The 64,007-nt window shown below is 39.4% G+C and overlaps 1 long non-coding RNA gene across 2 annotated transcripts; it reads left to right on the top strand.

Annotated features, from left to right (window-relative positions):
• Positions 1-27,564: 27,564 nt before the first annotated feature.
• Positions 27,565-37,357, top strand: LOC129526656 (uncharacterized). 2 transcript variants are annotated; one of them, XR_010130861.1, is made up of 5 exons: positions 27,565-27,941; positions 28,237-28,298; positions 28,391-28,471; positions 34,520-34,696; positions 35,583-37,357. It is a non-coding gene; the product is annotated as an uncharacterized lncRNA (long non-coding RNA). The 2 variants fall into 2 exon arrangements; XR_008671370.2 differs by lacking the exon at positions 27,565-27,941 and having other exon boundaries at positions 27,964-28,298.
• The last annotated feature ends 26,650 nt before the right edge of the window (positions 37,358-64,007 follow it).

The following is a 64,007-nucleotide window of genomic DNA, read 5'->3' as shown; positions in this document are numbered from 1 at the left end:
GCTGAGTCCACAATTATTTTCTTGAGTGATGATCACAAAGAAGATAATATCATCCAATGTCTTCCCTCATTAAGTGGGACGACGGACTATCCTGACGGACAAGGTCATTGCTCTCATCCTGATCTCTACTGGATTAGGACACATCTCAAAAACAAAGCAAAATAATTCTCCTTCTGCCCTTCCCCACATAAACAAACCAAATGGAAACAAACTCTAGTGACTCTTTCTGTAGAACACTAGGGAGTATGACAAGCTATTAGAAAATTGCATAGACTTCCACTTTAGTCAGTATGTATGACGTATTCACAAATACTTATTGAGCCCTATGCTAGAAGCTTGGGCTAGAGAAATAAATAAGACAGGTCCTAGTCTAAAGGAGCTTACAGTCTACTAAGATAAAAGATAAGCCCTTTTTGTCTCAAAATGGAACAGCTGGGATTTAATATTCACAACAGAGGATTTTTTTTCAAAGTCTTTCACCTACTGTGGTTCCCTTATGATGATTTGCTACTCTTTGGGGATGACACTACTTTCACCCTATGTACAGCTGTCTGATTCAAGCTTCATACATTTAATGCGGGTAGGGAAAGCATTTCCAGGTTAGAATGAAACATAAAGTTCTTTTGCTCAACTGAACTTTTCACTAGCACTGCTTAGACACTCTGAATCCTGGAAACATGGTAGAATGTGATGCCAAGAATTCGGCAAGTATCTGGAGAAAATCAACTGAGCTTTAACTTAGCATTTTATTGCCTCTTCACAAAATGAACCAAGGATAGATAAAGACATATAAACTTAGTGATTTATAGCTTTCAAAATATTTTCTATGTTTCTCCACCATGTGTTTGTTTTGCTTTAAGTCTTTTGAATTGGTACTTGACTGATAAGGATATGCACTGTAAATACCTCCAAAAGATAAGAATTTCTTCTAGCTTGGGAAGAAAGAGGAGAATGATTATAAAACTTCTTGGAGATGACTCACTTTGTTTAATTTTCCCTCTAGATTGTTAGAAACTTGAGAGTGGGGAATTGCCTTACTCATCTTGGTCACTTCTGAATCTACCTCAAGCGCTCCAGAAATGTTTGTTGAATGAATGTATGAATGAGGCATGGATGAATGTCTAGGTCCTGACGGAGAGGAGGTAGTAGATAAAGAAAGATGGGGGAGAGACTGAGGATGAGAGAGAAGCATTTGTACAGTGTGGGAAGTGTGGGCGGATGCATGTTAGGGGAATGGGGGCAGGTTACATGATATTAGTGTAGTTGAATGGAAAGGCATGGTGGCAGAGGAGGCTGCAGAAAGACTCTGGGGCCACATTGGTTTATATATCTGCTTTCTATGGTACTGTGGCAGCCAGTCTATCATTTCCACATCTTTTCTGTTTTATTTAATTTTTGAAGGCCACACTAGCTCAAGCTCTAGTAATAGGTCTTCGTTTGGTTCCTATATTAATTTAGGGATATAAAGAAACCTGCATTTTTGGGCTACCATGTAAAGATGAGCAGGCTGTGCACTGCACAATTCCCAGGAACAGTTACAGATCCAGTACAGTGCATGACAGTGCTGTGCTCCCTCATTCTCCCTATATTTGTAATGAAATACATTTACAAATTGATAAATTGCTGGAAGTGCAAAACGTTGAGAAATACTTTTAACTATCTTTCCTCTTTACCCATTATATAGTCCTGAAGACCCCCTGATTCTTTCATTTTCCTCAGTCTGTGAGGGTTATATTACAGAAAACATTGTGTTGCTTTTTTTACGATGCTTCCACATTCTAACTCTCAAAAATCAAAGGATACCTATTTTCAACCATTCTATATTGGGTAGGATTCTGATGTTGCAGTTCTTGAGTTCAAATTCTGGCTCCATCACTTAATGTGTGATCTTGTGCAAACTATTTAACTTCTCTGTGCCTCATTTTCCTTAGTTGTAAAATAGGAATAATAAGAGCTCCTACCCTATAGGGTTAATGTAAGAAATAATTGAGATAATCTATGTAAAGCACTTAGCACAGTGACATAGGGAGTGCTCATAGGTGTTTGCAATTCTGCTACTAAATTATTATTGCTGATACTGGACTTCCAGGTTGAGCCTGCTGGGCAGAATTCCTCCTGTGCCCCTATAGCTGGGACTGCCCATCCAGAGCCTGTCCATTTCCAATGAGCAGGGCAGGTGTCCACATTCCTCCCAGGTTGTTCATTCCACGAGAGGTAGCCAGATAATCCCCACCTATGGGTTGACAGATCACAAACATACACACACACACACGGTGCACACAACTTCCCTTTTACTTCAGAAACTTCTAACAACAATGCTACAAAATCAGGATGCTGTTAGGGCTTCCCTCCCTGTCTCTTTCTCCAGTCTAGTCCATTCAAACATCATTGTTGGGTTTGAGAGGGAAATGGGGGATATGTGAGTCCCCAGAACGTTTCATGGGTAACAGTGGAGCTCTGGCAGATAACAATGGTTTTTGGTAAAGGATGAGCCCCAGAAGGAGAGAAGAGACAGTTTTATTGTTGCTTTTAGTGGTGGTGAGTGTGTACATGTGTCAGATTGTAAATGGGGCAGAGAATATGTCAGATCTGAAGAGGACCTGGAAATCAATGATCAAGTTGCAAAGGGAGAGGGGTCTAGGGTCAGGTGAACAGTGAGAGAGGAGGAATACACTGGCAAGTTGAAAAGCAGGATTCAACAATGAGTAAGGACCAGAGAATCATAGCACCTCTTCTCTCACCAAATCATTTACTCATTCATTTGACAAATTGTTCTTGAGCATTGACTATGTGCTGGGATGTGTTAGATGCAGGGTATTCAACAAAGAACAAGACAGAATCCCTACCTTCATGGAGCTATCATCTAAAGGAAACAAATAAACACATTATTGGTGAGAAGTTATATCCTAGAAGTAAGTGCAAGCCATTATGGATATGAGGGGGTGTCAAGTGGTTTGATAAATTTTCTTGGAGAAAATTTGGTGCTTTCAGGAACAGCCATGGGATCAGCACAGCTGGGGTATACTGTGGGAGTACAGTGAGGTGAGGATAGAGAGGTAAACAGGAGCAATATTACAAAAACCATCTTAGGATCAAAGGTTAAGGAATTTGTTCTTTATTATCAGGGCACTCTGCAATGCAAAACTTAAATATTAGTTATATCTCAAGGCTTGGAATCCAGGGAGGGAAATTGGGTGGTTGTTTCCTTGAATATATTATATATAATATGAAAACTCAACTGAGGATATTTACTGGAAGGCGCCTCCTCCCTTATGTTTTCCTCTATGAGAGATGAAAGATTGTCCCTGCCTGTGGCAGGGCACTCTCCAAAGGGAAGTGATACATCTTCAGCCCCACCTAGATCTCTTCCTCTTTAGAGCAAACCTTGTGCCAGCCTGTATGTTTGCTGTGGGTGGGTTTTCATAAAGCTGTAAAGAAGAAAAGGAAACCTATCATTTATTACCTTCCCATAGCCACATTCATATTCCTAAGCCTGGCCTTCAAGGTCATTTAACTTCTTCCACCCAAACTCATACTATTCCCCATGCATGGGTCCTCTTCTCTGGTCAAATGGATTGCAGAACATGATATGTACCTCCCTGCTTTGGTGCCTCTGATCTTGTTTTTCTTTCTAGTCTTGCCCTCTTCCAGCCTCAGTTTCCTCGTCTACAAATTGGGGATCATAATATCTTATTCAGGATGTTACACAGATCATGTGTCTGAAAGTACCCAGCATAGTGCCTGGCACAAAAAACATCATTCAACAAATGCAAGCATTTGCAAAACTCAAGTTCTAGATCCTTGTCTGCATGTCACAAACTTCAATACTCAAGTGTTTTCAGGGCTGGGTATCACACGAGTGGTGAGAATCAGAGCGAATAGGCAAGGGCATGCTCTGCTTAGAGGCAATGAACGTGCACAGAAACAAAAATGAAAATACACAAACAAAAATGCCTCGGACCTCTTTTGGTTTAAACCCACCACTTTGGAATCTTTTTGACTTTTGCCTCATTACTTAGATGGTAAATATTTCTTCTTATGTAATTCTATTTCATCCAGTGGCCACTTTGTGCCACTTATTTTTCACTTACTTTATATTCTTTGTGGCATTATTTATATTTCAGTGGAAGTTTTTTGACACTCAGGATTATTATGATAACCAAGTGAAATCACATGTCAAGAATCTAGTGCCTGGCATCAATGGTAGCTTTCCTGTTATTCATAATGATAATGATGCTATTATCAGTCTCTTAAATTCAGAGACCAGGTCTCTAAAAGTTCCAGGAATTTCCTTCCTGCTTGTTGACCTGGCAAAGAACAATAATAACAACAATGATGGCTTCTGCTTATTGAGTGATTAACCATAGGACAGGAACTATTAGGAGTGTTTTACGTGCCTGAACTCATTTCTGCTCATGATAACCTGTGAGTAGGCCCTATTGGTATAATGCCTGTTGTAGAGATGAGCAAATTGAGGCAACGAAAGATCAAGTAACTAGCCAAGTTATGTAGTTAAGAAATAGCAAAGGCACGTGTATACCTATGTAATAAACCTGCACATTCTGCACATGTATCCCAGAACTTAAAGTATAAAAAAAAGAGAAAAGAAATGGCAGAGCTAGGATTTGAACTAGGTGGCTGGCCCCAAAGCCTATATACACAGTGAGTATAGCTCTATACTCACTTTCTGACCAACTTCTGTTCATCCTTGAAGGGCCAGGTCACATGTTACCTCCTCTCCTACTTTCCATGCAGAGTTAGTTACTCCATCCTAGGTACTGTCATAGTACTTTAAATGTACCAATTATCCAGATCTACAGCAATTATCAAATTGACGTTGTTTATTTTTATGTGTGTGTTTATTTGTATGTGAGTTTCGTATGGAAGAATCTGTGAATTACTCAAGGCTGTATACTTAGCATAGGGCTTGGCACATATCTGATACACAACACTATACATTGAGTCTTAACTGAACTAGTAATTCAGCTAAATTTGATGATCATGATGATGATAGTGGCTGGAGATGAAACATGGTTGAGTGGAAACTTCAAATGGTAAGAACCATAGTGCTGAGCTACTGACTGTGCCATGAGTTTGGTGATATTTTTGCTGTTCTTTTTTTTTTTTCATTGGAGTAGTTAAATGACTCCTATTTAAGATGTCTCAGGGCTCCTAAGCCCTTTTTAGCTACATGTTTTCCCACCCACTCCCTTCTGAGAAGGACTAGCTCATGGCAGATGTGACTGCCTTGTGAATACCAACAGAAGAAACAAAGAACGTGCTGAAACCTATGCCTTGCAACAGTTACTAAAATTTCACCAGAGGTTACACAAACAAGCTGAAAGAATGACTGAAGGAGGCTTAGCCCCACCCTAACATAAGCCATGATCCATATTTTATTATAACAACACCTTACATTTGCATAGTGCTTTAAAATGTGTAATCCTCTCCCCTCTGTTATTTCATCTGATTCTTACAACCCGTTGGATCAGACAGGAGAGGCTCAAAGAGAGAAAGAGACTTGTCTAACATCATGTGGCCAGTGAAAAACGAAATTGGGAGGAGGACCTGTCTTCCGTACAACATTTATGCAACGTGCCAGACAAGATGGCCCAAGTGGCTAATTTGATATTGGGAGGTTCCTGTCCCCAGAGTGTGTATGTCTGGTCTCCTAAGTACTATGAGGCAGAAAAGATTTTGCAGATGATAGACATGAAAACACTGAAGAATGGGTCAAGGGATAACATGCTGAGGGTCAAAGAGAAGATGAAGAACATGAGCTTAGGGGTGGAGGGGAGTACAAGGTGATATCCACTCAAGGGGGACCAAAAGAGAAGCTCTGTCACAGAAGGAGGTCACATATTGAAATTCACAGGATAAAAATAAAAATTTAAAGCATTCTGCTTCAAAAGAAGAGATGAGATAGGCATGCCCGAGTTCAGAAGACAGAGGAGGTTTCAGTCAGCGTGAACTGCCTGGGCAAACTACGTTATGTTGAATGCTTTTAAAGGACTCTTCTTTCTCTATGTTGTCATGCCCTCCCAGGGGATATAAGAGACCCATCAGATCCCCTGGCCTGTGCTTTCCACTTCAATTCCCTGTTCCCGCCACACTGGGCTTACTGTCTGTAAGGCTATAGGAATGTGGAGAAACCCAGAAGCAGCAGGAAACAGGGTGAGAATGCCTTCTTTGATGTTGGCACTTAAGTTCGCTTTGTGATTCCTCGTGCCTTGTGCCTCTAGTTCCTGCAGACTCTGTGGGCTCTGGTCTCAGATCCTTTTCCTGTAGCCCACTCTCCTGGGCGTCGGGTGCCAGGGCTGTTCTGGTTCTTGGTTGTTCAGGCTGCCCTTTGCCTCAGGTCTGCGACCCTCTCTTCTCCTCCACTGCCGACCACAGGCTCAGGCTGGACTTGCTCTATTCTGGCTCCTGGCTACAACCATTTGCTGCCAGTGGCCTGGTGCTGACGGGGTCTCCACCTACTTTCTCAAAGAATGTGGGACTATACTAGAAACTGTCTGCAATAAGGTAGCATTTGTCCCATTTGGGAATACCTGCTAATCTGTTCATGTTTATAAAGATGCAGCTCATGGCCCATGAGCTCTTGCCAGCCATGACAGAAAGAAAAAGAGACAGGGAGAGTTCCAGCCATCTGCAAATGTAAAACAAGGCAGGAACACAGCGCATTCTCAAATACAGCTGAAAGCACTGCAGCGTAGGCAGCTGAATCCCATTAAGAAATCATGTGAAATCTCTGTATTCCTGCCATTGTGACGACGAAGAAGAAAAATCTCTAAGGATTTCAAAAAGAAAACATTTATGACCAGCAGACTTAAAGTTCTACAATATCTCACGAAAACAGAAAACAGTCACACACACTCCTCTGACACTTTCTAATGGCCCTTACCTAGGGAGACTTCAGAAGGGAATTTCCACTTACCTCAACCAAGGAGCATCTGCATCTGCAGGAGAAAGTCAGAGCCAGGTGGCCCCCTCCGCTGATGCAAGATCCAAAGACCTGATGTTCAGGGAGCGCAGACAAAGCTCTCTTTATATTCACAGCCTATCTTTGCAAAGGTTATTTCATGTCGATAGATAAGTTGGAATTACTTATCTGCCTTAATTCCTTTCTCCCCAATTTTTAATTCAGACTGCCTCTGGATCTTAAAGTTAAAATGTAAGCCATATTTTAAAATTAAATAACAAATTGAATCTTAAAATTCAAATTTAAGCCATTCTCAGCAATGAAAGAGGATTGATAATGTTCCTAGTAGCCATTTTGAGTGACTGGTGGGGCATCATCCCTCTAGGCATAAAAGTGGTCTTTCAATAGGCTCCATGCTGTGATAAAAAAGGCCAAACTGGTCTTACATGAGAGCAACACATTTACTTTGTATTTCTTTATTATCCTTTTAAAAATTTATTTTATTTTTAATTTTTATGGGTACACACTATGTGTATATATTTATAGGGCACATAAGATATTTTGATACAGGCATGCAATGTGTAATAATCACACCAGGGTAAATGGGGCATTCATCACCTCAAGCATTTATACTTTCTTTGTGTTACAAACCATCCAATTATATTCTTTTAGTTATTTTAAAGTATACAATAAATCACTGTTGATCAGAATCGCCCTGTTGTACTATCAAATATTAGCTCTTATTCATTCTATCTAACTATATTTTTGTACCCATTAACCATTCCCACTTCCCCCACCCCACCCACTACCCTTCCCAGCCTCTGGTAACCATCATTCTACTCTCTATACCCATGAGTTCAATTGTTTTAATTTTTAGCTCCCATAAATGAGTGAGGACATGTGAAGTTTGTCTTCCTGTGGCTGGCTTGTTTTACTTAACATAATGTCCTCAGGTTCTGTCCATGTTGTTGCAAATAACAGGATCTCATTCTCTTTTATGGCTCAATAGTACTCCGTTGTGCATACATACCACATTTTCTTTATCCATTTGTCTCATGATGGACACTTGTATTTTAATAATTCAAAATGAATATAAATCTCAAAAAAGAAGACTTCTTATCAGGGTAGCTTTAAAGGCTCTGTGGATATTTAGAGTCTATTTTTGCATGTGCCCTGATCTATGCTTGGAAAACCACGGTCCAATAAATTCCAGGGCACAACCAGAAGAGACTAGAAAGGCTGAGCAATGAGAGGGAGAGCCTATTGCACCCTTCACTCTGAAAAGCTGGTGGCTAAGGGCAGAGAGGATTGATGTTTACAAAACCATAAGGGCTGGGCAGGGCTGGCAGGGCAAGCACAGGAAGACCTTCCCAAGGGTTAATCAAAGGTGGCTTTAGCACAAATAAAAGGAAGCATGAAGTCACCCTGTGGCTAGCAATTCTATGAAAACTGTTACCCAAGAGATGCTTCATAGAAAATAAAAAAAATAGGTTGAAGAGGGTGATTAATTTAGTAATAACTAATTATTATGGGATTCTGGAAACGCCTCCTAGAAAGCAATCTTGTCTCGTTTCTTTCCCTAAATATCCCTAGTTGTCATTGTATTAATAGCATCAGGTTACTTGGTTAGAGAGACAACCAGCCTGTGATCTGACTGATACACGGTGATTCTTTGACTCCTTTATGCAAATGATGGTCTTGGTAAGTAGTCATCTGCCTCCTACCTTGCTTCATTTAAGGTAAGCATCCGGTCTCCTGAATTTAATAACTTGGACATAGAGATTTGAGACACGGGGACTGTCTTCATCACCATAACTTGAATACAAACGACCAACGTGATGTTGGCTCCACAGTAGCATCCTAAGAATTCAGTATGCCAGCAGAGCACCAAAAATACTGCTTCAGCCTAATGTAGGATTCCTTTCTGTGCCTTCCCTGAGATCTGGCTCCTCACAATGTTTACTTTCTTGTAAAGTACTAAAGGAAAGTAGCAAATGGATGAGGGAGGAGTGTATTCCTGGAATATCTGTTTCACCTTAAGACATTTCCTCTGTCCCTTTTCACCCTTCTTTCCTCCCCTCTCTCTCTCCCGCTCCTTTGTCTCTCATTGGCATAAGAGGTGATAACAGGGCCAGCGGGGCATTGAAATGTCAGTGGTCTCCTCAGAATTCCAACACCAGGTCACCTTATTGGCCTATAACCCCTGCTTTCCTTCCAGTAAGTGGCTAGTTATGGGACCCAGCAAGGGCATTTGAAAGCACTGACTGAGGACAAAGTGGGGTTTAAGTGATGCATAACCCCCCTTTATCCTCCATAGTCTATCTTGGCTAGAAGCCTGTCACAGGACTATCAAGGGCAGCTGAGTCTTCCCCAGAATGAACAAAGAAAACAACCTCATTTCTATATCTCAGCTGTGTCTGAAGGACCAATGTCTAGATAGATCCCCTTCTCTCAGATGATTTTTGTGTGTGGGGGTAGGGTGAGGAAAGTGTTGTCTATGAAAGCATCATATGATAAAACCTAAGAATGTGAAGAAAATTAATCTTCTCTCTGTCTCCAAAAATTTACTGTTAAATTTCAAGTGAGTCTATAAGCCTCTGACTCTTCACATATGTATTGAAATAGAACAAAAGGACTAGTCTGAGGAGACAACATTAAGCTTAGTTGATGGAAAGTAAAAGCTCTTTGAAATGATTCCCTTAAAGGACTTGGCCTTCTGAATTCAATTTGCTCCCTTTTCAACCACCTTAGGCATTCGTTTTTAATAAGTCTTTACAAAGTAAATGATTCAACAAAGGAACTCAAAACTGTGTTTCTGACTGGCAAAAGAAGTATAGATTTCAGATGTCTCTCATTTTTCTACGTCACTAATTCAAACTCAGAAATCTCTTGTTTGTTGGACACTTGTTTAATCCTAATGTTTTACATACCTCTCCTCTAAGAATCCCCTTTCTCTCTGTCTCCCTTCTCTCACCAAAGCCATCTACAGGGCAATATGTCATAGATGCAACTGTACCTTTCCAGCATATGCTATGAAATATTTCAACTTATGCTAAAATGAGATTTCCTAATCATATATAACTGTTATTCATTCATATTAGCATTTATGTGAAAGATTAGGGAAAGTTCCTTCTCCTGAAATATTTGCCAACTGATGACGTGTTTTGCTTTGTACATTGAATAGAGGTAAGGGAAATAAATCATCTTTCAAGATCCTCTTCTGGTCCTTTGATCTTCTGCACTGGGGTCACCCAGCTGGCTTTTCAAATTTTGCTCCAAGGGCTGGTGAACATTAGAGGAGCTAATAGCAGGCACTATTCTGTACTCTCCTAGCACTATGGATAGGCTATGAATGATGCTTTTCCATATTTTATCATGTCCCTAATGCTATCTGGCCTTATGCTGGAGTGCCAGCAGTGGCCAAGGAACTAGAAGAGCAGAGAACAGGGAGGTGACATAATAACAAACCTTCAGAGAAGATAAAACATAGTAGTGGTGTTGCTACTGGTCTAGTGGGGATGAGAAAACTTACAGGTGGGTGAGCCATGCAAAGGAGAGACACTTGATATCTCCCCTGTCTGCTTGTTTTTAATGAGACAAAGTTTGATGTAACCTTTTTGAATTTATAAATCTATTAATAAAATCTTTAATCATGGCTAATATTTATTAAGCCAGGTATTTGCTAAGTACTCCTGGATTATCTGCATTATTTTTTTAGAGCAATCCTCACTAGTACAGTCTATTAGTATCTTCATTATATAAATGAGGAAATTGAGTCTAAGAGACTCTGATACCTACTCGTCAAGAAATATGTATGATTTGGAGAAGAAATCATGCATATCTTGGCAAATGAGGCATCATCTTCAGCAAAGCAGCAAAGGTACTCTTGGGAGCCACATTTACCAATCATTTAAAAACAACAGTATCTTTATACATATTCTTTTTAAGTTTAGCAGATAATTAATTAACAGGGATTCCCAGGGTTACACCAGATCAGAGATGAAATTTCTGCTGGGTAGCTATCCAGGCTGTTTTTCAGAATTGGTGATACTGGATAGTGTGGAGAACTCCAGCATACCCTAAACACTACAAGAGGACAGAATCACATTTTGTGTGACAACATAAATCCTTCATAAAGGACGATACAATCCTTTGCCAATGGCTTCAGAGGCACACTGCAGCATCGAACTCCTCAGCTCAAGTGATCCTCCTGCCTCAGCATCCCAAGTAGCTGGGACTACAGGTGTGTGCCACCAGGCCTGGCTAATTTTTATTTTCTGTTTTTTATAGAGATGAAGTCTCACGATGTTGTTCAGGCTAGTCCCAAACTCTTGGCCTCAAGCAATCCTCTTGCCTCAGCCTCCCAAAGTGCTGGGGTTAGTCATGAGCCACCATGCCCAGCCATGTTGTGGATGTTAATTATGTTAATTATAAAAGGCAGCCATCTTAGTAGCTGGACACCCATTTATAGATGTGTCTTCCATGACTATTTTCCTCCTCAAAGCTAACAAGGGATATAAATCATTTCATTAGTTGACAATTTCTACTGAACACATCGTTTTGATGGAGTCCCATATTAGATAGAATTTAAGTTGTCATAAAGATAATATGTTTGGAATAATGTATGATTTTATGAAGCAAGCTTGTTAAATGAGGAATGGATGAATCTGAAGGAAGAAAAGGCAATGGAGAAAAGAAAGGAAGAAACATTAAGTCCATTAAATGCAATCAACCCAGAGAGATATTTTCTATTCCTTTGGCCTATGAAACCTATCTAAAACTGGTTCTCAGAACTGTATGTGCATCAGAGTCAACTGGAAAGTTTATTAAAGCACAGTGGAGAGCCTGAGAATTTGCATTTTTAACAACTTCCTTCATGGTGTTGATGCTGCTGGTCTGGGAACCACATTTTCAGACCCACTGCTCTCAAATGTATTTGGAATTGTACACGATTGGAGATCTTATTTGACCTTCCCCAGATTACAGTCCAGAGATCTGTCTAAGGCTGACACCATCTTTAGATTTCTTAAACTTCGGTTTTTGGTTTTTTTTTTGAAACAAGGTTTACAGGTTCACATTTAGCACTTCTTACCTGATGAAATTTGACAAGTTTCCAACCAGAAGAAGCTTCATAAGAAAAAAACAGATATGAAGGCTGTTGAGAGAAGAATAAGGAACAATCAAGAAAAGAAATACAAATGTCTCTATTTTTATAATTAGCATTACTTTTAGACACTTTAAACACCACCATTCCAAAGATACATCAATTTTATTTTCTCCACCATTTTTATTAGCAACTTGAACAAATTTGCAGATGAAGAAAATGCAATTGGACTAACAATGTGACAAGTTAAAAAGAAAATTCTCCGCCGGGCACGGTGGCTCACGGACCAGGCGCAGTGGCTCACGTCTGTAATCCCAGCACTTTGGGAGGCTAAGGTGGGCAGATCACGAGGTCAGGAGATCGAGACCATCCTGACTAACATGGTGAAACCCCGTCTCTACTAAAAATACAGAAAATTAGCTGAGTGTGGTGGCAGGCGCCTGTAGTCCCAGCTACTCAGGAGGCTGAGGCAGGAGAATGGCGTGAACCCAGGAGGCAGAGCTTGCAGTGAGCCGAGATAGCGCCACTGCACTCCAGCCTGGGTGACAGAGCCAGATGGTCTCAAAAAAAAAAAAAAGAAAAAGAAGAAAGAAAATTCTGGCCGGGCATGATGCCTCAAGCCTGTAATCTCAGCTCTTTGGGAGGCTGACATGGGCACATCACTTGAGCCTAGGAGTTTGAGAGTAGCCTGGGCAACATGGCAAAACCCTGTCTCCACAAAAAATACAAAAATTAGCTGAGCAAGGTGGCATGCCTGTAGTCCCAGCTACCAGGAAGGCTGAGGTGGAAGGATCACCTGAGCTCGGGAGGTCAAGGCTGCAATGAGCTGTGTTCACACCACTGCACGCCAGCCTGGGCGACAGAGTGAGATTCAGAAAAAAAAAAAAAAAAAAAGAAAGAAAGAAAGAAAAGAAAATTCTACTATTAAATAGAAAGTGACAATAATGTCAGAGTTACAATAAAGTATTCTAAACAATGTTAATTAGTGTTTATTCTGACCCTGGTATTGTTTGCCTAAGTTAAGGCACTATTTTTAGTAACCAAACTATTTTGGTTACCTTTTTTTTTTTTTTTTTGACATTCCAAAGTCTGCTTCCTAATGCAAGGCTGTTGTCTGTTTATTTGATAATTTATTTCTTTTTCTGATTACCAAACAATTTGGGAAACTGAGAACCATACAGAAATGTCTGAGAGGCACGCCTGTGTAGCGTTTGTGAGGGCTAGTATGAAGACAGGGCTTCTTCAGTAAAAGCCTTTCCGGCTGGGCACAGTGGCTCACGCCTGTAATCCCAGCATTTTGGGTGGCAGAGGTCGGGGGATCACCTGAGGTCAGGAGTTGGAGACCAGCCTGGCCAACGTGGTGAAACCCTGTCTCTACCAAAAATACAAAAATTAGCCGGGCGTGGTGGCACCTGCTTGTCATCCCAGCTACTTAGGAGGCTGAGGCAGGAGAACTGCTTGAACCCGGGAGGCAGAAGTTGCAGTGAGCCGAGACTGCACCATTGCACTACAGTTTGGGCAACAGGGGAAAACTCCATCTCAGAAAAAAAAAAAAAAAGTAAAAGTCTTTCTGGATATTTTATTAGCATTTCCAGGTAAGGGAAGAAATACAATGTTTTCCTTTGGTCAGGCAATCAATTCATACCAGAGCTGGTCCCTTCACCACAGCCTCTTGATTCCCTATCATATCAAGCCCATTGGATTTAGGGATCTGTAGAGGTCATTGTTTCCATACTTCTCCTTCACTCACAAACGGTGCTGGACAATTCAAACCACTCCCAGAACCATCCTTGGGCAGCCTGGCACACATGCCCAGCTGTTCTGGATTTTTGGCCTACTGTTGGCCACAGAGAGATAACTTTAACAGGCCAGCACAAGGCAAAAAGTTTCTTGCAGTGTTCGCCATTTCTTAGTCACCCCTCCTCACTTCCACATAGGGACAAAGATAGTGGTCACTCATTTCTTGAACTTCAATGCTTGCTCCATTTCTCCTCCCATTACACCTGTTTCTGGATTAAGGCTGCTTATAGCTCACGCTGTACTCCTCCAAAACACTGTAAGAAGAAGGCCCAGAGAGTTCTGACTTGTGAATGCAAAACAGGAGCTTGACATTCTTTAGCTGGACCTATCATTCTTCTAATGCCTAAATCAATGGAAGGTTTCCTGCAGACAAGAATTGGCTCAGAAAATTTCTCATTCACAGTCAAGGCTTGTAAGGAACAACATCACCTCCATGGGACTAAATATAGCCTATGATATTTTTATTCTAGAAAAGACATAAATGAACTCATAGCTATTTTGCCAAGTGCTTTCTTCTTAAACATTTATGGCAAGCCAGTGCTTCTCAGCTCGTCAAGGCAAGATGCCTACAGATGTTAACTTGTTAGCTTGCCTAGGCTAGAAATTCAGGAACTTCGAGACACGAAACTCATTCCTAGTATAACTACGTATTTGTGTGTCAGCAAAGACTATTTTCTTTTCCCTTTATTAAGAAAAATACCAACTGCAAACATTTATTGAGCTTTGAGATAGCTATAAAAGAAGTATTAGATATGAGTCTTGTTCTGGAAGTGCTTATGATCAAGTCTGAATACAAAATCTGTACATATGAAATAATCAGAAACAAAGAAAGGAGAGAGTTAAGCATTAACTGTGCAGTACAGACCTTACGGATGTATTATGTCAGAGTGTTGAGGATAGCTTTAAGAAGGATGTGATTAAGGCAAATAAAGGATGCATATGATTTCTACAAAAAGATGGGTGGGACAGGGCATAGTGGCTCATATCTGTAATCCTACCACTTTGGGAGGCCAAGACAGGAGGATTGCTTGAGGCCTGGAGTTTGAGATTAGCCTGGGCAACATAGCAAGATACTGTCTCTACAAAACGATTAGCCAGGCATGTTGGCACATGGCTATAGTCCTAGCTACTAAGGAGACTGTGGCAGGAGGATGACTGGAGCCCAGGAGTTGGAGGTTGCAGTGAGCTATGATGCCTCCATTGTACTCCAGTCTGGGTGACAGAGTGAAACCTTGTCCCTAAAAGAAAACAAAACCAAAAACAGATGGGTAGTCATGGTAGCATCTAGAAGTCTCATACTGGTAACCAGAGGGTCAAGGGACTTTTTAATTTGACCTTCACTTGTTTCAAAACAAATTTGAGTTAGTTGCCAACATTAACAAGTCGGAAGATTTTACATTAAAATACATTTTTTCTTTTAAAAAATGAAGAGTCTGTCAAAACCTGGCCTACGTTTCTGCATGGTAACTGGCCTATGTTTCTGCATGAACTGGAGCTGAGTAGCACCCATCTCTTCAGATGGGGCACTAACTACTCCTTCCCCACCTCCCATACCACTTCCTGTTGCTTCTCCCACTTAACCTGCTGCTTTGCTCATCTGTAGCAGCTGTCTGGCTCTTGTGGGCATTTGCGTTTTCAATGCCTGCTGTGCATTAACAGAGCCTCCTGCATAGGGGGCCTGTGACAAATGCTCAACCTCAACCAATTCTATGAAAACAAGTGATCCTACCCTCTCAGTCCAACTTCTGCAAGGTAAAACAACTTATACACAGAAGGATACTTTACAAAACTTTGTTCCTAGTCTAGAGAGGAAACTATCATGGACAACACATACAAATAGTTTAACTTTTGGTTTTGAAAGTATTGGGTTGGTGCAAAAGTAATTGCAGTAAAAAGTAATGGTAAAACTGCAATTATTTTGCACCAACCGGATACATTGGGTATAATGACTCAAAATGCATATTCGAGGATGGTGGATTGCCTGGCTACTGTGTGGGAAGGCTGGAGCTTCATTAACTCTTTCAGCTCATTGAATTTAAAAAGACCCAGGTGAAACAAATATTACGCGGGAAAATTCAGATTGGAAAGTGGATAAATTGAGGTTGCTTATTCTATTTTTCAGAAAATGTCCCTATTTTACAAAGAATTTTTAAAAGCAAAGTTGTTCATATATATTTAAAATATGGTCAAATCTACCTGAAAAGTAGCACTGTGTATTCTATAAAGCCAGACACATCTGTATGGGTCTTTACTGTGGACAATCGATTCTTTACTGTTTGCTCTGAGGAAATGTATGTGTCGCATCCAAGTGGCTGGTCAATGCAAGCTGCATGTGTTCGATTCGGAATGACTTTTCATGCTGGTACTGCAATGGTCATTCCTTTGTTCATTTGACTATCCTAAATGCATACATTTCTTTAGCCCAGTGGGCTTTGTCTTGAGACAGAGTCTCCCTCTGTCGCCCAGGCTGGAGTTCACTGGCATGATCTCGGCTCACTGCAAGCTCCACCTCCTGGGTTCACACCATTCTCCTGCCTCAGCCTCCTGAGTAGCTGGGACTACAGGCGCCCGCCACACACCCGACTAATTTTTTTGTATTTTTAGTAGAGACGGGGTTTCACCATGTTAGCCAGGATGGTCTCAATCTCCTGACCTCATGATCTGCCCGCCTCAGCCTCCCAAAGTGCTGGGATTACAGGCGTGAGCCACCATGCCCGGCTACTGTCTTGACTCTTTTAATAAACAGCTCTGTGAACTTGGAGAGATCATTAAACTTTCCTGGTTTTTGTTCCTCAAATGAGGGAACATAACAACACAATGTGCCCCAATTCATGACTTCCATCTAAGGCCTCGCCACCTCTAGAACTGCTGCTGTTCCCTGAGGCCCCATTTCCTTCACAGTTAATGGAGGTGGTTGGGCTAGATCTTCAGAGCCCATATTTACCGTGGCATTGTCTGGCTCTTGGTGATTCATTTAAACAAAACAAGGACGACCCACAACTACCACCCCCACCACCAGCACCACCACCATCACCATCACCCCCATCAAAAACCTCCGTCTATTTCTCAAGACTGAAAGTGAAAAGGGTTGTTTCTTTTCAAATATTTAAAAACAAACCCAAACTACCTTTGGGCAAGAAGCCTAGAAGAGCATGCCTCACCTCATACCATCAGTTCTTGGTATTTGAACCCAGTGGGCTAATCCAGTATTGTTCTAGCAGCACCTTGAAGCTTAATAGAGCTCAACTACAGCTGCCCCCAAGTGGGTTACGCTAGTATTTGGCACATGTAAGCCAAGTGTTACAAGTTTCTGTGAAGAAGTCATTTCAGTTTGGGAAAAATTTGTCTAATTTGGCCATTCAATTTGCATTGTTCTGAAAGTTGCCAGACTTGTCCTGCCAGGCATTAGTGTCAAGAACTTTCATCGTCCTTGGCTCCACCTCCTCTCTCTGTGTACACAGAAGAACAAAGGGAGGAGGCCCTGAGGCAGTGCCATCCAAGGAGCCAAACCCGGTCTGGGTTTTGAGTTGATGACTTTTTTGAATTATAAAAACTTTTCCAAGGAAGTTTTCGCTCAAGACTTTTATGGGTTTTATAAACAGAAATGAATGCAAGCTGGACAACAGACCGTGGCAAGTTAAACATCATGAACAGGTCTGCCCTTATTACTGTCGTGAAAAATCACTTCCCTGTGTTTTTGATTCTCTTTAAATATATACACATAGAAAATGCACGCACATTTCTTTTCCTATATTTTTAATTAGGAAAATATCCCACATGTTGATAAACTTTCTGTGAGTGACATGGTACCTGATTTTAGCAAATGCAAGCTCCTACATGTAAGTGAAGTCACCCTTTAACTGTTATGAGAACTGCTTATTTAAACATTTGCTTAGAAGAGGTTGTTGCCCCGAGGCCTTTCCAAAAGGGCCCTTGACCTCTCTTTCTAAGGCTGTTGTGCTGCTTTTCAGAAGAGGATTGTTAATTATATCCTTTAAACCACCTATTATTCTGAGCTGCTGCTGTCCATAATCTCTCTCTGTCAAAGCCACCCTTGGTCAGCTCTCTCAGACCCCAGAGCTGCCTGCTCAAAATGGAGGCCGCTTAATCTCCCTGGGTCCCTTCAGGTCGCTCCATTTTTACTTCCTCTCTTCTCAAAGAGGCCAATTTCTTTTTCATCTCATTTAAAACGTTTAAAAAAGAGATTTTGGTCTAAAACTAGATCATACAGGTTTCTGCCCAAATTCATTATTGTAGACAGGAAACTGAGGATCTGAGGCAAACTTAAATCACATACCGCCTCAGAGATCAAAGACAGCAACACGAATGCATTTTCCCTGGTCCTAATGAGAAGACTCTCCAAGCTTAGGAATTTACATGTTCAAAAGTAACGACAAATATAAGTACTGTGTAAAGAGAGGCTCAATCAAATGCAGTGTGAAATTTGAACATGACCAAGGGAGGCTCGTGGAGGAAATCGGGCCAATCTGTGGGGGTGTGAAGTAATATTGAACAAGGAGTAGGATAAACAGTGACCAGAGCTGTAATAAATGAAATCAGTACCTAGCTGCATACCCAAAAAGAAATTTTCCGTAATAAAAACTTTAGAAATGGTAATAAAACAATTGTTTTCAAGAGGTAAAAGTGGTTAGAACTTGAAAGTTTATGACTTGCGATCGCAAAGTTATTAATCTTGTGGGAATTCTGAAAATAAAATTGTTTCTAAACATCTCTAAGTGTACAGTTAGAAACCTTACTATCAGTGAATAAAAATGGACTTTCCAAGCTTGATTATATTAAGCATTTTTCATAGCCATTAGTGTAATCATAGACCTTCTGTATACTTTCTTCACTTCTGAGTTGTTACTGAGCTATGCATTACATCGAAGTTGTATTGCAACCACAGAAGCTTTTTTCTTCATTCTTTTTTTTTTGAGACTGAATCTCGCTCTGTTGCCTAGGCTGGAGTGCAGTGGCATGATCTCAGCTTACTACAACCTCTGCCACCCAGGTTCAAGTGATTCTTGTGCCTCAGCCTCCAGAGTAGCTGGGATTACAGGCACCCACCACCATGCCCAGTTAATTTTTGGATTTTTAGTAGAGATGGGGTTTTGCCATGTTGGCCAGGATGGTCTCGAACTCCTGACTTCAAGTGATCCACCCTCTTCAGCCTCCCAAAGTGCTGGGATTACAAGCATGAGCCACCACGCCTGGCCACAGTAGCTTTTTTCTACCATGGCTCTAGCTCTTGATGGCTATGCCTTATATGAATGAGGCAATTAGAAAACATATTTAAATCTTATATAAAAATTCTCTGACACATTGAGAGATGGGGTCTTTCACTCTGCCCCTTGAATCTGGACTTGTAAGCGATAATTCTTTTACTATGGAAATGATGCCGTATGAGGCTAGGTCAGAAAAGGCCATAAAGCTTCCTCCTGGTTCTCCTGGGATACTCACTCTGGGAGGAGCTAGTCACCATGGAAGAAGTCTGGCTCTTCTGAGGCTGCCATGCTGGCGATGCTGCACATCGGTCAGCAGCCTACTGTGCTCTCTGCCTACAGTCAACATCAACTGCCAGACATGGCAGAAAGAAACCTCAAAATCAGTTCAGCCCTGAGTCATCAAATCACCCCCAGGTCATGAGTCTCCCTAGCTGAGGTCCCAGACGTTGTGCAAAGAGACAAACTATCCTTACTATGTCCCGTCTGAATTCTTGACCAGCAGAGAATTCTATATCCAAGAGTATCATAAATGTCTATTTTGTGCCACTAAGTTTTGGGGTGGTTTCCTGTGCAGCAATAGTAGCTGGAGCCATTAATAATTACTACCATGCAAATTGTGTTTCTTAATCAACCCATCATGTTTAATTTAATTCAGGTTATCAAGTCTTATGCGGGAAGAAAGCTGTACTGACTCAAATCTTCTTGGTAATATATTCTCCCAACCCATTATGATAACCTGTTTAGATATTTAGCCACTGTATAGAAATTGCCCTTGGGTTGGAGTGAGGGAATGCTCTTTGCCAAGAAGTAAACTGGAGAAGCTTTATCTAGACTAACACTTCAGGGGGTTCATGCAGTCCCCATGCATGATTGACTTCCCACTCGTACTCATTCTGAACTACTTTGGCATCAGAGTTTTTACAAAACTGTGTCTCCACAGTATATATACCTGGGCCAGCGTGAAGATCGCAGGGTGCCATGTGGCCTGAGCAATATGCATGCTATCTTCTGTTTCCTGATAAATGCTACCATGCATGACCTCCTAGATAGAGATTGTCAACCTGGGTAAGATCTAGATCTAATCTCCTGTGACCTACTCCCACTAGTCCCTGGATGCAGGCAATCTTTGGTTGATACCTAAATTCTGATTAAGAAAGCAAGATATTTATTTTTGATCATGGAGCCTGCAGATGCAGGGATGGGCGGGATAGAAATGTGGGGGTGAAAGATGGAAATTTACTTTGCAGTGCTCTTCCTCAAATACTCATCGCTCAACTCATCTTGGAGTTGAAGGAGCACTTGATGCCGGACTTGGGCCCTAAAAGGCAGATAAAAAAGCCAGGGTGGGAATCTTTGATTCTGGCCAAATTCTACAGAATAGAAAAAGAAACTGAATTGGCTAATTCTGGAAATGTAGTTTTAGAAAATGGTTTAACACCAGGATTGTTCTACAAGATCAGATTTTCTAGCGAAGATAAACTAAATATATATTTTTTTCATTTGGGATAACAATCAAAATGAATTTGTGATGATTTCTTCCCTTTTTCTTCTTAGTGAACTATGATACTGAAAAACTCAATTAAAATAGCCTGAAAGGATTATATGTATTATTTGGATGCCCTTGACCTTCTTTTTCACTGAATAAGGTTGACATATCCATTAACATGGAAATCTCTGCTGGGAAGTCAGCGCTCTTCAGCTCAAGACTATTTTTCTGAGCGCATCAGGTCAATGTCAGGTTGAAGTCATCAAAATAAATAAATAAATAAACAAACCACCCAAGCCTGTTGTCAAATTCAATATAATCTTTGCTTACAAGTCTATTGCTATTTGCCTACAACTCTGTTACTTAAATGCGTGATTCACAGCTTCAGCCTCTGTTGTCTAGAGAAGATACTTCCCCGGCTGCTCCCTGAGCACTGGTAGTTCACAATACATTCTTAGTGCTTAGCCACAGCAGGCTGCAGTACAAAGGAGGTCCCTTCCAATGCTGATGGGACATTCCAAATGGAATTGCTTGCCTTCATTCAATTCTATATTTTAGCCCTCAGTGATTAAAAATGCCTTCTTTGTTACAGGGTTAGGGTTAGAGGCCACAAGAGAAAGACCATATTGATAGTCTGAGAAATCAATGTTGTCATTGATATAAAGAAATAATGTGAGGCTGAATTCATCTGAATCCTGATTCATCCTTGAAAGGCAGCTGGTGTAACTGCCTCCTACAGAAAGACTTCATCTTAAGTTACCTAGATTCAAAGGGCAAATATTCTGTACCCACAATTTAGCTCTGTCTTCCCCAAACCAAGATATTTTCAAGTGGGATGGCAAGTTACTAACTCATAGTCTTCTGACAGCAGGAAAAGGGGCTTAGGAATGTGGACCACATAGATGTCAATAATCTAACATTAATTTTATTCAATAAACTTTTTAAATAAAATGCAAACATCAGATTACTTTCTCCCTACTACCAAAACTTTTATTAAAGAGAGACCAAGAGTAATTTTGGAGTTTGGAGAAATTTGTGGGTGAACAGGTCATGGTAGGATGTAGGAAGGGCACCTTTGAGAGGACTCTGGGTAACTAAAAAAAGTGAGATCAGCCAGGTGCGGTGACTCATGCCTGTAATCCCAGCACTTTGGGAGTCTGAGGCAGGTGGATCACCTGAGGTCAGGAGTTTGAGAACAGACTGATCAACACGGTGAAACCCTGTCTCTACTAAAATACAAAAATTAGCCGGGCATGGTGGCACATGCCTGTAATCCCAGCTACTTGGGAGGCTGAGGCAAGAGAATCACTCAAACCCAGGAGGCAGAGATTGCAGTGAACTGAGATCATGGTATTGCACACCAGCCTGGGCAACAAGAATGAAACTTGGTCTCAAAAAACAGACAAACAAAGTAGGATCAATGCAAAGGAGTGGGATGTCAACAGAGATCACCTGCCCACTTGGCTGTTATACCAAGCCTGTCTGTCTCCCATGCAGCTTCTGAAACACTGTTGCCGGCCTACATGAATACTACTATTACTACTCCATTCAGGGTGTAATTTGGTACATAAATATATGACACTGATATAAAACCTTTTATTTTAAGAATTTCTCATCAGAGAAAATTTAAATAAGCATAAAACTTAATTCAATTCTGTGTTGCGTGATGTTTATTTCATTGTATTAGGTGAGACTCTGCCTTCTCACACCTCAAATGTGATACAGAAAACAAGGATGCAAAGTATAGATCAATATGGATTTATCCCATGTCCATAAATGTACTGCAGATTGCTAGTGTCTACTATTATAAGAGATACAACATGATTACAAAGTATAGTCCCAGGATAGAAAAGCTTCAAAATATAAAGACAAAAAACTAGCAGAAATGTCTTAAAAAGGAATGGACAGAAAATTAATAAATTAAGTTAGTATTTACAATGTAAAGACTCTAGGCAGGCCTGGAAATGGCTTTATAAGTCATCCAGTTCTCTTTCTACCTATGAACATGACTGTGCTTATACTCACTTCTGAAAAACTTCCAGAAAAAGTGTTTCCATCACTTTGTATAACCCATCTATCAATCTTGCAGGCTCAGGGAAGGGGACAGGCATATTGCAGAAATTTTATGTTCAGGAAAAAATGATTACCTTATTTGTTCTTGATTAGGGAAAGACTGATGGTCATAAAATATTCAAAGGAAGGTTCTGAATTTGGAGGTCTGGAGAAGAGAAAAATTCAAGAAAAAGTGGATAAGCAGAATGTATGAAACTGGAAGAGAAAGCATAGAGATAGGAGGAAGGGTTGGTGGAAAGGAATTGTGAAGAATGTCAGAGGAGTCATTCTAGCTTGGTGATGTAAACTCTCATATGCCTGAGAATTTATCACAAGGAGGGCTTGCTTAAAAAAAAAAAAAAAAAAAAAAAAAGAAACGTGGAATATACCATCACCACCGGAGGATTCTGATTGGATTGACCAAGGGTAGGACCAAAGAATCTGCTTGTTAACATGCACTCTGAGTGTTTCTGATGCAGCTGGTCTAAGGACCACACTTTGAGAAACACTGAAAACAATGATGGTTGAAGTCTTGCAGAAGAAGGCAAAAATTATGACCTTTAAGTAGGGAGATGGATGGAATAAATAATATTTTCCTATTGAATTTATATTTACAGATCTTATTTCTTTTCTGAGTGAGAGTTAGTATATTCTCTAGAATCAGAGAATAGGTACCAAATCAAATGAAGGCCTATTTGCCAGGGTATGTTGATATGCAACTTTCTCTCATCTAGCAACTTCATTTATCTAGGACAGTTAAACTAAGAAATGTGGCAACAAAATGTTTCAGTGTGGATAAAATGGACTGAAACCAATCCACACACTGTACTCATAAAGTAGCTCCTCAAGGCCTTGCTTAGAGCTTACTTTTTGTTTAGAAATGTCTAAAAACAAAGCTATAGGGTTTCCTAACTCACAGCAGTTAAGTCATAAAATTTGGCAAGGAGTGGTACAATCAGGGAACAAGGGTGGGGCTGATGCTGGAGGTACAGACACCAGTGATAGCAAGAAATGACAGCTGGCATCCTGACAGTGAAGAATATGAAAAGCAGACAAAAAAACTCCTTTAGAGGAGGGCAAATTTTCTCAAATAGTTAAAACACCTAAGGGCTACTATGTTACCACATGTTATATAGTAACTGATATTCATAAGGGTGGTCTCTAAGTAAAAAGAAAAAGATTAAATTATATTTAGTAGATTTTGTTGGGAAAGGCATGTAATTATATAATTATATTATATTATGACATTTTTGGAGACTTCTCATTTAAAATGGCTAAAATTTTTAGCTCCTAAGAGAGATGGCTTTTGTTTTCCATATTATATGCTCAATTATTCATTTGCTCATTTAATTTTTTTTTTTTTTTTTTTTTTTTTTTTGAGACAGTCTTGCTCTGCCGCCTGGGCTGGAGTGCAGTGGTGCAATCTTGGCTCACTGCAACCTCCACCTCCCAGGTTCAAGTGATTCTCCTGCCTCAGCCTCCTGAGTAGCTAGGATTACAGGCTTGCACCACCATGCCTGGCTAATTTTTGTATTTTTAGTAGAGACAGGGTTTTGCCATGTTGGCCAGGCTGGTCTCAAACCCCTGACCTCAGGTGATCTGCTACCTTAGCTTTCCAAAGTGCTAGGATTACAGGCATGAGCCACCGTGCCCGGCCTCATTTAATTTTTAAAAAGGTATTTATTAAAAAATGAAAATTGTATATATTAATGGTTTACAACATTTTTTTAAGGAATTCAATAATTTATTGAGAATAAAAGACAACTATACAATTGTAAACAAATTATTAACAAAAAATCATCTTTATATCTTTCGGTATCTTCATGAAAGCCTCAAATAATAATCATACTTTCCTTACCAATTGTCTTTTTTTTAACTTTTATTTTAGTTCAGGGGTACACACATGCAGGTTTGTTATATAGGTAAGTTGTGTGTCACAGGGGTTTGGTGTACAAATTATTTTGTCACCTAGGTAGTAAGCCTAGTACCCAAAAGGTAGTTTTTCCAACCTCACCCTCCTCCCTCTCTCGACCTTCAAGTAGGTCCTGGTGTCTGTTGTTCCCTTCTTTGTGTCCCAACATGGTATTTTGATATACGAATACACTGGGGAATGGCTAAATCAAACTAATTAACATATCTATTACCTCACATATTTATTTTGTTTTGTGATGAGAACATTTAAAATCTATTCTCTTAGCAATTTTCAAGTATACAATACATTGTTACTAATTCTAGTAACCATGTTGTACAGATGTCCTGAATTTATGTTTCCTGTCTAATTGAAATTTTGTATCATTTGAAGAACATTTTCCAATCCCTCTCCCTGGCTCCCCCTACCATCACCCTGCCCTAGCCTTGCCCTAGCCCCTGATAACCACTATCCCACTAGTTGAGTTTGACTGTTTTAGATTCTACAAAGAGGTGAGATCATGCTGTATTTGGCTTTCTGTGCCTGGCTTATACCACTTAGCATAATGTCTTCCAGGTTCATCCATGTCATTGAAAGTGACAGGATTTCCTTCTTCTCTTTAAAGGCTGAATAATAGTCCTATGTATGTATGTATGTATGTATGTATATATATATCACATTTTCTCATCCATTGATGGACACCTCATTTGATTACATATCTTGGCTATTGTGAATAATGCTTCATTTGCTCATTTCCTTCCTTCCTTCTTTCCTTTCTTCCTTCTTCTTTTCCTCTTTTCAGACAGGGTCTCACTATGTTGCCCAGGCTAAACTCACATTCTAGGGCTCAAGCAATCCTCCCCGCTCAGCCTCAGAATAGCTGGGATTATAGGCACATACCACCATGCCCGGTTTATTACTTTCTTATAGCCTGCAAAGCATCGTGATAAGTGTCAGGAAAAAACAATATGGTTCCTCAAAAAGTAAAATTTGTGAGTCTGGAAAAGCAGGCATCTTGGGTTTAGAATAAAGGTCAGAGATTTAGATCTGGATTTGGAAGCTACTTGAATAGAAGTTTTGGTTGAAGCTATGGAGTATGGTGGAAGGGGTAGAGAAGGAGACAGGGGCAGCTCAGGAAAGAACTAGGTGGTGAGCTCACTCTTCAATGATGGATAAGGCTAATATTACTATATTGCAGATAGGATGTCCATTAATCCATCTAAAAACTAGAATGGACTACGAATTGGAAAGTTTAGACATAATAACGGACTAAATCTCCTTTGGAACAGAAACTTTGTCTAATGCCAATACCCCTGTCCCCTCCCTCCCCACCACCAGGGACTCCATCTAAATGCATAACTAGATAAAAAGGAAGAGTTGCTGAGGAAGACAAACTTGACTGAGCCTCAGTCTTGTAAAGCAATTAAGTAAATGTCACCACAGAGCGGATTTTAGCACTTAAGGTTTGACTCTGATGATTAAGGCTCTCACCTACTCACAATGTGAAATTCTACAAAGTAAACTGGGGCTATGAAATGTTTTGACACTTGTTAAGAAGAAATACCTTCTAATTATTCAGTGATTGATACGAAAAATGAATACAGTGCATTCAAATACGTAATTTATAGTACATTAAAATACAGAAATCTGAGAGAACAAAAGTGTCTGATTTTACCATTGATGTCTGTGGGTAGAAGGGAAGCAGTAATCAAGATGGCACATTCTGACTATTCTGTGATTCCAGTCTAAGCCTCCAGTTAAGTCCTAGGAACAGCAGAGGTGTACGTTGTGTAACTAATTCACCAAAATGTATTGATGCAAGACCCTTTGGCAGTTGCATGGGAAACACAAAGGCCATCAATACTTAGCCCTAGTTTTGAAGGAGCTTATGAGTAGCTGAGGTAGGTACAAATGACTACCTCAGAAGGCAAAAGGTGATTATAAAGTGCCTCTGCATATCTCTTGTTCCAACTTTTGAACAAATCATCCAAAGAATTTGGACCTTACATAGGAAGTAAGCAGTACCCAACATGTAATTAACAGCAACTTCAACAGTAGTATTTTTTTCTTTAACGTATCACTACTACTTATCAGGTAACTTTTTTTTTTTTTTTTTGAGACAGAGTTTTTGCCCTTGTTGCCCAGGCTGGAGTGCAGTGGCACAATCTCTGCTCACCGCAATCTCTGCCTCCCAAGTTCAAGCGATTCTCCTGCCTCAGCCTCCCGAGTAGCTGGGATTACAGACATATGCCACCACGCTCAGCTAATTTTGTGTTTTTAGTAGAGACAAACTTTCTCCATGTTGGTCAGGCTGGTCTCGAACTCCCAATCTCAGGTGATCTGCTCGACTCAGCCTCCCAAAGTGACGGGATTACAGGCGTAAGCTACCAAGCCTGACCTATGGGGTGCCTTTTTAACCAGGAGCAGACTACATCGGTATGTAATTAAAGCTACAACCTTATAAGTGCTTCCAATTAATTGGCTCCAAAAGCAATTTCTACATAGCCCAATTGTGAAAATCAAAGGTACCTGGCTGAAATATTTCCTGGGACACAGTAGGCAAATTTGTTTTAAATTTGGTACAGACAAACTGAGTTGTATATTTACAATGTGAACTAACTGCTATCACTTGAAACTTAAATTTATCACATTATTTAGACAGACATAATTAGTAGAACTCTTCTTTGGAGGGTGAATGCTCCCGGTGATAGTCATGTATGCATCTAGAAAGCCTAGGAAGTAGACTTCTGCCAGATGACAGCCATCTGGTGGCCCTTGGTAAAATGATGCCTGTTTTTACATCACTGCCCTTTTAACCAAGAAAGCTACTTGAGACATCTTGTATTGGAGGAAGGGTCCACAATGCATGGAGTAAGTATTTCCTAGTGCAGGCCAGGATGGCTCTTTTAAAAACCAACTTTATGTCTCAGAACAGTTTAGATTTACAGAAAAATTGTGAAAATAGCACAGAGTTCCCATGTACCATGTGCCCAGGTTCTCCTATTATTAACATCTTACGTTATTTTAGTATACTTATTAGCACTAAAGAACCAAAATTGATGCAGTGTCACTAACTACAGTCCATACTTTTGTTCCCATTTCTTTAGTTCTCACCTAAGGTCCTCTTTCTGTCTCGGATTCCATTTTGGATGCGAATGGAAATTGGATGTGTCCTTAGACTCCTCATGGACATGGCAGTTTATCAGGCTTTCCTTGGTTTCAATGACCTGAACAGTCAATTTCGGGAGTACCAGTCGGATATTTTGTAGAATGTCCCTTTATTGGGATTTGTCTGATGTTTTTCTCATGACTAGACTGTAGTCATGGATTCTGGGGAGAAAGTCACAGATTCCACAGATGCCATTTTCATCACATCATATCAAGGATAACATAGCATCAACATGACTTGTCACTGTGCTGGTGATCTTGAGCATCCGGTTGAGGTACTGTTTGTAAGGTTTCCCCACTGTAAAGTTACTCTTTTGTTTCTTCCCAGACTATACTCTTTGGAAGGAAGTTACTATACACAGCCTCAATTAAGGAATTGGGAGTTACATTCCATCACCTTGAGGCCAGAGTATCTCCACAAAATATGGAATTTTTCTGCTTGGGAGATTTGTCTCTTTTATACTATTTATTTATTCAATCATTTATTTATAACATGGACTCATGGATATTTATTTTGTATTTTGAGTTATAATCCAAATGCTTATTTATTTATTTGTCAAATTGTTCCAGCTTTGGCCATTGGGAGCTCTTTCAGTTGGCTCCTGTGTTCCTTTGAATATACTCTCATCATTGTAAGTTTTGGCCTTTGTTTTGTTTTAGAACTTGCTTATTTTCTGGCTCTACAGGGTGCCCTAGGTTCATCTTGTATATTTTTTTGCTCCAGCCCTAGAATCATTCGTGTCTCCAAGAATCCCTGGTTCTTTTTATTGGATAATGGCCTTGGAAATCAACACCCAGGCACCAGGTATGCTTGTTGCTAATAAGATATTAGGGTGCTATTTTGATGTTCAAGTACAAGTTTGTTCTCATCTTCCTAGAGATTTTCACAGACCCATTTCTCTTTTCCTACTAAATTCACAGCCTGCCCCTCATCCGCTCGGTAAACTCCACCATCTTCTCTTAGCTATTTATTATCTGCAACTCCTTCAGGACCAAAGCAGCATTAGAAAAAGCCACCAGAAAAACGAAGTCCTTCAGGAACTTGTGTCTCTTAGAACTGAACAGTAGGTATCCCTAGAGAAAATCTGATCCCCTTCCTACCTCTAGGCAGGTGTTTCAGTTCTGATGCACCTTTTAGCTCCTTTTAGCTGCACAATCAGGTATCTACCCTTTAAGTAGCTCCTTTTAGCTGCACAATCAGGTATCTACCCTTTAAGAAAGAGGATCCTTTCTTAATAACCAGAAACTCAGCTCAAAATAAATAATAAGGAAATAAAACAATAAGCAAGTATTCTTATAAATGTTCAATAATAAATATGACTAACTACCCATTTCCCTCATAAAGCATTTTAAATGTAAAAGAAAATGTTCTGAATTTCTTTCCTCTGTTGATCAGGCAGCACAGAATCTGCTGCTTGTGTTTTGATGTACTCTGATCTGGGAACCTGTCTGATTAAAGCTATGTTCCCATCCTGCAGAGTTAAGGGCATTCATTGGAAATAATGTATTTTAATGACCAATGTGCAGATGCTATTATCCTGAAATCACATTTCCCATCACTTGGCTGGGATTTGTCTCTTTTTGACATTAGCGTCCTTTTTAAGATTCAGTAGAGACTTTTAACTCCAATAGAGCTCCAAGAGGAGGTAAATGTGAGGGTTTTAATAATTCAACCTTGGAGATCTCTCTAGAAATCAGGACTTATTCACAATGTATTGAGATCTCTTTCTGATTTGCTTGCCAATTCACTGTGCCAGGTCACAGGTATTGGCAGTCTCCTCTATTTGAACTGACATTACCTACTGGAATCGCCTGGCAGACTGCCAGCTTGGGACTTCTTGCATCCACTTATGACTTCCTGCAGGAGCCACTGAGAACCTAGATCTGGCTCATGAGAGCAACGTGTCGCACCCTTGAAGAAGGCAGACCCAGCCAGTCTTCTGAAGCAGTCTTCCACCTGGCATTTGAATAACTGGGGTCTTTTAGGCAATTTAAACAGTTCCTCAGCTTAACCCAGAGGCTCATTGTTCTCAGGTGGATTTTGTTTTGCTTGCATAGTTTCATATTTTAAATTAAATGAGCTGCCATTATTTCAGAATCAAGAATTTCACATAATTTTTCAAGTTTTTTACTTCTCCTGAAGAAAGAAAACAAGCTGGTGCCATTGGACCCCACCTTGCCACATGAAAGTTCAGTAGTGGCTGCCCTTTGGAAACTAGCACTGGATGAACGCTGACTCTCCGTCAGGCATCGCACTCCAGTTTTGCAGAGTGACTGCAGTGGGTTCCCATCTGCGCCACTTAACCTGTGAAATCATTGCCAGCCCCTAGGGGCATCAGGGTTTGTGCCTACTGGCAGGGAATTCAAAGGCACTCGTCCCTCTTGTAACTGTTTGTCCAATCCCTAAAAACATTGCACTTAAAGCCCTCAAATTTTAAAGGAAAGATAGTTTTCAGATTTGCAGGGTTAAATTAGTCCAAATAGGATTCAACGCTAAATCACTGTGCGGTTCTAAAATGAAAAGTTATGACAGACAGGTTCACCAACAGATGTTAGTAAAGAGCTATCTTAATCTCCCTTTAAATGAGGCTTTTTTTTCCATGTGAAATTTTCATAACAATTTATCAACAGATTTACCCCATTTAAAAGAAAATCCAACATTGAAAGCTCAAAATTTACACAAAAATTACATTAGGATATGTTTTCTCATTTATTCTCAAAATATTTATTCATTGTACACTACTATAGGCTAGGCAATGTTCTAGGCATTGATTTGTTTAAACAATAATTTATATTCAGTAGCACAGGGGATAATCAGGTGGAAAAAATATAAGCCATAAAACTCTAAGAACATTAAGACTGTATGTGTGTTTCTGAAAACATGGAATAGTTAGAGGCCAATGGATCAAATACATACCTATATACTAAAAATATTTTAACATATACTTATATAATAGATGTTAATGCATTTTATATTATATGCATTTATTTGTATATTTGTATAAAATTATATATATTATATATTCATTTATATAAAGTTTTTTTTTCTAAAGAGGTCTCATTTTGTCACCCAGGCTGGAGTGCAGTGGCCTGATCTCTGCTCACTGCAGCCTTGACCTCCTGGGCTCAAGCCATCCTTCCACCTCAGCCCCCCAAGTAGCTGGGACTACAGGCACAAACCATCAGGCCTGGATAAATTTTTTGTATTTTTTGTAAAGACAGGTTTTCACTGTGTTGCTCAGGCTGGTCTCGAACTCCTGAGCTCAAGCAATCCGACCACCTTGGTCTCCTGAAGTGCTAAGATTACAGGCCTGAGCCACTGTGCTGGGTCATATATAAAAATTAAAAGGCTATCCACCAAGGTGACAAATAATTGTTCTCTGTGTATAATAGGATTACAACTGAACTTTTTCTTCCTTTTTATTATCTATATTTAAGTCAATTTTTCTTCTACGATGAACCTATATACTTTATTTTTAAAGAAATAATTTATAAAATTTGTATTTGTGTCAAAAATGCCAAAAGTACTGGAATTTGAAGAGGAAGTGCCCCAAGAATAAACCTTCTGGATTCTGGTGTTTTCAAGTCAGTTTCCAGTGGCAAATAGCACAAGTTTTTTTACTTAGTAGTGGGAGATCCTGGATCTTGAAACATGTGCTGGGTAAATGGAGGATCTAGTGGGTAGTCACGGATGGACAGAAACTACTGGATGGAAGAAAGTCCACTTGGCAGATAGACCATGATTTCTGACCATGGCATCAAGGGACAAGTGAAGGTCATCCAATAGAACACTTTAAGAAGATCCAACACAGAGAAACAGGGAGTGCCAAACAGTGTGGGTGGTACCCGGGACCAGCAAACTGGGAGGGAATCAAAAGCATTCATTATGCACGTTTTATGTGACAAGTGCTAAAGTATGTGATATTTTTATGCATCATAATGAAGAAACAGGCTCAGAGAGGCAAGGGAAACCAGCAAATGGTGAATGCTGACTCCCTGTCATGCACTGTACAATGTATTTCACAGACATGATGAAAATTGCCAAGATCACACAAGTAGTGAGTAGGAGAGTTACAGTTCAAATCAAGGTTTTCTGATTTCATGGCCAATGCTTCTTCCACTCACTATCCCACCCTTCTTCTGCCTCTACACCATGAAACATCATCTCAGGAATCCATTCAAGCTGTAAGCATGGGGGGGGGTCTCCTCCCAAGCTGCCCTCTGATGAGGCTGGCACTGGCAAGGCCTCTCAAGGAGAAGAGCTTCCTGAGGACCCCACAGACACACAGGCACAAATGGCATCTTCATCTAGTGTCAGAGAAGCAGACGCAGCCCAATATTTATACAATTTTTGGCTGGCTCTAATTTCCAACAATTCATTGAATGCAATAAAATGAGCCAATGATAAAAGACATTTGGGAGGCTGAGGTGGGAGAATCACTGGAGCCCAGGGAGGCCAAGGCTGCAGTGAGCCATGATTGCACCCCAGTACTCCAGCCTGGACAACAGAACCAGTAATTGTTTAAACAAAAAATTAAAAAAATAAAAAGACATCATTCCTATTTCCAAAAGAAATGGTGGATTTAGGGATGAGAAAAGAGGACACAGATTGTTACTCCCTGGAGTGAATTTCTTCATGTTGTCATAAGTTCTCAGCATTAGCCAATGTGGCATGAGCAGCATTACCGGGATCTTAGAAAGAAAGGGATCCCCATTATTTGCAGAAGTATCATTAAGGCTATACAACTGTGGCACCAAAGGACAGGCACTATTTAAAAATATGCAAAAATTAAAAAGCCATTGCTTTAGGTCAGCGGACATGTGCTGGGGGCAGGGGAGTCAATGTTGCAGGCAGAGTCCTGCCTTTAAAAGCTTTATACTCCAGCTGGCCGGGCGCGGTGGCTCACGCCTGTAATCCCAGCACTTTGGGAGGCCAAGGCGGGCGGATCACGAGGTCAGGAGATCCAGACCATCCTGGCTAACACGGTGAAACCCCGTCTCTACTAAAAATACAAAAAATTAGCCGGGCGAGGTGGCAGGCGCCTGTAGTCCCAGCTACTCGGGAGGCTGAGGCAGGAGAATGGCGTGAACCTGGGGGGCGGAGCCTGCAGTGAGCCGAGAGTGCGCCACTGCACTCCAGCCTGGGCGACAGCGAGACTCTGTCTCAAAAAAAAAAAATAGGGCCTAGCTAGAAAAAAGGAACATAGCAATAGAGGGCACTAATGCAGCAGCAGATGAGTTCGGGGAAGGGAAGGTATTCTTCTCTGCTGGAATAACACCCTTCCACAAACCAAACCTCGCTTCACAGGCTGTTGGAGGCCTAGAACTGTCCAATTTTCAAAATAAGACTTTGTTAGCCTGCCATGTAATCTACTGTGATTGTGATATTAAGCTAGCCTATACTATGGAATAACACAAAAAATCTGCTTGTAATTGATTTTTTAAAAATATTCACTTCATCTTTCGTTTTTTCAGGGGTTTACCATGCTTTTCATCCACTCATTCATCCATCCATCCCTCCATCCATCTATCCATCCATTCACCTATCCATTCATCCACCTTAACATTTCATACACTGAGCTAGGTGCTGGGAATCCAGAGACCAGAGAGGCATGGCTGCTGCCTTCACAGCATGGTCTCCCAGGGAACAGCATTGCACCTGCTTCTTTCTGGGACTTTCTGGCAATCATAACTGGAATATAAATGCCTTCTAGACAGAATGATAAGCTCTCTAAATAAATCAAATATTCTAAGCATGGATTACATCAATTGTTCTCAAATGTTGATAAGAATGCCAATCGCCTTGGTCCAGGTTAAAATGCCGATTCTGATTCAGGTCTGGAGTGGCCAAGATTTTCCATTTCTAATTAGCTCCCAGGTGATGCTGATGTTGCTGATCCCAGGACCACACTTAGAAGGGCAAGGTTTTACAGTACATCAGTAAGTCTGGACTTCTGAACACCAGAAAGAGTTATTCCTCTTAAATTCCAGGGTAAATATACCATCACCAAATTCACTCTTCTTTTTCTGTTTTAGAGAAACAGTTTCACAGAAGTGCTTCAGCCTTTAACTTATCTCCCCGTTTCCCCCACATTTCCCCTTCCAAAACATTGAGAGTTTAGTCCAATTATTTTTCTATTTCACAGACTTTCTTCAATTTTCTTTCAAGAAAGACAAAATATTGCTTCAGAAATCCACGGAGAATTAAACATACTTCAGAACAAGAAGAAGGGATCCAGAGCTAATTACCCTAAGCCAGCCAGGTTGTGTTAGGAATCCATCACGATCATGTTTACTGCATGCTGCAGACCCGCAAAGCCACCTGCAATTAATTCTGATGGCTACAAGCCACAGGGTACCTAACAGCTTGTGGGCGATTAAGAATAAATTACTAAACTTTCATTTTAAAGGTCCCAGGAAGAAAGTGGGGACAAATGCCAGATATGTTTACATTACTCATAGAGCTTAGCGAGAATGAACATTCTCATTCATTTTCTGGCAATGCCTCTTTTAAATTTTTCTATATTTTAGAAAATTATGCTGCCTGTCCTTTGGTGCCACAGTTGTTTAGCCTTAGTGATACTTCCACAAATAACGCAAATCCCTTTCCAAGATCCCACTAATGCTTGAGTATCATTTTTTCATAGGAGAAAATAAATTAGTAATTATTCCCACTGCTTGATGCGGGCACACATTGTATTTCTTAGTAAAAGCTGATTTCACAGCCATCACCTCATTAACATTTCTGTATATTTCGAAATGAATGTTATATGATACTGTTTATAAACTCTGGGTTGGTACAGTTTCTAGTTCAATTACAAAAGACCCAAGATAGTTTTTTTTTTTTTTTCAGGGCCACACAGGGTGCCAACATCCAATCTCAAGATCTTCGGGAAATATGCTCACCCTCCAAAATACTTACAGATGTGTCTCCTCTTTTTTGTAAAATAAATGCTCTTCTTATATTTGGTGTTTCCTTGGTATGGCCACAAGATTATTTAGTATGACATATTTAATGGTGAAGATAAAGGTGAGCATCACAATGTTTTAAACAAATCACATTTGGGTGGGATATTATAAGAAAGAAAGTTCCCAGGGGATAGAAAAACGGTTTCCTTAAATCACTCCATACTCAATAAGCGTCGTAGGGCTCTCAATATACATCACCAGACCAGGAGATGCATTTGGCTAAGGCATACCAGACTAGGATATGAATCATAGAACACTATTCCAAGACTATTACAGAATCCACATACAATATAAACCAGAAAAGGCTGCATTTTAACCTCTGTGACTCATGCATTACAGCCTGTGACTCCATGAGGAGGGTTAGGAATCAGGCTGACATCCAGCTCAGGCCAAACAAACTTATAGCCAAGAGAAACAGAAGCATCACCTTCCCAGCAGAGAGCAAGATGTACAGAGCTTGATACTTTACACTCGTTAGAATTATGTAACTTGTCAATGGTTGAGACTCTAGGGTAGAGTGTTTTGTGCTTTTTAGTTTTTCTGGTATAAATATTTAAACTTCTCCATAACATTAGAGTTAGAACTTACTTTCCTGAAATGAAATTCTAAAACAAATTTGACAGCAAAACACTGTGGAATTTCTAAATGCCAACAGGTTTGTGTCCATTACAGAACACACAGAGTTTTGACCTCTCACTTTTCCTGGTGCTACTGCTTTCAAAATTTCTGAGGTCATTGTACCATGGGGCTCTAATTCTTGGTTAAGGAAGGCACCGAGATCATACCAGGAATATTCTCCTATTAGCTGAAACTTGAACTTTGCCTGGCAGGAGGTGTTATAAATTATTTTTTGGCTAGCATTTGCTTTTTAAAACACTCTTTTACCCGGGTTTCTCAAATTAGTTCTTGTAGTGATACTATCTCTATTTTTGCTTCTTTATGACTAGGGTCTTTAATGGCTTCAGAAGTGCCCTGGGCTGAAACTTGATCTGAGAAGGTTATTATCAGAACTGTGTTCCAAGAGAAAGCAGTGTGCTAGCTCTACATGTATACATGAGTTGCCATCAACATGAATTCAATTACAATGAAGATGATTTGGAGTAGACAATTGTATTTTGGTTGCATGACATCCATTTTATCTTAGTGTAATAACACCACAGGTTTTTTTTTTTTTTTGATGGGGAGGGGGAATAAATTACCTTTACCCTGTTAGATATACTCTTACAGTTTTTTTTTTTTTTTAATAAATTACCTTTTACCCCATTAGATATTCTCCCAAACAGGCATCAGATGTGTGGCCAAAGCCAGATCAATCAAAATAAACTTCAGGAATTTTACAGGAACTATTTAAAAAAAAAAAAAAAAGAGTTTCTCTTTCCTGAGAGACACGATTTTGGGAAGAGCATTCCACTTTAAAGGCAGAGTCTGGAGCTGCTGAGGCTGCCACGTGGAGACTGGAAATAGCAATAATCTAATAGAAGCTAGAGAAACCGAGCACTCATGGCCTAATGTGATCCTGCATCAAGGTGTGTTCAAACACAGACCTATCCTTTGATTTTTACCTTTGAGATTTACAAGAACCAATAATTCCCTTTTTGGCCTAAGATAATGTGTGTCAGGAATTCTATGATTTATCACTGAAATCCAGACTTGTCATATTTTTCTACAATTGTTCAAAATTATTATTTTATCATTTTCTATTTATAATGGAATTTCGATGAGCTGTTTCAAGGAAGACAAAAATAGAGTGAATATTTTAAATTTAGATATAATCCCATTTTCATTTTTTTCAACTTTAATTCTTTCTCTCTCAGCAAATATTTTGTCAAGATCACGATGCTATAATAATAAGCACTATTATGGGCTGATTAGGATTTCACTGCTTTTTTTCCTATGCCGAAACATATTCCCTTGTATGCTGCTAGTAAAATTGTCAAATAGGGACAAAAACAAACAAACATAGGACATAGATGATTTATCAATTTGATAAACAGTTGAGAGTTGGCTGCATTTATTTTCAATGGCAAATAATAATAACAATAATGGTAGCTAGCATTTACTGAATGCTTTGTCTATGGGGAGCTCTATGAAAAGCGCTTTACATAAACTAACTCATTTTATCCTTAAACTTACCCGGGAGGCAGTGGCGTGCTGGTAAAATGGCTCTGGGGGATGAGGAGGGAAGCCAGATTGACAGTTGACTCATTTTTGTGGTGTAAATACTCCCACCCTGGCTGATTTCAAGCAACTGACAGTTTAAATATTAGTTTGCAAAATTCTTGCATATTTAACAATCAGCTCTTTGGATAAGGTAAAATAGACTCCAGTCCACCACTGGAGGAAACTAAATCAGAAGACAGACCATGCAGCTTCCTTAACTCTAGCAGTTTGTAAACCCGTTTGTACTACTCCAGAGCACACCTCTGGAGTACAGAGTGGAGTGTCAACCTCTGTACTCCTTTCTAATCATGGGGCAGATTTTTGCTGTGTTTAAAAAGAGTGCTTCAATGTTCTGTATTTTATGGGTGAACAGCAAAAATTGATATTAAATATGATACTTGTATCATGTCTTCGGTTAACAGACACCAAGCTATTCTGCTACAGAATGTTTTGAAGATAACTGTGTCTAGTGCATGTCTGGGCACGTTAACAAAAATTAAAGAATGATAAAAAGGATGGAGCATCAATTATGAGTGATCTCTTGGAATGTTTCAGCCCCAAACCCTTCCTAACTCATGTGTTGCCATGTTTCTTAATCTTACTATTAATACAACCCTTTCCAAATGGTTCGGGAAATTTATAGGTGGGTTTTGAGCCCATGGAAAATACTGAGTTGTAATTATGGATTTAAAATCCTTATACACGTGTGTGTAGTGTGTGTGTGTATAAATGCCAAATATTCCCATACTACAGAAAATTAAGTAAATTATAACTGATGAGATGTTACACTAATTTCCTTTCATCCTCATGCAGGCTTGACTACAAAGTCTCTCTTGGCTCGCAAGTAGAGGATTTTGCATATATTGTTTATTATTTCATTCCAAGCCCAAAAGCCACAACAAAGTAAAATTGATAAAAAAAAAAAAAACTGTAAACAGTAGATAATAGACATCTTTGCACAGCAGAACTCTCAGAGTTCACTAGATAATAGACATGAAAGCACTTTGGAGAATTCAAGGCATGACACAAACGTGAGGAATTATTATTGAGTTAAAAAAAAATCTCAAAGGAAAATTCCTCAACAGCTCAACTTATACATATTGTTTTCAAACTATGAGTGTATAACAAAGTAGAAACTTCCCTGTTATACACATATAATAAAAGAGCTAATAACTGATGTGGCTCTGAGAACTGTATATTTTGTATGTATTTGAAGAAGAATGATTTTAGTTTTTAAGAAACTCAATCACTCCTGCATCCCTTACCAAAGGTATTAAGGAAAAAATTCTCCATAAGAAATAATATAGAATTTTATATGTGAATATTTACATAAATCCTTAAGTTTTAAAAACCTCATACCATTAATAAAGTATTATTAACTTTATTTAGGTAGGATAATATTATTGAGATATATTTTTAAGAGTTCTTATCTGTTGGAGTTACATAAAAATCTTCACAGATGAAATAATATAATGTCTGAGATTTGCTTCAAAATACCTGGGAAGGGGGCTATGGGGGACAATCAATGAAATGAGACTGGGCATGTTTTTGATAACTGTTGAAGCTGTGCTGATGGTACATGAAAGAATTTTTTGTATGTTTGAAACTTTCCCTAATAAGAGTTCAAGAAACCTACGTCACAGCAATATCTGAAACATTTTAGAACAATTCTAAGGGCTGAACAAGAGTATGGTGCGAATTCATTGCCAAAGTACCCATTCTTACTGACTTCACTGTCTGATTTTGGTCTATTCTAGTTCAGTCCACCCTAATATTGCTGCCAGAATTACATTTCAAAAAAATTAAATGAGTTCATGGAACTCCCTTGCCCAAAATAATTCTTTTAAGTTCCCATCACCAAAAGAATACAGTTTGCAATTCTTTCTTTTGTGATCTCACAGCACTTTAGTCTCCTTCTCCTATAGAAATGTCCTGTGTAGTACAATCTTTTCAGCATCTATGTTCTTGTGTCCTGCAAGATGGTGAAAACCATGAGTACAGAGATCAGGTCTTTTTATCTTCCTATCTTTGGTGCTTGGCATATTATCAAGCATGTGGTAGATGCTCAATAAATTTTTGATGAGCAAAATAAATGTGAAATGCAAACAGATTATATAAAAGTAAATGTTTAGACCAATGAAACTATGACAGGTAAGTCATGATAGCTAAACAATTTTTACTTAGCAGTTTTGTTTTTTGTTTTTCTTTAACCCTTCTAAGTAAGGCATGAAATTTATTTATAATCAAAATTAAAGGTGAAATACTTATGCTAATAAAAAGTATCTTTTAATTGAAAAAGACACAGGTAAATGAAATGGGCATAATTTTTGATACTCTTACATATATACACCTAAAGCAAATCTAGCTATCAGAAATATACTATCCTCAACAGATAGGATCTTGGTAATACTGTCAGTGCAAGATTAGTTGTTTTACTGCTATAATCATGGTCATAAAAATCATAATCAACTTGGGTGCCTTTCTGCAAGCAATAAAAAACAGATAAATTAGACTTCATCAAAAGTAAAAACTTTTGTTCATCAAAGGATACTATCAACAGAGTGAAAAGACAATTCATAGAATGGGAGAAAATATTTGCAAATTATATAAAGAACTCCTATACCCCAACAACAAAAAGTCAAACAATGCAGTTAAAAAATGTGCACAGGGCCTGGATAGAACTTTCTCCAAAGATATACAAATGGCCGAGAAGTATATGGAAAGATGCTCAATGTCACTAGTCATTAGGAAAATGCAGGTTAAAACTATAGTCGTATACGACTTCACACTCACTCAGAATGGCTATAATTTTAAACATGGAGTATAATAAGTGTTGGTGAGGACACGGAGAAATTGGAACCACATTGCTGCTGGTGGAAACGTAAAGTGGTACAACCACTGTATATAACAGTTTGGCATTTCTTTAATAAGGTAAACATAGAATTACCATGTTACCCAGCAATTCTAGGTATATACTCATGAAAAACGAGTGTTAAAACAGAAACTTGTACACAAATGTTCATAGAAGCACTATTCACAATAGACAAAAGAAAGAAACACCCAAATGTCTATTGCCAAATTACTGAATAAGGAAAATGTGGTATATCATACTATGGAATATTATTCAGCCATAAAAGGAAGAAAGCACTGGATTATGATACAAATGAATGAATCTTGAAAACATTATGATAAGTGAAAGAAGCCAGACACATAAGGCCACACATTATATGATTCTATTTATAGAAAATATCCAGAATGAGCAAATCCATGGATAGTGAAAGCAGATTGGTAGTTGTCAGACTGAGGGTAGGAGAGAATGAGGAGTGACTGCTTAATGGGTATAGGATTTCCTTTTGGAGTGATAAAATGTTTTTGAAAGCAGATTGTGCTTAGGGATGCACAACACTGTGAATATACTATTGTTGAATTTATACTTTAAAATGGGAAATTTTGTTGTGTGTATTTTACCAAAATAATAAATGAAACTTTCAAAGTTCAGCTTCCAGAGATCCTATTTTGAAGCACCTGGTATGGGGCCTAGGAGCATGTAGTTTTAATAAGTACCACAGTAACGTGATGCAGGTGGTATTGGGAACAAACTCTGAGAAACATTGGTGTACTGTTTCTAGGGATATTTAAATTACTTCCATGATAAAAACCTTATACCATATAATCTAGCCAGGAAAATGCCTCAGGGACATCACACATTAACCTTCAAAGTTCCTACCTCTTAATATGGGAAACCGTTCACAACTTTAAATGACACAACTCCAGGGCCTAGTTACATAAAAACACCTTCAGTCTCTCCACTCAGAACTCTTCCTGTGACATCTGGAGTCACAATTCTGTTCCCTGATCAAGGTTAATCTCTCCTATACTCTTGACCTCATTCTTTTCTTCTCTCTCATGTTTTCAGCAATTTTTGTTTCTAGTGCTTCCTCCCTTCCAGCTAAAAACCATGCCTACATGTCTGCATCCTAACAATGGGTCTCCCTTAACCTTTTCTTACATCCATACACAGCCAAGATCCTTGAAAAGCCAGTGGATATTTTGTCTCTCAGTTTTTGTCTTCCATCTCCTTACCCTACCCCGTCATTGAATCCTAAGAGCAGCGCTGTGAGATTTATACTGTTTTTATTTCATTTTACTATGGGGAAAATAATAAGCTCTACCAGGATATAAACTCCATGAGAAGAGGAGTTTTGTGTGTTATTCATTGCCCTTTTCCCAGAATCTAGATGAGTACTTCAGTCAATGCTCAGTGAATATTTATGGAACCAAAATAGCATGTACATGATAAGCAAAGCTTTGAGAATAGAGGAAATCCAAGAAAACCCAAGTTCAATGATCTAGACCTATTTAGGTTGTAACAATTTGCAAATTTTTAAACTCAAGTAAAGTCATCCCAGCTTAGAAGTCTGTCTCTATTTTGTCCCAGGCAATATTGTTAGGAAGCAACTGGAAACTTGCCTATGAGTACTCAGAAACCTCTGCTCTAAGACACCCCACATCAACATAACTGATAGGGAAATTGCAGAGTTCAGAAGAAGGGACTCAAATTGTAATTTTGTTCTTTTAATAGAGAAGTATTCTGAAATAGGAGGAAAGTTAAGAGAGGGTAGTTCTTGCATGGTGTTTACCTTAATATATTAGTCTAAGAAAGTAAATAGATTTGAGTATTGTGCTTTCATAAACTTCCTTTTCCATTCTTGTTTCAACATAAATTCCTAGTATTTTAAAATTTCCTATGACAAAGCATTGAAAAACCATGACTAGTAAGCTATATTTTTCACTTTTGAATCATTTTCCTTTAAATTTTATTGACAGCAAAACAATTATTTCATTTATTTGCTTATGGAATTTATTTATAATAAATTTACTCTAACCAACTAAAAATTAAGTACTATAAATATTTGTATCTTGTGGCACAGAAGATAAAAAGGATGAGCCTCAGGACAAAATAAAAAACACAGGAAGTGAGCTTACTTCACAGGGCTGTAAAATCTACTTTGCAAAGCAAGTTTGCCATGAATCATCTTATTTAAGACATTCTGTCCAATTTTCATTGAGCCTCTACTCTAAGCCAGGCATTGTGGTAGCCAATGAAGACCCAAAGACAAAACAGCACGGCCCCTATCATGATGGTGTCGCAGTTTCACAATACAACATTTCACCACGGGTAAAAGGTCTCAAAACACCTGAAGCAAAACCCCATTTCAGATGCATAAGGAACATCTTAAATATACATCAAAGTGAAAAATATCTACTTCCCAACCTTCTTTCTCTGTATGCAAACATTTTCCTTCTGTCCGGCCTGACAACTGGAACATGGATTCCAAGAATAGGGCAGAAAGTTTGTCACACACCAACAAGTGGCAGCCCCACCATATCTTGGCTCCGTTTTTTTGGCCCCTGAGCTAGTCTTCTCTTGGTTCCCTACCACCCTCAACGTTTCTCCTGATTCCGGGGATCTATGCCATCACCAAAGCACCAGAATTTCAATTAAGAAAAAAAACACGTTCTAACTATTGCCACTCATATTTATAAAGCATTCAGGGTGGGAAATAGTTGGAAGGCTCTAAAGCATTCTTTTTAAGACAGCCAGCACACAAAATGTGCCTTTTGTTGGAGTGTTCCAAGAGAATATTTTTCTTGCTAGTCACTGGAACAGCTGGTTGGGGATTTCCCTATTTTTGTTAGAGTGAATTAATTTGGTAAGGAAAGTAAATGAATCTTTTCAACTCCCCACCTTCCTCTACTCCCCCCACCCTCATAAGTCAGCTGTACCTCAGGAAAGGTAAGAAGCAGACAAAGAAGTCATCTGCAAATGACTCAGATGGCTGGATTTTTCTTTCTGGGTTTCCCACCACAAGGCAAGAAACTTTAGTAGAGAGAGAAGGGTGGGGGTTGGGGGAACCACGTTACTGGCTACACACTCAATGCCTCTGCTCTCCCAGACAATCACATTCCATTCTGGAATGTAATTGCCCAGAAGGAAGCCAGAATTGGTTACACAGATGGTATGCCCAACTTTAAATTTGCTCCCCCTACCAACCTGCCCAAAGTTCTTTGTGATAGGTGCATGTTCCCAATGCTAACTATGTATTCATTTTTTTCTTTCAAAAAATGCTTGTTAAGCATCCACTATGTGCCAGGCACTGTGTAGATGTTGAAAAATATAATAATGAGAAAAACAGAGGCTTATTGTCTGCTGGGGAAATAGACATTGGTCAAAATATAACACAAATGAGCTCATAAGCTAAGGTAAATGTTGAGAAGAAACACAGTACTATGATGGCTTCCCAAAAGGGACAGACATGGACTGAGGTGGGGGCAGCTCAGGGAGGGAGAGGTGAAAAATAGTTAACCAGGTGGAAGAATTCAGAAGGGTGACATCCAGACAGAAAACAGCATGTGCAAAGGCCCTGTGACAAGGGGGAGCTTAGTGTGTTAGAGAAATTGAAAAAAGGTAAAAAACGGTGGAATTCAGAAATGAGGAGAGTAGTGCAAAGTGGAAGCAGGACCTATCAAAAATAGAAAAAGCCCATTAAAACCAATACCTGAGTCCAACCAGGTTTTGCCATACAAGATCAATATATAAAAGTCCATTGTATTTCTAGATGCTAGCAATGAACCATCCAAGAATGCAAAACTCCCCAAATTGATCTACAGATTCAACACAATCCCCATCAATATCCCAGATTATTCCTTTGCAGAAATAGACAAGATGATCCTAAAATGAAAAAGCAGAGGACATATTTCCCAATTTCAAACCTTACCACAAAGCTGTAGTAATCAAGACATTGTGGTACTGCTGTGAAGATAGACACGCAGATCAATGGGGTAGCACTGAGAGTCTAGAAATAAACCCTATTACCTTAGGTGGCTAGTTGATTTTTGACAAGGGTGCCAGGAAAATTATGGGGAAAGAATAGTTTTATAATAAATTGTGCCAGAACAACTGAATATCTATATTCAAAAGAATGATGTTATACCAATATCTCACACCAAATACAAAGATTAATTCAAAACATATAATTGACCTAAATACAAGCATTAAAACTATAAAGCTTTCAGAAGAAAACAGGAGTAAATCTTCCTGTTCTTGGATTAGGCAATGATTTCTTAGCTATGACACCAAATTCACATGTGACAAAAGAAAAGAATTGACAAATGGAACTTCATTAAAATTAAAAACTTTTGTGCTTCAAAGTACACCACCAAAAAAGTAAAAAAACCCACAGAATGGGACAAAATATTCTCATATCATAGATAAGTCAAGTGAGGGACTTATAACTAGAATATACATTCTTAAAACTCAACAATAAAAAAGACAACCCAATTTCAAAATGTACAGAGTTAACACATACAAAAATATGAATCTAGACACAGACTTTGTACCTTTCACAAAAATTAACTCGAGATGGATCATAAATCTGAAAGTAAAATGCAAAAATATAAAACTCCTAGAAGAAAACACAAGAGAAAATCTAGATGACCTTGGGTGCAGTGATGACTTTTTAGATATAAGATCAAAGCCATGGTCCAGGAAAGAAATAATTGATAAGCTAGACTTCATTAAAATTAAAACTTCTGCTCTGTGAAAGATACTGTCAAGAGAACAAAAAGACAAGCCACAGACTGGGAGAAAATATTTGCAAAAGACATATCTGATAAAGAACTGTTATTCAAAATACATAAGGAAATCTTAAAAGTCAACAATAAAAAACGAACATCCCAAGTGAAAAAATGAGCAGGTGAAGAGACACCACACCAAAGAAGATGTACAGATAGATGACAAGTGAGCATATGAAAAGATGTTCAAAATCCTATGTTATTAGGGAATTGCAAATTTAAACAACAGTGAGGTACTATGACACACCTCTTAGAGTGGCCAAAATCCAAAACACAAAACCAAATGCTAGTGAGGTTGTGGAGCAACAGGAACTCTCATTCATTGCTACAGAGAATGCAAAATAGGATAGCCACTTTGGAAGACAGTTTGGCTGTTTCTTACAAAACTAACTTACAACACTCTTGTCGTATGATCCAGAAATCACACTCCACGGGATTGACCCAAATGAACTGAAAACCGAAGTCTACATAAAATTCTGCACATAGATGTTTATGCAGCTTTATTCATAACTGCCAAAACTTAGAAGCAGCCGAGGTAGCCTTCAGTACGTGAATGGATAAATGAAAACTGTGGTCCGTCCAATACAATGAAATACTCTGCACTAAAAGCAAATGAGCTATTGAACCATGAAAAGACACGGAGGAAACTTCAATGTATATTACTAAGTGAGGGAAGCCATTCTGGAAAGGTTACATGCTGTATGATTACAACTAGATGGCATTCTGTAAAATGCAAAAGTACAGAGAGATCAATGTCTGAGAGAAAGGAAGAATAGGAAAAGCACTAAAGGGTTTTGAGGAAAGTAAAACTATTCTGTATGATACTACAATGGTGGATACACATCACTGTACATTTGTCAAAACCCATAAAATATACAACATAAAGAGCGAACTCTAATATACACTATGGACTTTGATGATAATGTATCTGTGTAGATTTATCAGTCTTAACCAATGTACCACTCTGGTGGGGAATGTTGATAGTTGGGGAGACTGTGTGTGGGGGGCAGGGGGTAGTCAGGATATCTCTGTACCTTCCTCTCTATTTTCCTGTGAACCTAAAGCTGCTTTTTAAAAAGCGTATTTAAAAGAAATCCACCCAAACATATTAAACAAACTCCATTATCCATATCACTCCACCATGTAAAGTGTTCTCCCTAAAACTGCTCAGCTGGTTTATGAATGATCATAACTAGAAAGTAAGATGTTTTCTAAAAACTTTTAAAAATATGGACAAGAGGCCAGGCGCGGTGGCTCATGCCTGTAATCCCAGCAGTTTGGGAGGCTGAGGCGGGCAGATCACTTGAGGTCAGGAGTTCGAGACCAGCCTGGCCAACATGGTGAAATCTCATCTCTATTAAAATACAAAAATTAGCCAGGTGTGGTGGCAGGCACCTGTAATCCCAGCTATTGGGGAGGCTGAGGCAGGAGAATCGCTTGAACCCAGGAGGCAGAGGTTGCAGTGAGCCAAGATCATGCCATTGCACTCCAGCCTGGGGGACAAGAGCGAGACTTCCTCTAAAAAAAATAAAATAAATAAATAAATAAAAAATATGGGCAAGAGGCCAGCTGCAGTGGCTCATGCCTATGATCCTGGCAATTTGGGAGGCTGAGGCAGGAATGATCACTTGGGGCCAGGAGTTCAAGATTAGCCAGGATAACATAGTGAGACCCTGTGTCTACAATTTTTTTTAATTAGCTAGGCATGGCAGCATGGGCATGTAGTCCCAGCTACTCAGGAGGCTGAGGTGGGAGGATCACTTGAGCCAAGGAGGTGAGGCTGCAGTGATTTATGATTACACTAACACACCCTAGCTTGGAAAACAGGGTGAGACCCTGTTTCTCTCTCTCTCTCTCTCTCTCTATATATATATACATATATATTATATATATATAATATAATGCAATATAATATAATATATATATGGGCAAGGATTTGCATAGATGTTTTACCATAGGAGAATAAACAGATGACAAGATGTGTTTAATGATAAGGTCAATAAACACATGATAAGATGATCAACATCATTATTCACAAAAGAAACACAAATCAGACCCACTTCATATCCACCAGGAAAGCTTAAAATAAAAAAGTCAGACAATAATAAGTGTAGACAAGGATGTGGATAAATTGGAACCCTCATACCTTGCTGGTGGGATTGTTAGGTGGAGCAGCCACTTTGGGAAAGTTTGTCAGTGTTTCAAAACATATAACCCAGCAATTTCAGTCCAAGAGAATTAAAAACATGTATCCACACAAAGATATGTGCATGAATGTTTATAGCAACGTTACTCATAGTAACCAAACAATGGAAACAACCCAAATGTGCATCACCTGGTGAATGGATCAACAAAATGTGGTATATCCACATCATGGAATATTATTTGGCCATAAAAAGGAACACAGTGCTAATATATGCCACAACATGGATAATCCTTGAAAACATTTTGCTAAGTGAAAGAAGCCAGTCTCAAAAGACTATACATATTCCATGTCCAAAATAGGCAAATCTGTGGAGATAGAAAGTAGAAATGCCCAGAATAGGCAAATCTATAGAGCAGAAAATAGATTATTGGTTGTTTAGGGATGGGGTGAGGGGAGAATAGGATTATGATTGGTAAACAGTACAGGGTTTCTTTTTGAGGTGGTAAAAGTGTTCTAAAATTGACTGTGTGATGGTTGTACATACTGTGAATATATTTTAAAAACCACTATATTATATACTTTAAAGGGACAAATTTTATGTGTGTAAATTATATTTCAATAAGCTATTTTTTTTAAGTGAGCTAGAAAGGTTTGAGGACCCTGGAAGCCATGAGAGTACTGAGTTTCCCTAATTTCAATCAAAAGATGATGGAACAGGCTCAAAATGTCCTTGTAGCTCCCTGAGCATTAGAAGAGAAAACTCCAAAACATCTGAGTAGTTCACTTTTGGTGCGGAATGTGGGTGAACTGCTCACTGCTCTTCCCTTTCCCTGAAAGTCTTTATCTCCTCTTCAATCTCACCTCGGGTCAACAATACATCTAACTGAGCGGCTGCCCCGGGGCCCTGCGTTCTCCACTGGAGAGTACCTGGCACACACCTCTAGTCCTATCTGGACTCTGGTTCCTCTGCCTGGCTCATCAGCTTTTTGTAAAACAAGCAGGAAAGCATAACCTTTGGGGTCACACAAATGACTCTGCTGCACAGCTAAAGTGCAGGCCTTTGTCCAACTGCTTCCTACCCCACTTCCTGTGGTAGCAGATATTGATTTTTCTCATGACAAAGCAATTATTTACCTGTTCTGGAAGGCTGGGAATTTTAATCCCCAGTTTTAGAGGAGGGAAAGTGACACTGGCAATCTCTCTAAGTAGAATGTTATAGAAGGAAAAGCTAAATAGTGTGACAGCTGTCTGGGCAAAGAAGAGAGAGACGGTGATATTTACATAGACCTGATAGGTATTGAAAATAGGAAAGGTAGAAAGAATGTTTTAAAAGGAAAACTTCTAGGATTGTATCCAAAAGAAACAACTTCCTGTAGCTAGGCTCTAAGCCCTTGTCCAATAAAAAAATCAACCATCATAAGAAACAACTCACTCTCCAATCATGCAGCACTGTTGTAATTAAGCTTTGAGGATTGGTGACTACATCACACAGTACCATGGGTAGAGTGACAAAATCTTTCCTTCCTGTAATAGTGATATCATATGGGTAAAAGCTGCTTATGTGGAAGAAGTTGGTTTAAGCATGTGGTTCAAGAAAACATAACCAGTTAGTAGACTTTAGAATGAATTGAGATCTACAGCTGTTTGAACTATGTGGACGGCTGTCTCTACAGGCAGACAGGAGCAGGGTGAGTTCCCTGTGTACCCCCACCCTCCATAGACTTGACTCCTTTGTTGTGCAAGGCACTGGCAGAGCTGCCCAGGCACATGCAACAACCAGTCAACCCAAGGCTGTGAATTAGGTCCTTTCCCCACCCACCTAGAAGCTGCAATTCTGCTGTTCCCCAAAAGACTTTCTTCCTATTGGTCTTACTATAATTGAAAGAGATAAAAGGATCCACATTGAAGAAAGTAGCCCATCAGGAAAACTGAAAGTGAGGGGAGTTATTGTCAGTGTGCAGTGACAAGAACTCACTAGGCACAACCTCAGCCAAGACCCAGAGACGCTCTCTGAAAGTGGAACAGGGGTGGCATCCTAGGAGGAAACAGGAAACCTGGGTCTAAGGGCCTGGCAATGTCATCTTGAGACCATGACATTTATTGATAGGGTTCAGAAGGGTATTTCTTTTTTAAAGGATGGCATTAGTAGCTGTGACAAGCCAGGTAGAAATGTCTGAATGTGATTATTTCCCAGTTGCTGAATGAGTTGAAGATCATCAACATTTGGTGAGACTCAGTACTAGGTCAGGAATTATACAAAATGGAGAGTCAGCCATAATCTCTATGCATTAGACTCCTGTAAAAACACCACTGTGTTGCTCAGACTCTGAGCTAATAGCCTCAGGAAAAATAATTTATGCCATTCAGGACAACTCATACAAGTGTAATGTGGAACCTGTTTTATCCAGCTTTTTTTAAAGGCAATTTTTCTGGAAATCAAACCACTCTAAGAAATAAATCCTTGTAAACATCTCTGAGTAATTGCCAAAGCCTCTCTAGCAGAGCAGTTCCCTACCATCAACCTGCCCCACCCCAGAAAAAAACCCAGACTCCTCGAAGCCCAGCAAAAACCTAAGTAGGTCTTGGCTTTGTTCATCTGGCATTGTAATTCCTCTGAATGGTCCTCTCTTTGTCATTGGGCTACACTTAGGTAAAATCAAGAGAGCTGCAAAAGGTATGTGACCCAAGCACTTGGCAAGACATGGAGGAGGCAGAGACCATTATTGGTTGTAGGACATAACATTTTCTGGACTGTTCTAAAGATACATTATTCAGAGTGAGCTAATAGCAGTATTGCAGCCCTCAAAGGGCTGATGACATTGACAACATTCACTGACATTCCACTAAGTGCCAGGCCATGTGCTGAGCACTGGGTTGACAAAGATTTACAAAATGGGGTTGAATGAGCTTTAGGATAACTTAGCACTGAGCTCTGTCTCCTTACTACTATTACTGTTGAGAAGGTCAGTTTGTGGGCCAGATCTGAAGCTTGTAATGCAAAAAGAGAAAAATGATTCTGAAAATAATGACAGAACTAAGTATAAACTCTGTCCTCAAGAGTTTCAGTCAATGTAGTTGGTTGTTTATATAGGAAGGACGTCTTCAGACTCAGGAAATTATGAAATAAGCACACAAAACAAAATTTTTACTAATTTAAATCATGTTTTGTGTCAACACTTCCACCTGGTTGGAAAATTGGCTCAAAGACACATGACTGCTAATATAATCAGTAGCAGGTGATCAGTGAGGTATCATGAACCCTGGGGTGGGCACAATATATTTTATTCATTTTCTTCAATCTGTATGAATATAATTGTTGTCAGCAAAATCACAAGAAGATTCCTAGACACAATCCCAGAATATGAAAAATGCATATTTAATAATTTCTTTTTTTTTTTTTTTTTTTGAGACGGAGTCTCGCTCTGTCACCCAGGCTATAGTGCAGTGGTGCTATCTCAGCTCACTGCAAGCTCCACCTCCTGGGTTCACGCCATTCTCCTGGCTCATCCTCCCGAGTAGCTGGGACTACAGGTGCCCGCCACCACGCCAGGCTAATTTTTGTGTATTTTTAGTAGAGACGGGGTTTCACCATGTTAGCCAGGATGGTCTCGATCTTCTGACCTCGTGATCCGCCCACCTCGGCCTCCCAAAGTACTGGGATTACAGGCGTGAGCCACCACGCCTGGCCCCAATAATTTCTTTTAAAAAGCCCCAGAGAAGAAAAGATGAATAATTCTGACAGATACTCAGTGATGTGGTGGTAAATGTTTAACAACTGACTCCCTGGAAAAGAAGTATATGTTTATTATAAATTTTACTGATATAATAGATGGATAGCACGTATACAAATGCTAATACAAGCAGTAAAAATTAACTGATACTCAGAGAGTGCTTTTGTTGATTTTTGCCAGTCTCATATCCATAGCCAACTTATGGCTGCAATTGACAAATGAATGTATTTCTGATATGAATATTGATTGGTATTTTCATTTATGTTAATGAGTAAAGCAAAAGTAAAACAGCAAAGACCATGAAAGAACTTCACCTGTTCAACAATAACATGAGAAAATTTTTTGTCAAACTGAACTTGATAATAGTTGTTGAGTACGGGAAGAATATTTCCTCAATTTTTTGTGCTATTCATTATGTAATGGCTGTAGATACAACACATTTTTCTTTTGAAGTATGTTAGACCCACAGTTAAGTGATAATGATCAAAACTAATAAACATTGGCACCGTACTATTAACCAAATTGCAGACTTTATTCAGATTATCAGGGTCCCACATTGCATTTAGTTGTCATTTCTCCTTGTGGCTGTGATAATAATACCTCAGTATGTCCTAGTCTTTCAGGACCTTGATACTTTTGAAAATAATGGTCAGTTATCTTGTTGCCTGTCCCTCAATTTTGGTTTGTTTGACATTTTCTCGTGATTATGTTAAAGTTATTCATTTTATGCAAGAATATTTCAGAAGTAATGTGCCTTTCTAAGCACATCATTATCAAGGGGTACAGGATGTTGATATATCTTATTACTGGTGATAACCTTAATCACTGCTATGATTTAAATGTGTCCCCTAACAAGCATGTGTTGGAAACTTAATCTCCAATGCAACAGTGTTGGGAGGTAGGGCCTAAAAGAAGGAGGTGAGGTCATGAAGGCTCTACCATTATAAACAGATTAATGGCTTGAGGCCACTAGTTTACTCTTTTGCTCTCCCTCACCCTCTTTGCCCTTCCACCATGAGAAGATGCAGGAAGAAAACCCTCACCAGATGCTGGCGCATTGGACTTACCAGCTTCCAGAACCATGAGCCAATAAATTTGTGTTCATTATAAATTACCCAGTCTCAGGTATTTTGTTATAGCAGCACAGAATGGACCAAGACAATCTCTTTGTTAAGGTGGTATCTGCCAGAACACTGAACTGTAAAGTTACTGTTTGTCCTTTTCTAATTAATAAATATCTTGCAGCCGGGTATGGTGGTTCATGCCTGTAATCCCAGCACATTGGGAGGCTGAAGCAGGTGAACCACTTGAGCTCAGGAGTTCAAGACCGGCCTAGGCAACATGGTGAGACCCCATGACTACTAAAATTCAAAAGAAAAAAACAAAAAAAAACAAAATAGCTGGGTGTGGTGGTGCATGCCTGTGGTCCCAGCTACTCGGGAGGCTGAGGCAGGAGGGTCACTTGAGCCCCAGAAGCAGAGGTTGCAGTGAGCCAAGATTGTGCCACTGCACTCCAGCCTGGGTGACAGAGTAAGACCCTGTCTCAAATTAAAATAATAATGATAGTAACTCACAAATAAATAAATATATTGAGGTAGATGCAACACACTTTTACATTTAATCTACCTTATTAATATCTACCTGTTACTTTCTTAAGACTACATAATCAACAAAACAATGAATCTAACTCTGATTTGTGGCATTTGCCAGTTTCTGTGGTATAAATACTCCAAACATGGCCCCATTTCAGCTTCCAGTGTGACGCCACGGAGAGTGGAGCTGGGAAGAGAGATACAGTAACCCGTCACTGTGTAGTATGTCCACCATACAGACAGAATCGATGTGAGTAACTTCAAGAACATAGGTGATAGCAAAATGCAGTAAAATAATTAAGAAATGATTAACTGAGTATTTACTACCTTTCTTTAGAATGTAATGAACATTTACATAATGTAATTTTTAACAGTGGCTGTGTTTAACAACATCCTCAAAACATCCTGAGATTTAACAGCTGTCTCTCATGAGCTTGTAGGAGCTGGCTCCAGCTCACAATTGCAGGCATTATTGCCTGTAGCCAGATGGCCACCAAGGGCATCTTATCACAAAGCTGGGAATGAGAACTAAACTCTCTCTTAGATTCTTGTCACAAGCCATACAAACTAACTGATACTCAGAACATGCTTTTGTTGGTTTGTGCCATTCTTTCATCCATAGCTAACTGATTTCCAGTCACAGGAAATATTCACTTTAACTGGAAGAAAGGGTAAAAATGGCTGTGTGGGTTCTCTGTTATGAGATATCACCTCAGGTGCTTTTGCCAGGTGAGATGTTTAAGACACGTGTCTTTCAGGGTAGGGTGGTCTATGAGGAGATGCTGGGACTAGGGAACAAAATTCCCAATTTTATATTTACTACTTGCTTATGTAGAAATTTCAGTTCTTTTTCCTGATCCACTAGGGTGAAATGATTGCTACTGGATATATAAGAAATACACAGATAAAAGCAATATTGATAAAATGCCTGGCCAGCACAGTGCCTGAACAACAGTAGTTGTGCTCTCTCTCTCTCTCTCTCTCTCTCTCTCTGTGTATGATGATAAATATGTGTGTATGTATTTTTAATTAGCAAACACTTCTGTAGTGCTTATTGAACGGCAACCACTTTACATGCATTCACATATATGAGCTCATTTAATTATCACAGCAATCCTGAAAAGTAGATAGGCATTTTCATGATTATTGTTATTCTCTTTTTATAGATGTGTCAAGGTAGGCACAGAAAAGTTAAGAAACTTGCCCAAGGCCAAAAAGTTAGTAAGAAGTACAACTAGGATTTAAGCCCAAGAAGTCTAGCACCATAATATATGCTTTCAGACATTATAAAGTGTTTTCTTCCCCATTTAGAGGAAAGGCATGAACTGAAAACACAAAACACCATGTTTCTAGGTCTGCAGGGCTGTTCTGTCAGCATGTCCCACAAGACCAACTATTCATCTTGTGTGCCTTGGAGAGCGTGACTTATGATAGTTATAGTAAGTGTCTGCCTGTGAGAGGAGATATGGGGCTCATAGACTGGAGGATGCTTTCCAACTAAGTTAACAGAAGAAGAGAGATTAGCACCCTTTGATGGGAAAGCTCTACCGAGCCTTAGTGGCAGGAGGAAACTGGGGGATGTTAAGGGGTGAGAGGTTGTTGATTCTAGGAAGCTTCCTGGGAGCTCTTTGATGCACTGGCTAGTTTTGCTGGAAGATTTCTCTGCACGGACATGGTTCAATTCCATTCTGCTCTGATATAAAAGAACCACAGGATATCAGAACTATCAAATGATTTCCTCTTTGTATTCAAAGTCAGAAAAAAACTTTGTATTCAAAGTTAAGACCAGTGATTTTCAAACTTTTGTTTTTGAGCAAACACAAGCCTACCCTCTTTCCCCAATGCAATCTCACATGGGAACCCAATATAGAAATGACAGAGATAAAAGTAAAACCATTGGTTGTAGCTGGGTTGGGGATCTTGGTGTTTTACCTTTGGGGACCTTCTAATGGGCTCCCCAAAATTCTGGAATGCAAGGGTTTAATTATACATATGGAAGATTAAAGATATAGCTAAAATTCCTCACCTTATAGTTGTGGGAGCCCAAAAAGCAGGAAGGAAAAGTGATTTTTCCAAGGCCACAACAGCAGGCAAAACCAAGTGGAAAATCTGCCTATTCCTAGTGCTCCTAGTGCTTTGTGCTTCACATTGTAGTATTACTGATTTTGGTGCTCTCTGAGGGCCAGCTAGGGAGAGAACACAAGTCGCTCTACCCCTCAGCTGGATGATCCACTGGCCAAAGTGGGAATTGGCAACTCCTAACCACCACTGGGGTTTGCCACTGAGCTGAGTCTGCTTTCTTTCTTGTTTTCTTTGTTTGTTTTTTGTTTTTTTGAGACAGTGTCTTGCTCTGTCACCCAGGCTGGAGTGCAGTGGCATGATCCTAGCTCACTGCAACCTCCACCTCTGGGGCTCAAATGATCCTCTGGACTCAGCCTCTGGAGTAGCTGGGACCACAGGCGTGAGCCACCATGCTCAGCTAATTTTTCTAGTTTTTGTAGAGATGGGGGTCTCACTATGTTGCCCAGATTGCTCTCAAACTCCTGGGCTTAAGTGATCCTCCCACCTCGGCCTGGCCCCATTGAGCCTCACTGAAGGAGTCCTTCTGTGTTTGCAGACCAGATGCTGGAACAGAGGGATCATATTTGACTGCAGTGGAAGCCATGTTAATGTATGCCTCACCCATCTGTCTCTCATAAAGGTACAGCAGGCTTCCCTCTTTATCTGGCTGAAAGGTACAGTTAGTTTTATTGTCAGAAGCAAGAAAAATCTAGGACCACTTGGATGGGCTCCTATGGGATGCACAGAGAAGCTGCTGAGCATAAAGCAACTCTGACATATTTTGCAGGGGTTTTCATAATTCATGAAACCTGTTATTCAGTGGAGGTTTTTCTAGAGACCCCATTGGGAATGTTGTTTCTATGAGAAGCAGGGAAAGGAGGAGAGAGTACTATTTTCCTTATGGGTCTGCCTATCTGATCTATTTGTCTCATCTACCCAAATATTTATATAAGGCTATCTCTTGATTACGAACTTGCCTAATGGTAACCTGTTGCCTGGCCCCAACTATGGATGTCTGGGGACAAGCTGTTTAGCCATTCCCATCCTCAGTTTATTCATTCATGTAAAGGACCAGTCTGGATGTTGTCCTGAGGAATATGTTGAGTTAATGTTTATAAACCATGGTGATGGCCTCAGATGAAAGATGTTCAGTGAATATAAAAAACTCTGCTGTGATGACTAATGCATGGCCTTTGCCAATGAGATTATTTAAATAATGGAACAGTGGCTACTTCTTTAATCATATAGAGTCTTTCTGAAGTTTCAAAGCACTTTTTCTACACTAAATCATGGCAAGTGTTATTTAATCTCCACTTTAGAGACAGAGAGTTTGAAGCACAGTAATGTGTGTACTTTACCCATGGGCAGGGGTTACATTTGATTGTGGATACATTATCAGGGCTACTTCTTTCCTCTCTTCCTTCTAGGACATCATTCCCATACTCATCTACCTTGTCCTTCTTGCCAGGTATTTAGTAATATATCTTCAGCTGAGACATTCTCCCTGAGGAAGATTGCAGAACCCACAGGAAATTCATTTAGGAAGGCTTTACTGAGGTGCTGAAGATAGAAAGATGAGAGACAGAGTCCATGTTCTCAAAGCCCTTACAATTCAATGAGAGAGGCAAAGCAGCAAGCCTGTGGTGTGCTGAGCACTGTGACAGGTCCGTGAGTGGAAACAGAGACAGTATCTGATGAGAGTGGTGGAGAATGTAGGATAATATAAAAAGTGGTTGTTGTGATTGTTTGCAAATGGGCTTGCTCATGGGTCTTAAGTTGGGTTGCCTCAGACAAGAATTTAGTGTAAGAGGCTTATTTGGAAGGTGAAAAGAGCATTATTAGGGGACTAGGAAAAGTGAGACAGCAAAGGGACAGGGACCTATCACTGTGGTAAATGGGAGCTCATTTCTGGGGAAACACAAACTTCATAGTCATCCCACCCAAGGGGCAAGGGAGCTGGGATGTTTATATTCTAACTCCTGTCAGTTATTGATTGGGGGATTCTGCTGAGAATATTAATTCCCTGGTATTTCTTGCTCATGAAGTGGGTAGCAAAGTGGATTCCAGAGACCAGAGAAAGCCTTCAAACAAAGAGGTGGCGGCAGGTGCAACTCCTGTACACCGAGGTGATAAGGGTGAGGAGACATGATCTGGGGACAGTACCTGCTCCACCTTTAAAGGAAATCATTGAGTGAATGCCAAGTACTTTGTTCTCTCTTGCATCCCTTCAGCTCTGGTTTCTAGGCAGCTGTTTAGAGTTCAGGCTACAGAGCATAGTCCCTATCAAGAGCAGGGCAGCCCTGGGCGAGGACTGGTTAAGAAGCGAAGATCAATTTATGGCTTACTACTCAGACTTGTACAAGACACAGCTCACTGGTATTGTTCTCCAGTGTCCCAGAATAGATGTCACTCCTTAGCCTCCTTCCGGATGCCTCTTGTGCCCTGCCAGGACTCTGAGCTCACCCCTTTCATGGTGGTTTTAACATCTTGCACTTGTATGGTTACTCATTCATCTTCTTCAAAGGACTGTCAACTTCCTGAGGGCAGAGTCTGTGCCTCACAGTGGACCCCCTCAAGTGACTCATGTGACCTTCTTTTAGAAGAGTCAAAATAATGAATCTTTTCTATTTTACAACTTTCCAGTTGTAAAAAAGTGTGTGTTCCAGAAGAAATGGAAGATGAGTTGAAAGTAGTAAGGTCAGGGGTTATGGTGATGCAATTAACACAAAATGAGGAGGCAGGAGAAAGGGAGTTCCACCAGAATATTTACTAGGGATTCAAATTAAGCAGTGAAAAGTATAACATCTTGTAAAGAAAGAAGGGTCTTTAAAAATGCTGGGTGTAGTGGCTCACACCTGTAATCCCAGCACTTTGGGAGGCTGAGGCAGGCGGATCACAAGGTCAGCAGATCAAGACCAGCCTGGCCAACATGGTGAAACCCCATCTCTACTAAAATACAAAAAATTAGCTGGGCTTGGTGGTGCGTACCTGTAGTCCCAGCTACTCGGGAGGCTTAGGCAGGGGAATTGCTTGAACCCGGGAGGGGGAGGTTGCAGTGAGCAGAGACCTCGCTACTGCACTCCAGCCCGGGTGACAAGAGCAAAACTCCGACTCAAAAAAATAAATAAATAAAGAAGGGCCTTTAAAAAACAAGTCTGAGCTTCATTTTCCCTTCTGTTTGTACTTAAAAACCTTTATCCATCCATCCATCCATCCATCCATCCATCCACCCACCTATCATCTGTCTCTATCTATTTATCTATCTGTCTATCTATCTATCTGTCTATCTATCATCTATCTATTCTATTTGTCTGTCTGTCTCTCTCTCTCTCTCTCTTTCTCTCCATCCATCCACCCACCCCCCCACCCAACACACAATCCTGGATTGTGTGTTTTTTAATAGAGAGATACAAAAAGAAAAAGAAGTAAAAATCTTTCTGCACAAAGTTAAATTAAGTTTAGCTTAAAGCTGCATCCTTGTAAATTTGGCCTAAAGGCTTTTCTGAACATAGTGAACTGTACCTAATTGGATAAACAAATAGACTGCAACCTACTCTTGCATCAATCACTGAGTTTTGGCCAATCACAAGTGGCCAACTGTTCAAATAAGGAGAACGCCAAGCTATAACCAACCCAATTGTTTCTGTAACTCACTTCCATTTTCTGTATGTCATCACTTTCCCTTTTCTATCCCTAAATTTCCAACCATGTGGCAGCACCAGAGTCTCTAAACCTATTCTTGTTTAGGGGGCTGCCCAATTTGCAAATCGTTCTTTGCTCAGTTAAACGCTGTTAAATTAAATCTGTCTAAAGTCTTTCTTTAAACAACAAAGAGACCCCTCCTGTCATAAAAATAAAAAAGTAATGTATATGAAAGAACAGCAAATCCAATGGTAGAGAATTGTACAGAATGGAAAGGACCTCTCCTTGCCCCCAGAGGTCCCCCTCCCCGCAAAACACCTACTAAGGTTATGTATAATTCCTTCTAGAAAATAAATATGATATAATGATAAAATGATAATACCTAGTATTTATTGAGTGACTACTATGTTTTGGCACTATGCTAAGATCTTTATATATATTATATTTTAAAATCTTTATAAGTTACATTTTGACCTCCAATTTACAGAGGAAGGAGGTGGGGCACAGAAAAATAAACCCACTTGCCCAAAGGACATGCCTAGTAAAGGGGAGAGGCAAGATTTGAACTTAGAAAGGATGGATTCAGGGTCCAGATTCTTAACTGCAAATCACATGCATCTATGTGTATATTTTTGTACATAAGATATGAAATATTGTGTATGTGTGTACAAAAATGATCAACTATAAAAGAGCAAACTGCATGCATGGTCTAAGCAGCTGGGCCATTTCCCATACCCTGCATTGTTCTGGAGGCTTTATCCCTGATATTGCTAGCACAAAATCATCTGCAAAACACATTTAAATCATATTTGTAATAACCATATGCTTTCCACCATAGGCATTTTACTATGCACAATTTGGTCAACAACATTGTTATAGAGCACACTTCCAAACATGTAACACTGAATACAGAATACTTTAATAAATCTGCTTTGAAATTTAAATTGGCCCTAAATTGCAGATGTTCATGTGTTCAGTAGCTCATTTCACAAGCAAGACTTAGGTGCTAGAGGCCTCCTTGACCGTCAGTTATCATGTGTTAGGGGAGTTCCAGAGCAAACAATGTGGGAAGGACCCTGAATTTGTCACCATCCTATTCTACATCACAAAGACCAGATGGCCACGAAAATAAGATGGCCAGACAGCCAAGCAGCATACATTTACATGAGCAACCATGTCACGAGCACTGGGTTAGATGGCAAGGCATCACTTGCGTGGGTTTCTGTCTTTGAGCTCATAGCTGAGCTCATAATCCTCGGCCACAGACAATTGCTTTCCAGCTCTATTCAGCGTTGCCCCAGTTCTGCATATGTGCCTTCCAGGACCACAGAGGCTGAGGGGAAGGCTCATCTGGTCATCGGCTCTTATCTTACCCCACCAAGGCAGCTTTTTTTTCTGCCTGTTTTTCATGCTGGGAGTTAGCATAACATTTTATTTTCACAAAATCATTCTGTTCAGAAGAGCTTAGAAGCTATTTCCCCAAGGCACTAAGACTTAAAGAAAAACATTATTTTTCATTCACTTTTGTAAATTCTGCTTTTGTCTTCAGATAATCAAATAGTCAGCTTGTATAAATACATCATTTTATGTTTAAATTTTTTTTCCTGATTATGAATTTGTACTCCTCTATTGTTGAAAATCTAAAACTACAGAGAGGTTAAAAAATAATAGTTCTAATTCCCAAAGACGATTAGTGTTTCCATTTTGTTGTATTTCCATACAGTTTTTAATCCCATGCAGATCACGTCTATAACCTATATTTTTGTAAAATGTGAAGCATAAAAGGATTTGCATGCCATCTTTACACAGGTGCCATGCTAATCTCCCCATATTGTTCCAACTGAGTACACAGGCTGCTGAAGTAAGTGCTGTACATAAAAGTTTATATTATGTGTTGCATTTTCAATGTGTATTATATTTTAACTTTGTCCAAAGTAGGATTTCTTTTAGGTCTGACTCCTCTAGGCCAAATCTAATTTGCTGTAGTTGCTGAAGACATTTCCAACATAGGAAGAATTTTCAATCCAAAAGAAAATGCAACATTCCCTTTTCAAATCCCCAAAAAGGGACACTTGTGCAAATTTGTCAAATCCATGATATTTTTATGATGCTGAGGTGCAGATACACATGACTGAATTTTAAATTCATGCTCCATTTCCTAGAGCACTTTCTTTTAAAAGTGGAAGGGAAAACAGGCATTTTCATCATGTTGCTGCCCCTACCAAAACATGGTGCTACAGGGTTTTATAATAGCAATATGGTAGACAGAAACCTAAACAACAAAGCTAATTGAAAAACTGAAAGCTATTTGCAAAGGTTAAGTTTAAATTGACCATCATTTTGTTATTTTACCCGTGCCCCTGTTCTTCAGATTTATGTCATCACATGTAAATAACCACATGTAAGATACACAGCTGAAAATGATATTGTTTACATGTCATTCATAACCCAAAAATTTTGAGGTCAAGATCAGATTACTTTCTGGTATTTAGAAATAAGACATTTTACATAAGAATTCACTTATGGTTTGATGCGTGGTCTTGAATAAATCAGTATGAGGTATGTTTAAGGTGCTTTTAAAATTCTGCTAAAAATCAAATCTAAGGAACAGCTAAATTAAGAATTCTATCTTTTCACTTTATGTTTCCAGAAATGAGTCATTTAAATGACCTTTAATCCTGGTACATTTTAAATGATTACTACACTTAAAAGTAATTCATTCTATACCCACATTTTCAATTACATTTTAAGTAAGCTCTGTGCAATGCTCTGAGAAAGGGTTACATAAATATGTAGCCTGAAACCAGATGTGACCACAAATATGATTTGTTCAAAGCTAGGAATTTATGGTACATAAATATCACTTCTGCTCATCACAAATTTATCTTGGTCAGTTAAAGAAGAGAAACAAAATTTTAGGGATGAAATAAGAGCTGAATTCCACAATATGTATTAAGCCTCCTGCATGAAAATTTATAATCCCAATATAGCCCTGCTAGCCTTTTTTTTTTTTCCTGCCTTTCTTCTTCTTTTGGTTGGGGTTAAGACCTACTTCTTGCATAGGGTTTTTGCATTTAAGTTTCTTAACCTGCCTGCGTCTATCAACAAAGCAATGCATGCTTCTCTTCCATGAATTTAAATAAAAATGACACCAGTCTTTTTTTTTTAGAGCTATACATTCTTTACCGTTCTCTACTGAAAGACGAAAGACATAAATATGTAAATGTTTTCTAGAGATTTAAGTACATTGTGTTGCATACTCTCTGAGATATATCACTATATGACTGTTAAAAGAATATATGGATAAACCTCCTTTCAATTTATATACTCCAATCTCATTTTAACTGTTTATATTCCAGTAAAATAAAAATACTTTAATACAATTTGTATATAACATAAATGTTTTGATGTCGAGTTTTACTTTGGTGTATTTATATATGTTCTTTCATGTCAGCTTTTAAAATTAACCTTACAGAACTACAACTTACATTTAATAAAATACACCTATACTACCGGACAGTTTCACCAAATGTATACGTCTGTATGACCATCTCCACAGTCAAGATACAGAACATTTTTGTCACCTCAGTAAAGCTCTCTTGAATCACTATATAATACCATAATCACTTCCCCCAGCCCCAGATAATCAGTGATCTGCTTTCTATTACTATAGATTAGATTTGTCTTTTTCAGCATCATAAAATGTACGTTCTTTTGCATCTATGTTTTCTTAATGATCAGCATAATATCTTTGAGATTTATCCATGTTGTTTCATAGATGAATAGTTCACTCATTTTATTTTTTTTATTTACGTATTTTTGAGACAGGGTCTCACTCTATTGCCCAGGCTGGAGGGCAGTGGCATGATCATGGCTCACTGCAGCCTCGACCTCCTCAGACTCAGGTGATCCTCCCACCTCAGCCTCCCTAGTAGCTGGGACCACAAACACGTGCCACCATGCTTGGCTAATTTTTGAATTTTTTGTAGAAATGGAGTTTTGCCATGTTGCCTAGGCTGGTCTCAAACTCCTGGGCTCAAGGGACCCACCTGCCTCAGCCTTCTAGAGTGCTGGAAGAGGTGAGCCACCGCACTCGCCAGTTTACTTGTTTTAAATGCTGATTTTTAATTTCATGGTATGGATATATCACACTTTGTATATTCATCACCTCCTGATGGACATTTCGGTGTTTCTAGTATTTGACTATTAAGGATAAAGCTGTTATAAACGTTTGTGTACAAATTTTGTGTAGACATATATTTTTACTTATATTGAATGAAATATCTAGGAGAGGAATTGTTGTATCATAGAATAATACTGATTAACTTGATAAGAAACTTCCTCTCTTTTCCAGAATGGTAGCACCATTTTACATTCGTATCAGCAGTGTGTGAGAATGCAAGTTGCTCTGCACCTTTTCTAATTTTAGCCATGTATAATGATATTTCATTGTGGTATATAATTTGTGTTTCCTCGATGACTAATGAGGTTGAACATTTTCTCATGTGTTTTTTGGCCACTCATATATCTTCTTTGGCAAAGTATTTGTCGAAGTCTTTTGCCCATTTTTAAATTAGGTTGTTTGTCTTTGTATTACTTAGTTGTAAAAGTTCTTTGTATACACCTGGCACAAATTTTTTGACATATATATGTATTGTGAATATTTTTTTCCCATTTTGTTGTTTGCCTTTTCATTTTCTTAATGGTGCCTTTCACAGAGCAGTTTTTGAAATACCATTCCTTAGGGCACAATGGGTACATCCATATACAAACAAGGTTTGCTAATGCGTGGAGCGAATGTCTCTTAAAATTCAGTGCCAAATCAAATCATATTGCCCATTTTATAGTGACTGAAATGTATCTGTGGCAAAGAGTCCCTGGGCTTATCTAACACAAGACCTACTGGTGATAGGGCCCCCAAATTTTGTGCTACCAGGAGTCTCTGCCTCATTCCTTTCTTATCTCTCCAATACCCTTCCACAGAAAGTCTTCTTCACTGCACAAAGTGAGTCAGCAATGAGTACAGACACTATTTCATTACAGTGTAAGGATCACCATGACCTCCTTGTTGTAGTGGAGAAAGTAATTGAAAAGTTGGGTTTGTCCTGGATTTCAGGAAGAATAGGAATCTCTAAGTTAAAAAACTCAAGCTTCTTCTAAGCTCTCAAAATTGGAACTGAATGAGTTTGTCCTTTCTGCTAGGAAAACTCTCAGAACACTGATGAACTATATTTTATTCATTTCTTTCAGAAAATATTTGCTAAAATGTGGGCCGGGTGCGGTGGCTCACACCTGTAATCCCAGCACTTTGGGAGGCCGATGTGGGTGGGTCACCTGAGGTTAGAAGTTCGAGACCAGCCTAGCTAACACGGTGAAACCCCATCAAAATTAGCTGGGTATGGTGGCACCTGCCTGTAGTCCCAGCTACTTGGGAGGCTGAGACAGGAAAATCACTTGAACCCCGGAGGCGGAGGTTACAGCAAGCCAAGATTGTGCCACTGCACTCCAGCCTGGGCGACAGAGTGAGACTCCGTTGGGGTGGCAGGGGGCGGGGGGTGGGAAGAAAAAAGAAAAGATTTGGGAAAATGTACAACATCCCAAGCACTGTGTTAGAAATGTAAGAAATATCTAGGGTACCATGTATTAAATCATTTAGTTTATTGTTAGTGAAACAGTGAGCATCTTGAGGACAAGACTATCTTGTTCATTTCCTACTGCACTCAGTGCTGACAAATCGTTATGTATTAAATTTAGTTAATGACTGTATGCATGCATGAATGAAGTATCAAAGGCTTGGCTTGCTTGAGTAATTCTGAAGCTGTTGGCTGTTTTATTCAGAATTACATGCATAATTTGCCATAATAAGACAGCTATAACCAAATAGCCACAGTCACTCAGGGTAAAACAATGCTATGGTGGCAACAAGATAATCCAAATCTCCCGGCAATATCCCAGGTGGGAAGTCAGTTAATACTTGGAGTAAGGCTTGTATCATTTTGACTTTTAGTGGTTAAAATTTTCCAAAATGAGAGAAAATGCCCTGGACCTCAGAAATGAGAAAGGTCACAAGGAAAATACTTCCTCTTTAGATTATATCAGAGGTAAACTTAATAATAAAAAGAAGACTGACCACCATTATAATAGTATTTAGTACAGTTTATAAATAGTGTCATATGTGTTTTCTCACTGACTCCTTATAACACCCCTGGGAGAAAGTTACAGGGAACATTAGTATACTTATCCCCATTACATAGAGCTGGAAATGCGCTTCTGAGAATATAAATGTCTTGCCCAAGATTTCACAGCTCAGCAAAGTGGACTAGCTGGGACTCCAGCATTCTTTTTCGCTGCCCTTAGAGAAAAATCCCCTTGCCTACAGGGTGCCATGGATGGTGGTCTACATCT

The sequence above is a fragment of the Gorilla gorilla genome, chromosome 15 (genome assembly GCF_029281585.2).
Source record: "Gorilla gorilla gorilla isolate KB3781 chromosome 15, NHGRI_mGorGor1-v2.1_pri, whole genome shotgun sequence".
In the NCBI taxonomy this organism is placed as follows: domain Eukaryota; kingdom Metazoa; phylum Chordata; class Mammalia; order Primates; family Hominidae; genus Gorilla; species Gorilla gorilla.
This window is presented reverse-complemented; position numbering and strand designations above follow the sequence as displayed.